The sequence below is a fragment of the Ylistrum balloti genome, unplaced genomic scaffold (assembly GCF_031769215.1).
Source record: "Ylistrum balloti isolate Yb309-2 unplaced genomic scaffold, AGI_CSIRO_Ybal_v1 Utg370516, whole genome shotgun sequence".
In the NCBI taxonomy this organism is placed as follows: domain Eukaryota; kingdom Metazoa; phylum Mollusca; class Bivalvia; order Pectinida; family Pectinidae; genus Ylistrum; species Ylistrum balloti.
In genome coordinates, this window is record NW_026782331.1 from 506,276 (window position 1) to 559,656 (window position 53,381).

The 53,381-nt window shown below is 34.4% G+C and overlaps 4 protein-coding genes across 4 annotated transcripts; 1 reads left to right on the forward strand and 3 right to left on the reverse strand.

Moving 5' to 3' along the window:
- Window positions 1-14,310: 14,310 nt before the first annotated feature.
- On the reverse strand, window positions 14,311-25,728 carry LOC132555802 (ropporin-1-like protein). The gene is made up of 6 exons (XM_060220166.1): window positions 25,701-25,728; window positions 24,376-24,529; window positions 23,808-23,931; window positions 21,104-21,265; window positions 16,596-16,771; window positions 14,311-15,166 (listed from the first exon to the last, which is right to left on the reverse strand). Exons 2-6 carry the CDS (start codon window positions 24,510-24,512, stop codon window positions 15,082-15,084), a joined length of 684 nt encoding a protein of 227 aa, XP_060076149.1. The 5' UTR covers window positions 24,513-24,529; window positions 25,701-25,728; the 3' UTR covers window positions 14,311-15,081.
- A 2,039-nt stretch (window positions 25,729-27,767) lies between these two features.
- Window positions 27,768-43,173, forward strand: LOC132555803 (uncharacterized). The gene is made up of 19 exons (XM_060220167.1): window positions 27,768-27,815; window positions 28,210-28,354; window positions 28,865-28,965; window positions 29,478-29,498; window positions 29,838-29,864; window positions 30,251-30,315; window positions 31,242-31,393; window positions 32,374-32,477; window positions 32,743-32,753; window positions 33,265-33,412; window positions 34,219-34,363; window positions 34,612-34,712; window positions 36,242-36,358; window positions 36,994-37,059; window positions 37,617-37,780; window positions 38,748-38,871; window positions 40,715-40,810; window positions 42,582-42,692; window positions 43,004-43,173. Exons 1-19 carry the CDS (start codon window positions 27,768-27,770, stop codon window positions 43,100-43,102), a joined length of 1,845 nt encoding a protein of 614 aa, XP_060076150.1. The 3' UTR covers window positions 43,103-43,173.
- Window positions 43,174-45,000: 1,827 nt separating this feature from the next.
- On the reverse strand, window positions 45,001-46,317 carry LOC132555799 (uncharacterized). Its single transcript, XM_060220162.1, has one exon. It carries the CDS (start codon window positions 46,315-46,317, stop codon window positions 45,001-45,003), a length of 1,317 nt encoding a protein of 438 aa, XP_060076145.1.
- A 2,903-nt stretch (window positions 46,318-49,220) lies between these two features.
- Window positions 49,221-49,841, reverse strand: LOC132555800 (uncharacterized). Its single transcript, XM_060220163.1, has one exon. The coding sequence runs from the start codon at window positions 49,839-49,841 to the stop codon at window positions 49,221-49,223; it is 621 nt and encodes a 206-aa protein (XP_060076146.1).
- Between the last annotated feature and the right edge of the window lie 3,540 nt (window positions 49,842-53,381).

Consider the following 53,381-nt stretch of genomic DNA (forward strand, 5'->3'; position numbering starts at 1 on the left):
GCAATATAACATTCCCTGCTGCGTAATGATGTTAGATGTTTTCGATACCCTATAGTATACCTGGTGGTAGCCATGTTGTTAACCTTGTTCTCATGGAATGACTCACCAGTACTTTGATTGACCAAGGTTTTCATGGTGGGTGTTGTCTATGAAGCAGACGACACACACATTTCCAGAACAATTCTTTCTTTTGTTCATGGCTGGCGTCGAGATACGTTAGAAGGAAAGAAAACAAGACGTATTTATAAAGCCGGCTGCAACAAAATTCTGATGTCGGACATTAAAACTGTGCTGTGTAAGGCATGTGCTAATTGCATTTGTGAAACACTTGTGTATTCACTCTTCAATAGTTACGGCAAATGTTAAAGGTTTTCATATTTAGGTCAAAAGTCACGACCAAGGTCACCAACGGAAAGGTCTTGTCACAAGAAATACACTTGCCAAAAATGAAAGCCCTACCTATTACGGTGCAATAACTATGGGCAAGTTTAAAGTTGACAACAGACAAACAGCACAAAAACAATATGTCTGATATGTCTTTCAATCCGGGACTGAATAAGAGATACAGTTTAGCTGCCTCTAACGATTTAGCAGAAGGATAGTGAGCACGCACCACTTGTTTGACAGAATCTGTTAAAAACAAGTAAAACCAACAAGAAAATATCATCATGTCAATATAACCATAATCCAAGCTCAAATTAATTAAAACAAGAGATACATATGAACAAAAGAAATATTTACACGGAGACTTCTGACCAGGTGTTATGGAAGAGTAAGCGTCTTCTGTGTCATTGTCGACATCCGCCATGTAAAACTTGGCCAATCCAAGTACGTAACTTCACGTTCTTAAATGAGATATACAACAATGGAATCACCAGGAAAACTAACGAGGATCAAATTCGTCCAGCGTGCTGCCACACATAGAAATTGAATAAAGTAAATAATGATATCACCATGACGACCGTAAAACTTTCCAATAATACTTTGTAGATTAAATACAATTTCGAAAAGAAGCCCAATCTACTTCAATCGGAGCACGCACATTTTTGGGTCAGACAAGTTAAACATTCAGAGCATGTACTCCCTTAAAGTACATTGTAATCATCTATAAACTATACCTGGAGTTAGCGGGGCGGGGGTGAGGGGTTGGGGTTGGGGTTGGGGGGGTTGGGGGGGGGGTAGTTCCTTGACACTCAGATTTTCAGACTTTAGTACAAATTTTGTGTCTTTATATGAATGAGAATTAAATAATTACAACGAAATACACTGTTACAGCCATTTTAAATTTGCCGTTTATAATAGAGGTCTGTCGTCGTGTCGTAAACCCTTTGTGAACTAAAAGTTGTCTCTATTTAATTAGAAAAGAGAATCATTATTTCTCAAAGTTTAAATCAATACCGTTCGTCGCAGTGCAAAGTAAGTGAGCAGGTGGGTTGCAGTGCTTGTCATGTGGGATTGCAGGGCGGAAAATACGCGTTATGCACGATCGTGATGCAGGAGATGTTTTTTTTGTGCATGATCGATGGAAATTTTACCAGGTTTTGTCTAATTATATACCAGCAGTGAATATCCTTGTTTAGTATATAATTATGTATTACGTCATACAAAACATACATACGATCAGTACTACTTAGTATAGTTATCAAATTTCATGATGACTTTGCCTTTACTTTTGTGACAGCCTTAATCAATGTCTCTTTGGGTCATTATGTGCTGGTTACGGTAAATACGATTCCAGTAAAGTCATGAGTACCACGACAAATAGCTTCTTGTCAACTCGAAGTTGTCATTGACATGAACTTCCCCACATGAATGTTATGCGCTTTGAAATGTATGATATTTAATTTGTCCTTCCTTCCACTTTTTAATTCTCGTGAAAAGTTGTAAAGAGTAGGACATATATTTGACACTGAATATGAAGAATAAATAAATAAATAATGAGGTTAGTGCGTTTCTTTTGAATATGAAGAATAAATAAATAAGCAAATTACATTCACAGCCTTACCATTTTGATTTTCCAAATTCTTATTCAATGTTTTCACTAAATAACCCCTTCACATTACAAGAAGTATGTCCATTGAGAGATTTGTTGTGAAAGGCTTTATTCACTACCCTTTATTGTGTACAGTCATTAACAAAAACATCAAGCATTACCAATATGTAAACAGAATCGTAATCCAAACTCAAATCTAAAAGGCCTATGGTAGAATATGAATAAAAGAAAGATTTACACGGAGACTCCTGAAAAAGTACAAGGAGCATATGATCACAGGTTGTTCCGGAAGAGAAAGCGTCTTCTGCTTCATGGACATATCTCAAATGCGAACAAAGTATAAAAGATAGACCCACAAAACTTCACCCATTATACCAACTTCTAATCAGAACTTGATGTTTTGCTGTCTTTGTGTGAATATGAAATAGTAATGAAGTATCATTTTGCCCAGAACATCAGTCATCAGTTATAGGTAAACCTGTCCTTTTCACTTTTGCTGATAAAAGCCCTCAGTGAAATACAACATATGTCCTTCGACAATTGAATCCGTTTACCCATCATAAAGTTTATATATTTATCAATGACTGTCCATAATGCAGTTTGTACATATGGCTTACTAGTAGATAGCACCATCCTATACAAGTTTAGAGAAATAAACTGCATCATATAGCTGTTTTGACCTTTTCAAAATTATGTTAGAATAAAATTAGAACAAAAAAAAAACAAAAACAAAAACAAAACGCAAGCACCACTAGAAAATGACAAACTCTGACGACAAACGAGGGTTTCTTGATAAGTTGTGAGCAATGTATTGAGAAAGCTTAACAGGGATGACTATTCAAGGTTGTGTACCCGAAGACTGGTTAGTTTTTGTCGAAAAGAGGTAGCACTCTAAAGTAAACATGCAAGTGACTCTAGAAAATGGACAAAATCGCTGAAAGAACAATGATTCAATATTTGCATTAGAAAGGTCTAGCACCTAAGGATATTCATACTGACATAGTAGCAACACTAAGGGAATGATGCCCGTTCATATGCCACATTGAAAAGGGGGATGGAGGAATGTAAGCTGGCAGGGAGAGCATTGGGGATGACGTCCGTCTTGGAAGACCCGTCACTGTTGTAACCCTAGGAAACGGTCAATAGAGTCCATGGTATTGTTATGGCTGACAGGCGAGTTACACAGAGATATATAACCAGTACAGATGGGATTTCACAGGAAAGAGTACATTTCATTCTTACTGAATCATAAAGTTCTCAGCTCTTTGCCTACCAAGACTTCTGACAGTTGATCATAATTACACCAGGCGGACTTTGTTTCATGCTAATCCGAACCTTTAGAGGCAGATCTTGCTATCTTTTTGCAGAGGTTTGTGACTATGGATGAAACGTGGATGCATAATTGCAGCCTAGAGGCAAACAACAGTCAAAACAATGGAAGCACCCTGGTTCCTCCCCACCAAAGACGACTGTCAGCTGGATTGGCTATGACCTCAGTTTTCTGGGATACTGACGGTAGATCATCTGCAAAAAGGACAAACAATCAATGACACATGTTATGCATCACTTCATAGGCAGTTAAAAGAAAACAATAAACTCAGCGGCGCGGAAAACTCAGTAAAGGTGTGTTGTTCCACCAGGACAATGCTCATGTTCACCAGTCTGTCATTGACATTGCTGCCATTAACGATTGTGGCTCTGAATTGATTGAGAATCCGCCTTATTCTCCTGATCTCGCTCCATCAGATTTCGGTCTATTTCCAAATTTGAAAAAGGCGTTTCCGGTACCCACTTTCGGTCAGATGATGACGTGATACATGCAGTGAAGGATTTTCTGAGCGGTTAAGAAAATGACTTCTTTAAAAATGGCATTAAAACCCTTAAACATAGCTGGCAAAGTGTAAAGATAAGGGGATTATGTTGAAAATAATACAATGTCTACCAAAACCCTTAAAGATGAGACTCACAAAAGGTGATATCCGTTACCGACTTTCGGTCATATGATGACGTCATACATGAGGTGGGGGGTTTTCTAATTGTGGCATTGATCCCCATATACATCGCTGGTCAGATGTATAGATACTGAAGGGGGTAATGTTGAAAATCAATTCAATATGTTTTCAATTTTATTGTAGGTTATTTACCGTACAGATATAACCTCAGTTTTATTGTAGGTAATTTACCGTAAGTGCTACAAGCATAACCTCAGCTTTATTTTAGGTTATTGACCGTACAGGCATCAGCTCAGCTTTATTGTAGGTTGTTTGATAGATCCTGCTGACATAACCCCAGTTTTATTGTAGTTTATTTACCGTACAGACGTAACCCCAGTTTTATTGTAAGTTATTTACCGTACAGACATAACCTCAGTTTTATTGTAGGTTATTTACCGTACAGACATAACCTCAGTTTTATTGTAGGTTATTTACTAGATCCAACAGACATAACCTCAGTTACGAAAACAATGGCCATTAAATTGATGTACGAAACGATTTTGTTTATAAAAAAGACTCGTGTTTTTAGCCTTGAAAAGGTGTATGATAATAGTATTAAATAAAGTAATTGATGTTCTTTTCAAATACTTCATCTGATTAAAAAGGCACCTGTAGAACTTTAACATAAGATTGGGTGTAATACATCTTGGCTATTACATCTCTTACGAAACCACTTGAGAATCGTCTATGTTGACCTGTAAACGATATTCAGATTAATTATACCGACATAGAGTATATTTATGTCAAACATGTCCATTGTATCAAACTGCATATAGACATCCTTGTTTTGTTGGTGTTCCAATATTTCCTACTGAAATGAAAAAAAAAATTGAACTGAAAAACCTTTCACGAGACATTTATGGGCAAGTGTCTACCGAGCGTAATGGTTTGTTTATCACTTTCAGGACAGAAATGTAGTTGTTCTTTCTATGGACGAGACATCTTTTTGTTATTCAGTTTTTATAGGAAGTCTAGTCAATCTATTCTGAATTTAAAGAGTATTAGTTATTGTGAAAGCCAGCCATCCTGGAATATCCACTAACCTCAGCTTTACACTAGCTGGTATATTGTTTCTCTCTTTCATCTTCTTTTTCCATGTATGTACGTATATATTTCTATACTAAATAAAAAGGCATGACGACTGTTTTGGTAGACTTTCAATCTAAAATAAGTTACCATAAAAATAGGACAAAATTGATGGTTGATACGAGGTAATAAATATATAACCAACCTTTAACATATATTTAGATATTTGTTACTAATTCCTTAAAGAATAACAATAGAAGAGAAATATGTATGTCATTACGGATTCCAGCCAGGGAACCGGCTGAAATGGTAGTCGTGTTCTCTTCTTTAGGAGGCGGGGGGCCTCTAGTCATCTCTGTGGTATTTCACGATACTTAAACACGTCAAGGTCACCATCTTCATTTGAATTGGGCAAAGTATACCTGCTTCGATTGTTTAAATTAAACAAATACACCTTTTGTTTTCAATATTACAACCCTCACCTTTTCACATTAAAAAAATGAAGGATTAATCAGTAGTGTTTATGAAAAACATGGTAAACACATTGAGGTCATTTTGATATTGATAGATTCACGATCTCGTCAACTGATTGAGGTTGAAGGTGACAGAAAAGTTCGAAAACGTTTGTTTTAGAGCCAGACAGTAGCATTTGTTAATTATTAAGGACAAGACAGTATCGTTTGTTACCTTTTAAGGACAAGACAGTATCGTTTGTTACCTTTTAAGGACCAGACAGTATCGTTTGTTACCTTTTAAGGACCAGACAGTATAGTTTGTTACCTTTTAAGGACCAGACAGTATCGTTTGTTACCTTTTAAGGACCAGACAGTATCGTTTGTTAACCGACTTGTTTTCCAGAATTAGAAGTAACATTTAATTCGTTAAAAATGACCAAAAACAATGAATATGAAATATATTAGATAAAACACGTGTATATCAGAGCAAATAAAAAATAGCATGAAAGGGTTTGGCTAGAGTTATATATTTTTCGAAGTGTGTCATCAAAGGAATTGCGTTTACGAGTTGAATCATAACTGGGATCCGTTTACATATTAACAATAACATGAATACTGACTTCAGTTTTATGAACCTGTTCCTTAACTTTGACAGGCAGCAATTTGTAACATCATGTTTGTTAAACTGAACACGTAACATATCTTTAAACTGAACTGCAGAAAAAAATGTGAATTTCCAAACAATTGTACAAAAGGTACGGAAGACAACAATACATTTAGATACAAATCTACAATAAGATACAGTTGAGCCCTATAAAGTATTCAATTGCGTCATGCAGCTGTTGTTTCTTTCTACTTTTAGAGCTAAGTATCTTAAGTGTTAAACTCACAGTGGGGGCGACGGGTTTACATTTTCAAGTATCGGCGTTTACCCAATAGTAAACTGTATGTTGAATGACACCACTTGGTTTTTCTTTTTTTTTAACGTAAAGACAATGTTTTCATAACCATCTACTGCAGCTCTTTCATTTCATTTTTGTTTAGTTTTGTTTATTAACCCAGGCAATAAGCTGAAGATTGCAATTAGATGGAAAACTGTCTATTGACAGTCTTTTAAACGGATGTAACGCTTTCAATTGGTACATAGTTACGGCTGGTGAGGCGTACTTGTTGTCTATCCAATGATGAACCGCCATACTCTCTTCGGTCCCTGCTGGAAAGGTTACAGTGCATGGTGAGTCTTTCAGCATTTCCCCTTAGAGACAAATAATTCCAAGGCATGCCCTTTTTGTTGAAGGCTGTTTCAGCAGATGTTATTGCTGCATTGCTGAGTGGTTTTCACCGGGATGTTGTTCTTCAACCAGTTCCATCGCCTTGGTTTGATTTGCAATCTCAGGAGCATTAGAATCCATGTTGTGATGTTGAAATACTTCTATGACTTTCGTTTGTTGGGGCTTTTTTCGATGTTTGAGATATGCCGTCCTTTTTTGCGCCTGATATGGCTTTTTGTTAATATCGTAATAATATGTTATGAGAATTACACGTTAATGTACCCAGCCAAGAAGGAGACCAACTTGGGGATACTGCAAAAAAGTTTGATTCTCTCAAGGTAGCCTTATGCCGCTGTTGTCTGAAGACATGACAAATCAGTGATAAATGGGTGACGTTAACCTCATCACAGTTGTGTGGTACATACATAAATACATACATGATTAAACAATTAACAGCTATCTCCAAATTTAAGGAACGAACACGGAGCCGATTAATTTTTAGTCTGGTTCCTTACAAGGGACCCGTCCGTCATTGGTAAACCTAACAGGAACTCAAATAGCTCTAGACAGAAAAGTTTTCAATAGAACACACAAGCTTCCAAACCACAAGGTACAATTATTTCGGATGTATAAAGAGTTCCTATACTATGGCGTGAATATGAAGCCAATATTTTGAAGGATTCAAGAGAATCATGTTATAGGAGTGTTTTTATTACAGACTCAGAGTGATTATCATACACACCCTTTACTAGGTGGGTAATATAAGTGTAATAACTGTGATAAGTGTAATAAAAGGATCACCGCTACGGACGAGTCCACACCACTGAAGGGGATACAGGTCGCTCCCTCACGTCGCCTGAACACTGACGTTCGTCTGTGAGACGATACCCGGACACGGGAGGAGTCACGGAGACGGAAAATCTGTCAACCAACCAACCAACCAACCAACCAACCACCCTGTTGATAATAAAATGATGCCATCATTCTCAATCACAACACCTACTAAGGATACCTTACTCAGTCTAAGATATCAATATCAATAAAGTGAACAAAGAGTTAACATATACCATGGTTACATGTTTTACGTACAACTCAGTGTTCAGCAGAAGAGCACAAATCAGTGTTCAGCAGAAGAGGGAGTGTGACCTATATCCGCACTGTCAGACTAAGGTCCTATTAGTTCGGTACCTTTGCAGTCGGGTCGTGTCTCTGCAACAATGGATAGGAACACAGCATAGCCCATGGGCTCCCTTTGGGTCTGCTAAAGCTGTCGCCATCGGCCCGATGTACATACGCCAGTAAACGTTTGGGTTGATTACATGAACTACCGCCCTGCCCCCTTCTCTCTCTCCCTCCCCCTCTCTCTCTTTCCCCCTGATCTTTTTTGTTCGATCTCTTCCCCCTTTCATCCATCCTCTCTCTTTCCCTCACCCATTCTCTCTGTCCGTCCTTCCTTTCCCCCTCTCTCCTTCTCTCCATGCCTCATCTGAGTGTTATTTTCAATCCCTCTCACTGTTCATCTATAGTATGTGTCTCTTTCTCTGATATTCCCAGAGCTCTATATACCAGTTATTTATCCTTGCGTGTCTTATGCATTGCATTGTATCCTAGAACGTCAATAAGCTATAAAAATTGCGTGCGATTATTTTGTAAATCATTAAAAACAATTAAATAAATTCAATAATGGAAGATAGCATGTTCATCAGGTTCATGTTTACCAATAATTAATCATATTGTAGAGTTAAACAGTCCGCGTTTGTGGTGATGGGATGTGTTATGCTTATTCAGCCAGGTGAGACGTCTGTCCACAATCGATTTCATCCCTCCGGAATCCATCCCCCGCCACCATAGTAATGTGTAGGCGTAATATGGCAATAATTTGAGCAGCCTTACTAGAGTTACAGATTTTAAGGTCGTTAGCTTCAATCGATTAAACGAAGGCATGCGTACCTGGGTCTGTTTACAATCTATAAATAACAAAAAGGTAATACTGATTAGGGAGAATCATATCTATGTTATATAAACTGATACGCTTATAATGTAAAGGTGAATCCGCGGAACATGTGAAAACCTAAACCATACTATGGATAAGGTTTTATCACATATTGGTATTCGATGCGAGAAATGTATGCTTACCTATTTTCCCACAAGGAAATTATATTTCCATGTGCCATTCTGTAAAGTGGGTGTAGAATTTAACTATTCAGCAAACAGATGTAATTTCAGAGCATCGTCGCCTCAGCAGATGTCGCTGTTGTGTGTCATAATATGTGAAACGATAAAACTGCGAACAAAACAAATAAATGAATAAAACTTTAAACAGTTTCTTGCAATTAAAATATTGAATTGATAAACCACCAGAGATATCAGAATTTATACATCCATCCATCTATCCATTCATACAATTTTGGGGCAATACGCGGGGTAAGCTTTGAATTTCCCTGTGGATTAAAAGTTGATGTTTACTTGTATTTTAAATATGACTAGTAAAATTCCATTTTTATAACTTTGCATTCATATGATCTTTATCAACCATTTTCTCTTTTTGAGATATAAACAGATTTCGCCCTCAAGGGATTTAACGTCCTCCCAACAGCCAGGGTCAATGAGGACCGGTATCAAGAGAGACATCATCAGTTTAAATTGACAAAGAAAGTGCAGACAGAAAAGAATGGAAAAGAAAATATCCTGATATCCTAATTCTACCAGATCCAAAAGCGAGAGATCAGCCTCCTGGATGCATGGCGTCTATTTCAAAACAAATAGGTTGAATCACTACATCTGACACCGAAACCAGACATAACCGATGGTCCTGGCAGGCTGCCGTACAACGCGTTATTTACCTAATGAACGTTCGAAACCGCGCCAAATGACAGAGATGCAGAACGGCTTTTGGGCTTCCGTACACGGAATTATTCCAAATTGGTGATGTTGTTGGATATCGTTTGTCTGTTTGAAGAGATTCCAGAAACGGCCAATTACCCTCTGCGACACGATAAGCTGTACGGCCACACATCAGTGACCTTGACCCGCTGGAATAACTAATCCATTGCCTCGTGATTTTCATTACGCTTAAATGTCGATTCATGGTGTCGCCTTCTAGTTATTGAGATTCAGGACATTAGCATCACGGACAAGTCCTAGACATCAGCTTTATGAAATAGTCATACTCATTATATGTCTATACAGTATTTAATTCTGAATTTGTATTTAAAAGTACTGAAATCACATGCAATATTTAAAGATCCTACAAATAACACAAATGTGATTAGTACCTGTTCCAAAACTCAGAACGAAATTCTCAGGAAACATCTTTTTAAGATGCAGCAAAAGCAAGCAAGCTCAAAATGCACGTAGACTTAGGAGAGTTAGTCTGTGTCATCGAATCCCCTTTTCCTTCAGCCGCCACAGTACGTGTCACATGTTTGAAGGTCGTCTTTAAAGGGTTTTTACACTGATTCACATTTTAAACCTTGGTTTGTTGATATTTTATAATTAGGATTTTTAATAGTTGATGCTATTCATCATTTTGCAAGTGTTCATTAACATTTACTGTATTGAAGTATCTGGATCGTCACGCAGTCATGACGTCATTCCTGAAACAGCCAATAATCTGATTCAGATAATCGTGTTTCACGAGAAAGAAAGGTGGGAGTCAAAATGACGTCGATCTGATTGCGTTTAAAGCACTATGAACGCGTCGTTTTCAGCGAAAATGTCAATACTTTTAACTTTACCACCGAAAGTCACACTTTGAAAAGCAAATACAACGAAGGCAATCCTGATATTACATTACACATGTACTGATTTCGCAAGGGAACATGTTCATGCTTATAATGAACAAAGCAAATACAGAATAGTTATAATCATTATTTTTTTCCGGTGATCTAGTACACCATTTTTTTCGAAGCTGGCGGTGAAGAATAGGAGACTATATGCGAAATGGACAGAAGAAATCGGGTAAAAATACATGGCGTGTTTATTGCACATAAATGGACATAGTCAGATATCCAATTTATATTTATGAGATCCGTAAATTGGGTCACCAGATGACAGTTTCATCAGTGTTGCTGATAGAGTGGTTCCGTTAAATTATCACAGTCTATGGCACCAACTCTAAAACAAATCAACTACTTTATAAATAGTAATTTTCCTAATGATAAAACCCATCGTCAATCCATGACACCTATTTCTAAAGCGGACCGACTTGTCCGTTCCACCATTGACTCGCTTCATTCCCCCTCGTGATCACGTCACCAAACCTTATGACACAATGGGTCGTTCATACAAGGTAACAAAGTACGACTAGAGTTGGATGGTGTTTCATGTTGATTCCAAATCTCTGTGTAGCAAACTACATCCCTAATCAACATGTTTCAATATTCCGTAATGTGAAAACAATATCAAAAACCATATTTTTTATTATTGTCCTCAAGCCGTTCTAACATTTCTGTATTTCCTTATAAGATCCTTATACCACTGACCGTCATGTACATTTCGTGTTTTGTCCTTTGACAATACACATTGCCAAAATTGCTTTGGACATCATGCGTTGGGCCTAAATACATCGTATTCAATGAGGTCATGATCAGCTACTACAGGAAAACTCCGCCTCAAAAATGACCCTGGCTGTTCAAGTGACGACAAATTCAGCAAACAAAATCAAATATCAAAATGATCGAGAAGAGTGTGATCCTTACCAACTCAATTAATGACTGTTACTTTAAGAGAACGCGTGCCAGATGTTGCGTCCGGAAGAATGAGCCCGAGGAAAACATCACGACCTTCTACCTTTCATTAAAGTGATTATACACTCTAAACACATTACAAACATGTGACCTTGAAAGTTTTCCATCGTCATTAAAAACATGATAGTCCTTGATCCAAAATTGGTATTTGATCAATATCATGACGTCTGGTTTCTAGGTCACTGAGAAGAATTTATTTCAAATAAAAATGTTTAAAATGCCACAATATTGATGAAAATGCACGTCAGGTCAACAGACAGTTGAGTGATCTTAAACAGTGACAGTGACTTTGGTCAAAATGCACTAACAAATCTGATCTGAGGAATTTTTGTACATGACTTTAGTAAAAAAAAAAGTGGAATCAAAATCAAAAGTGGGATCAAAATAAGTTATGAGGGCTAGCTGATCAATTGTGAGCCTCATCTTTAATGCTTTGACTTTTGGCGGACATATTGCATTATTTTTCAACATAATCCCTTTCAATATCTATACACTTTGCCGGCGATGTTTAAGGGCCTCAATGACACTTTTAAAGAAGTCCTTTTCTTTACCACTCAGAAAATCCTTCTCTAAATGTATGACGTCATCATCTGACCGAAAGAGAGTAACGGAAATGGCCTTTTTCAATTTTGGAAATAAACGGAAGTCTGATGAAGTGAGATCAGGCAAATAAGGCGAATATCCTATCAATTCAAAGCCACAGTCGTTAATGACAGCAATGGCAATGACAGACTTGAACACAGGGCAACACACCTTTACTGAGTTTCCGCGCCGCTGAGTTTTGCATAATACGTGCCATTGATTGTTTGTCCCTTTTACAGATAATCTACCATTAGAATACCATCAGCATCTCAGAGGCAATAACCCTTCCAGCTGATGGAACAATTTTTGCCTTCTTTGGCGGGGGTGAACCAGGGTGCTTCCATTGTTTAGATTGCTGTTGGCCTCTGGAGTGAAATGGTGCACACGTCTTATACATAGGTACAGACTTTTGCTGGATCTGCCTCCAACAGGTTCAGATTAGCATGCGACAAAGTCCGCCTGGTGTACTTCTGATCAACTGTCAGAAGTCTTGGTAGCTGAAGGGCTAAGAACATTCTGATTCCGTCAGAATGAAATGTACTCCTTCCTGTGAAATCCCAACTGTACTGGCTACATGTCTTTCTGTAACTGGCCTGTCAGCCATAACAATACCATGGACTTGATTGGCCTGGGGTTGCAACAGTGACAGGTCTTCCAGGACAGGCGTCATCCCCAATGCTCTGCCTGCCAGCTTACATTCCTCCATCCACCTTTTCACTGTAGCATATGAACGGGAATTATTCCCTAGTGTTGCTACCGTATCAGTATGAATATCCTTACGTACTGGACCTTTGTTATGCAAATATTCAATCACAGCTCTTTCAGCGATTTTGTCCATTTTGCAAAAGTCACTTGCCAAGTATATTTCAGAGTGCTACCTCTTTGACATAAACTGACCAAATGGCACCAGTCTTGGGGTACACAGCCTTAAATAGTCATGGAACAGTATAGCTGAAAAAAGACGTACCTGCTTAACTTCTTCAATATAACTTTTTTTTATGCTCACAACTTATCAATCAACCCTGGTATTGTCAATTATACAGTCATCAAAGCGGTGTTACAAATTTAGCAAGACGCTGATCTCTGAATTCACAGTTTACACATTTTCATTGAGTTTGGCTATTCATCTGGTACAGGCATGACCCTGAATGAAAGGAAACGTTTTACTCACCGTGTAAAAGGGACCCACATGAAATGCCCCATCTTAGATATTTGTGTACACCTTACACAAGCAACATTTCTTATTTGGATAAGAGCACCCAGTCTTGAAAACTTTCAAATCTATGGCAAGCATCACAAGCAAGATGCTCAAAAGTAGGAAGAAGCCCACTGGTCTTAAGGGTCGTCTGACTATAAAGATCTATATATAAAAAAAAAGAGTCCAAACATGCCTAAAATAAATTGCTCAACTACACTACAGATTACATAGAGGAAATTGGTTGGTTCATAAAGACATTTTCTACAAACTTGAAATCATATTCTTTATACATGCACTACACGAATACCATTACTCTGGACATATTGGTTGTTGAAAAAGTATGCTACATGCCCATTATCAAAACCCTTGGCCTTTTCGTTATTGAGGAGAAGGTACTTACGCAATTCAACACATTTGACCACTGTGACCTTGACAGTAAGTCAAGGTGAACAAACTTGGTAGCCCTTCATCAGCATGCTAAAGGCCAAATATCAGTATCATGGACTTTTTTATTATTGAGAAGATCTCATTTAAAGATTTTGACGTGTTTGACACCTTTGACCTTAAAAGTAGGTCAAGGTCAAAGATATGAACTTGGTAGCCCTTCATTTAAGCAGGTTATGGGCCAAATATCAACACCCTGGGCATTACATTTATTGTGAAAAAGTTGTTTAAACCTTTGACATGTTTAACCCCTGTGACCTTGAAAGTGGCTCAAGGTCACTTATATTAACAAATTTGGTAGCCCTTCATCCTATCGTGTTACAGGCCCAATAGCAGTACTCTGAGCCTTCTGGTTATTGAGAAGAAGTCATTTTAATGGAAAAGTTCATGGCAGATGGTGCATGACGACAGATGAAATAGAATGGCTAAAGGTTATGGGTTTGAGTCAAATGACCTAATTATCTACAAAAAGCATTTGTCAAATCTACCTGTGGCCTAAATTATGCACCCGTAGTCCATGAAAGCCATATTTTTTCAAAACAAATTCTCATAAAGAGAAGAGAAAAATTTCTTAGTTTGAAAAATTTAATTATGTCTGACATCACATCTTTAATACACATGTATGTACAGTATTTCAGAACAAGTGAAACATTGTATTTAAGAACAATCATTGCATGAAAATATAATCCTTTCTAATAGCTTTCTGAAATAAATATATAGACGACAAGAAGGAACATTTAGGTAAAGTTATAAATTTGTGAACCTGACTTTTTCAGCAGTGAGACAGAAATTCTGAAATATGATATCAAATCAACAGCTTGACAATAAAGTCTTCATGACTTGGCTATGTATTCAGTAACTTTTCAAATATATAGAAACAATTTATATCTAGAAGGAATGATAACAATTGATAACAAATACTCTTTAAACTGCAAGAAAAAATATTGTCTTAATATCTGGGTTTTATCTCAGGAAATTCTCTCCCTTAAGGAATTAAACTTATACTAAGAAATATAGATTATCATCTGAAGACTACTATTGAAACTGCTACGACAAATAGAAAGTTATGTTTCAGTATTCACAGTAATATCACTAACAAAACATTAATTACAAGTTACAGTTTCTGTGAAAATTTTTCTCAGTCTACAAAATAAACTGGTAAGGAGGAATAGCTACTCTGTAACATGTAAAACAAGTACAGCACTGCAGGTTCCCGGGACGGACACATGTTTGTTAGACACAGTTTCGTACAATGAAATTGTTGCTGTAATATTCCTCCATTAATGTCTTTGTGGCAGGTTTTAATGTAGAATGAGGTTCCAGGTAGTGATTTGATATGTTCGGAGTGGTAAACGAGTCAGTTTCTTTCCCTAGGATGATGGTGGTGGCATTGACAACTTTGGACCTTCCGGGCTGAGGAAATTCCTAGGTTGGATGTAGCCATCTTGTTTTTCACTGCAGTAAGAAAAGGAAAAAAATTCATGAATTGTATTTTATATTCTTGTAACGTCTATGTCACTATCACACTCACCTAGAAACCTTATGACCTATCACTCCAAGCAGATATTGATTGCGAAACCGTTACAGTTTAACACTAACCCTATCCCTAGTCCATATTACCTTATTCATTGATCATGTGCAGAGGTTAAAAAATGAAATTTTAACTTGCAGTCAACCTTTTCACAAAATGTATGTACTTGCAAGTTCTGAAAGTTTTGTCTCCATAGCAACATTGTACAGTAGCTATATATAGTTACTACAGTAATTCCTTTTGATTCTTCAAACCTTAGCAGTATGATTGGTTCACTACACAATGGTTTCCATTGTATACTAATAGTGTCATCTAAAAATAATTTGTGCCTGTATAATGACACAATGACATTACAGGTTACAGATGTATTTTTATAGGAAACTCAAAAACCATTGGGTTATATGATTCTAATTTTTGCTTCACGGTTGTAGAGACATTTCTGCTCTGTGACTACAAAACATGGAGCCTTCTGGGTGAAAAAGTGGAGTGGTTAAAACAAAACAGTATCGTCTTAATGTAACCATTTTGAAACACAAAAATAACCACCGATTACATGAGAAAAGATTTCAAAATCAATTTATGATAATTTTTTTGATATGAAGAGACAGACTCATCAATCAATGCCAGGCATTGGTAAATCTAATGAAAAAATGAATGCCTTTTTTTTTATTATCTTAAACAGGACCCTAAAAAATTGGATACCAGAGAGACCATGTAATATCTATACAGATGCAATGATATACCTATCTGACAATGATACAATTTTGTTATATTGGTTAGTTGATATAGAGTAGAGACCAGGTATTAAGATCAGTGTTACATTACATGTACTTGTAGTACAGAATAGTGATCCAGGAATGAAGACAACACTGCATACATTTTATCAAATCAAGCATTTGAGGGACGTTGTGCTTTATCCCCTTGAATTAACCTATAGATTGATCTCAACCTGTTACAGCACTTTACATGTGCCAGTGAACCATGCTTGTACAAAAAACACACAAGTTAATACCATCATTTAATACAAATCTAGAGTTAGATACACATGAGCCAAACGATGAATTAAATATGCATTATACAGCCGTTTTGTTTTTCTAGGGCTTGTCAGTGGTGCCAAGGGCCTAAATTTTGAAACCCGAGGTGACTGAAAAAAATCCACAGTGAAAGAAAGAAATAAAAAATATCTAGATGGGGAGGCACGCTATATTGCAGACCCATGATTCAATAAAATGATATCATTTTCATATACCGACAATATATATCTAATAAATGTAGTAAAACGCAGCATGCCGGTTACGGAAAACATATTATGATAAGCTGACTCATTTGGAAGACACCAGAGGGTTGACTTACACATCATATTTGAGATGGGAGATGGTATCATCTATGTGACCCTGTGAAATATCGCCATCAATCTGTGCTAGGTATGTATACAACTCCTTGAACAGGGGGAATGGTATCCGTGCTGGGCCTCCCTCAGGATCTGCTGTTAAGATCTCACACACAAGCTTCATCGCATCAGTCAGGTTCTGAAAGATACAATTCAAATGTGTATGGTTTTTTGTTTATTAACATTTCTTATTCTCAAGCTGAAAAGGAAAAAACAGCAATCTTATCGAAATTGGCATTAAAATCTACCTATTCACCCTTTTTCTACTGTCTGAGAAAAAAAACACAGCAAGAAATCTATCTAACGGACACACTCCAAAATCAAACACAATACCAAATGCAGCCGGTTTTAGAAATGCACAAGACTAATTGTTAAAAGGCGTTGTAATTGACACTAGTTTTCTCATAGCTAAATCAGACATTACCAGAGAGTTGTAGCACAAACTCAATATACAGTAGAAGATACAACCTAAACAGCCCTGATTAAAGTCAAATATTGAAATCAATCGCAAATATTTCATTCGGGTTGATCTAATGATTATTTTAAATACAAATGCATGGTTTATCAGTTCTAATCTTAAAATTTATGCACATCTATGCATTTATTTATGGCATAAATGTTCATGTAGTTTGTACCAAGGTATTACAAATATGCTAACTATGCTGATAACAAATGTTTGTAATCAATGAACACAATGCTAGAGCTATAGGTTGCACATGAATGCCTATAATCACAATCAATGCAAATTAATTATACTAGCTCAATGACAATTCCCGAGTTGTATAGTTCATCCCTGTAGTGATGGAAGGTCTTTGTACCATAGTGACTCAAATAAAACCAACAAATATCAGAATCTTACAGCTAGGACTTTTGGTGACATGACCTGTGTTTGGAGTATGGACTGATTTCTCCCATGTGACCTGAAAAGTGACCAGACATGTGCCCTTTCAGTATATGAAGCCTGTATTGGTCCAACAGTAACTCAAACTCCATAGTACCTAGGATATGTGGAGTAGTACTAATGAATTCTAAATTTTGCATGAAACATCACTCTGGTCAATCATGAATCCCTATACTGTACTCAAACACCTACTAAAATTATATCTAGGATCTGTGAATTGGTACTAATGAATTCTAAAATTCTACCTCAAACATCACTCTACTCTATCATAAATACAACATACTTACTGACTTTTCATAATCAAAACATAGCCATCTGAACCATGAATGACAAGTGACAGCATTTCTACATAGGGAAAAACTGGCCATGTTTTTTCAGTAAAAGCACTTCCAATTTCACTAAGTACTCCTATTTTTATGCTGTGAATGATACAAGTTGACTACAGCTTTAAGAGCAATAAATCCACAAGTCTGAGGCCTCTAACAAGTATGTCAATGGATGAAATGCAAGAACTGTCGCAAATGCATGGGAGTCGTGTTTCAATCACCACTGTATGTTGTGAAATGTTAGACCCAAAGTGTATTGAAAATGGAACAGTTAACACAGTGTTTTATTACAGAATTAAAATGTCCAATCATTGATTCTACAGTAACAGGGGACATTAAACTTCACCACAACCAGTTTGATGAGATTGCATATTCTTTATTTTCTTCTTGGAGTTAATGCCATGAATGTAATCAATAAATGTGACCAATTGCTGCTGGAGACAAACAAATTCAAAGAAAGAGCTGAAGGTGATAGACGAGTCCACTGGTAATATATCAATGTAGTTTTCTATACGGAGTTCTGTTTCACCTCCATTCCACAAAACCAGAAATTCTAAGACTGCTGATAACCACAAATAGATAGGATGTAAATAAAAATTCCCTGAGGGTTCAGTGTAAATAATATTTTGTGTGAAATGAAAATGGTGTTTTATTTTTTCCACAGGAACTGAGGAGATGCCAAAAGAAAAGGAAAGACTTCAGAAACTAAAGAGACACCAAAACAAAAGGGAAAACATCAGAAACTAAGGAGTCACCAAAACAAAAGGGAAGACATCAAAAACTAAAGAGACACCAAAACAAAAGGGAAGACATCAGAAACTAAGGAGACATCAAAACAAAAGGGAAGACATCAGAAACTAAAGAGTCACCAAAACAAAAGGGAAAACATCAGAAACTAAGGAGACATCAAAACAAAAGGGAAGACACCAGAAATTAAAGAGTCACCAAAACAAAAGGGAAGACATCAGAAACTAAAGAGACACCAAAACAAAAGGGAAGACATCAGAAACTAAAGAGACACTAAAAAAAGGGAAGACATCAGAAACTAATGAGACACCAACACAAAAGGACAGACAATGTGAACTGAGAAGACAACAGATTATGTTGTAAGTAGAAAAACCGTCAATTACACAAACCCCAACTTTTCTTTAGGTGGAAATATCAACACTGAACCAGAAAGAGTCAATTTTCATCTGAGGAGTAGAGTTTTATACTTTCTCTTCTTGAAGCAAAACCTACCTAAAATACATATAGCACATGAAGTAGTACTAAGTTACCCACTGAAGACAGCTAGTCTCATAGGTGATAAATCTTCAATCAACTACATAAATATATACTAGGTACATGTAAATAAAGTTTCAAAATACTCAAGACTTTTCTTTCTTTTAAACCGTCTAAAAAAAGGAAACCAAATTTGGTTTCTTCAATCTGTTTACTGCAAAGGATACTCTTGTAATCAGAATCAATCTTCCAATTACTTGCACAATATAATTAGCAGTAGCTCAAGTACACACCCCCATGCTAGGAAACCTACTGGTTGTGCAATTAACATTTGCTCTCACTCTGTAGTCTAAACCATAATAATTGTCAACAATGACATCAAAGAAATGGACAAAAACTACATTTCACTCTACAACTTCCTCTTGGCTCATTAATGAGAAGGCAGATTAGCGTTTCGTAAGAGACAATTGGAAGACACAAGACACAAAGTACATTACACTACATGTTGGTGATAGTGCGTTAGCAGGTGACAGCCGCACAATGACCCAGTTTCCTTTCACAATATTTCATGGCAGATGTTTATACCCAAAAAAGCAATTATGTACTTAAAAGGCATTCACGTTCCATCACTCCAAAAGCAAATTTTATAAAAACATTAGAGTAGATAGATCACAGTGAACTTTATCGTCAGAACGACATGAATCAATACAAAGAACTGATGTATTCTTTAATTTCTGTGTTATGTTATGAAAATGAAGAAGCTGATAAAGTAAATGTATTTTCCAATAAGTTATGTAAACTTGGTAATATAAATATATGCATATATCATACATATATAAACAAAAAAAAAAAAAAAAAAAAATCCACAATACTTAACAATACAGTGCTCCTTATTAATGCACAGGTAGACTCCAGGTACATATCCCGCTGTCGGGATCCAAAAATGAATTTATCCCTGACTCTAGATTAGATCTTTTTTTATCTAACATTCGAGGAAATCCATTTTTCTAAACTGAAGTAGACTTGTTTTTGATTTTGTAATATAATTAGGTCCCTTCACTGTTAAAAAGTTCACACGTATGTTGGAATACGCGATTGTGCCCTGATTTTCAGTATCTAACATCCAGTCACCACGGAACTACTTCAAATCACCTAGGTTTGGCAAAGATTTTATTTTGCAAACTTACCCCTTCAGACATATTCATGAATACATGATTGTAAACGCTGATCTAGAAATGACTTTAAATTCGCAAATGATGAGCAATTTGAGGAAGAACACTTTCAGATTCAGATTCAGTAACCAACTCATCATGGATGCCATCCAGAATTATTTTCTTACAAATAAATGAGACAGATTTGAATTCACTCTCCTTATATATTAACATGAAAATTCATCCCACATGAAATATAAGTGATTTACAGAAATAATTTAACCTACACTGTTAATCTGTTCTTTCTCGGGGACAGATGAAATGTATGTATTTTCCATTCAGACATTATGATTTTTCTTCTTAAATTCCCAACAAAGTATAACTTTTTTTTAATTTCATCATCACTTCCATTTTCCGTTTGATGTTGGAAAAAATGATACACAATCACAGTTAAATAAAGTTTTAAGAGAAATATTCCCAGAATTTAAATCTTACTGTGAGCTACAGGTCATTACACAAACACATATGTATAGTAACCAAGAATAAGAAAAAAAAAATCTAAAAATGCACATCTGCAAGTGGTCTATGATATGAAAGGAAATAATAAAATTAAATAACAATATTCAACAAAGAAGATTTGTTATTTAAGACCAAAGTTCTCTTAAGCACTTGGCTAGTAGGATATTCTCACTGCACAGTTTGTACCTATATGTATACTAACATAGGGCCATTATTGATTGATCTGTCACAGGGACATTTCATTATATGTCCTTTACCATATCTATCATTAGTGATTAGGTAGGCACTAAAATGAGTAAGAGCTGAATTGGATACCACCTAATCAAAAAAGAATAAAGTAATAAACAAGTTACCTCCCCTAATGCTGAACAAGCCAGTGTGAAGAATTTGTTCCATTCTACATCACCACCAAAACTACCGATTCGAACAATCTCGTCAAATTGCTCCTTAGGAAGTGCTACATCCTGCCATTTTTCTTCCACAACTTTCAGAGGAACTGTTTTCTTGGGTCCCAGCTGTTAGGAAAGAAAACATAATGCATGTGACTATAAGGAAAATATAAATTCAATTAATTCACTATTCTAATGTTATTTGATATATATTCATCTCTAATCATTATTTTTATATTAGATGCCAATACTAGAATACAAGAGGATTGCTTGGTAAGACCATATCACATTTGTTTATTGGACTCAAAAAATATTTTTTCATGATAAAATCCAACCTATTTATTTGTTACTGAAGGAGGCAGTTAACCAAAACAGTAAGGTGCTGCATGATACCAAAAAAGTTGTTAATTAAGATGTCCTGAGGTACAAATATACTGACAGCAATGAAAACTCTCTAGATGAATATACCCTTTACTACTTCATAGTATTTCAGGGGTTAGGATCATTTTCCCTATCTGCACCCCTGGAACATGTCATGGCAAAACTGAAGGCACAGGTGAAGTAATTTGAATGGTCTACAGTGGTTCCAGGAGATAAAAAAAAACTGACTAAACACAGACTGATAAGCTCCTTTGAAAATTACAAAGACTTCAAAGGCAGTACAACAAACCATTATGTAACCTTGAGATTTGTTTGATGTACATCAAAGGATCAAACTAGTCTTCTTGTCTTATCCACAAGGTGTTACACACGGAAACTTAAATTTTGCCATGAAATGCAAAAGTGATGCAGAGAACAAAAGTGATCATAACCCTAGGGTATTGAGAGAATGGACTGACATAGACTTTAAGTTTGTCTTTTCTCTAAATCTGTTTAGTAGTAAAAAAATGTTGTTTTATTTGTAATGTAATGTTTATTTCTATATTTGGAACATTATCTTGCATTTATTGACAAAATATTTTTGGTTTTCATATTTTGGTGTACATTATATCACAAAAAAATTCTATTTTACAGAACAGAAAGTATTGAATGTCATATGCGAGAACTTCAGATCCGATCATGAAATCTTTTCAGCAGGTAAGTTATTTGTGAACGTACTACAGTGTAATCTGATAAAAAATCACAGTCCTTTGTCAATATCTGCAATCAAAATCAAGACAAATTTTCTGCATAGGTATAGCTAAAGCTGTTAACATTTTTCAATGTTATACAAAAGAGTGTGCTTAATAATTTATAGGAATTGTTCTGTCATCAACTCATGTAACTACAGACAACTTTAGATATTCAGTTTTCAAATAATACCAGGATTTATTATAGTTAGATTTATACTTCCCTAACCAATAGTAGGTCTGAAACCTCACAGTTGAGTCAGAGTCGGTGTCTGGGAATGTATGACAGATGGTCAGAATAAAACAATTTTCTAAAAGGGATCTGCTCTAATAGCTTAACATATGTGGCCATGCACATACTTTCTGTTTTAATCATTTCTATTTTTTTTTTTTTTTTTTTTTCAAAAGTCATAGATGCATAATTTGTGCTAGGCTAACTTTATGTTCAGTGAAATTCTAACTAATTTCAATTTAAAACTATAAACCTTCATGGATGATCTAGGGGAGATAACTGCAAAAGAAAGTTGTGAATTAGAGTAAATATGAGGGTTTATTATTTCTCATGCAGAGTGAGAAATAAAGTATACAGAACGACAACAAAGATCTTGTTGTTTACAATGTAAATAATACACAAAAACATGATCTAATTGTTGTAAATATAAAGCTAATTTGATTACTTTTTAAATGTGTATCAGAGGTTGTCAATTAGTTCAAATATTCATTCAGCTACAATTTGATACCAGGCTCTTAAAAATACTCTGATTTATTACACCAGAGTCATGTCCTGACAACATGAATGTCATTTACAGTCATGGGATTGCGCAATGTTACATATGGTGTGTAATGTGCACGTAAGGTCTTCAGGATAAATGCACAATGTCTTTCTATAGAAAAATGCATATAATTTGCTGTAGTACATTTATGCACATGATATGCAGTTCTATTGCACTGATGTATGATTCTATCATGGTTCATATAAATTTAGAAATGACTTATGAATAAGTGAGCCATAATGTTTATTTATTTTCTATAAGGATATGAGTTCAGCTAAGATCATTTCTTAATTTAGCCATGTATTGATAGGTCAGACACATGTAGATCTCTCAGGTACAGACTGAATCATGATATACAGTTACTCATAATTAAGTGTTTTGTTTACAAAGTGCTACATGTGACTTGTTTTACATAGTGTATTATATTTATGTAAACATTAAATGGACATATTTTTTGTCTTTGCAAAAAATCAAATAAAATCTTATACCATCAGAAATGAAATTTTCTTAATCTTTCGAAATTACTTTGATTTTTCAATCATTTTGTTAAGGAAATATATATACTCAGGTACATTTAAAGTGTTCAACACTGAGTGTTGTTTGTTACACTGGGGGCCTATCCAATATGGACCTTTCATGTATATGCCCATTAACAGTACATGCTAATTTGGGGATTTTTATGATTTTGTGGACATCAGTGCTTCTAATTTGTGTTCTCTACCCTAATTTTTTTTTGCCAGCAGAGTGTGTTTGTGTTACATAGTTGTAGGTCATTCCTCCCTTTACCTGTTTGTTCAAAACTCTCAAAAGACCAGGTGTCAACCCAGTATCTGTCTTCTGTGTGGCTACTGGCATTTCCAGTCTTTCTTTCACAGGCGGTGTTTCTCCCTTAGACATAGCTCTGAAATATCTGTTATATGCAGGAAGAAATAAATATACAAAAAGATGTACTATGACAAATCAATTTTCATGCAATTTTCAAACTATCGTTTTCAATTAATTACATATCAAAAACACAAGTTGTAAGTAATTTGCAATCATTTTGACTGTTGTAATTCATAATTACAACACGTAATCTATAATTACATTACATGTACATCTGTACTACACTTAATGTATCTATAACCACAATCACTATAAAAAGAAATGTAAAACTGATAATGTTTCTATTGCGTAACCCCCATTTTCTTATCTTAATGAATTTAAACCAAAACCTACCTTGTTGACATTTAGTGTATTTGAAATCAGAAAAATCTATGAATAGTTTTGATAAAATGAAATTACTGTTCAGACACTATCTTTTAGACTGGTCTAAATTTCTTTACACACCCAGAGACAGTTGATTTGTACTTACGCTGCTGACCAAGCAAGGACATCCTTGGGTTGTGTGCGAATAGCTGCCTTGGTGAACTGTTTCAGAATGTCTGGTAGAGATGGGGGGATGTTGATTTGTTGTGAACAGTAATAGGGTTCATCTGGATTAGAAGGCATGTTGCTGTTTTCTATGGCTAAAACAAAAGGAAAAAAAAACACTAATAATAATTTATTACCATATGCTTACTGATAAAATCAATCAGTTTTGTATTTAAAGATATAATTGACATCAGATAAGAGTGTGAATGTAGATGAACAATTTTTCTTCACATTTAAACAGCATATATATAGAGAGTATCTGGGAATCTTATTTACATGCATACCACAAAAGTTGAATTCTCCTTAAATTAGATTTCACATTTTAATATCTTTTAAATTAGTTTTGTTTCTTGTCATGAAAACAAACATTGTATGTATATATCACTCGAGTTTTTTCCTCTTTTTCTTTTAACTTTTGCAAATTTTTTCTGATATCTAAACCAAATCTTAAGTGATATACAGATTGTAATAAAATGGAAGAATCAAAATAACAAACATTTGGGACAGACAGAATATCTGTTATTGCTTACATGTAGATTTAGAGAAATGTCAGCAGATAGATTCACAAAAGTATACTGTAAATTTACTTATGGATACAAACCAACTATTAATATAACATAAAATATTCTGACATTATATCAAGAGTTTCTGGTGTTAATGAGAAACATTCTGGTATCAATAAATTCCAAACCAACATTACAGCCTACAGCCACAGGCCATCAGAATAAATTAGAGTGCAACTACATGTATAATGCATTCATTATAAGTAGAAATGATGCATAGATAATTTCTAAGTTATGTGCAAATTATGAAGAAATCATTTGAAATAAACCATATGTATTACAAGGCACAAGACAACTTCAATAATCATTATGTATTGAGTAAATACATCCAACATATAGGAGATTTAGACACAGTGACAGGTGTGTGTAAATTCATAGACGAATATCATATAAGAAATAGGGGTATCACTTTTAAAAACCCATGAATGTTCGTTTTTTACACTGCTACTCTTACTTTTTATATTATCAAAATAAGACTAACATGTTGGCTTGTACAGGTACTGAATGTAAATTTCATCGAATAAAATGAGGAGACTGGGATCAGGACGCGGGCAGGGCAGGAATTTTCTTACTTTCCTCTTTCTGTTATCTTATGTACATTATAATGTTAAATTAGTCTTAACTGATTTCTTTGCCATTAACAACTTTTATGATTCTGTTACGTTTATTTATATTTTATCCAAAATGTTGATTCTTAACTCACCGTTTCCTCCAGCAAGTCAAAATCCTTTCCACCGGATGTGTTAGTTGTTGTTGCTAGCAACAGCTCTGCGCAAGTCGTCGGAGCTCTTGTGTTCGGGGTCTTTGCTGCGTTTGAAAAGTCAAAGATACGTTAAGTAAACATTAAAACCGCGCGGTATTTAAAATTAAAAACAGCTAGACATGTACGACGCAGTACCTTATTTCAATTGAATGATGCCTAATTACTAAACCAAATACATGGCGTATGCATTTGAAATAAGCAAGCGTTTTCATGCAAAAGTCTTCCTTCACGTGCAGTTCCGCGAATGAGCATTGTGGGATTGTCGTCTGCACGAAAGGAAGAAACCAGCAGGAGCCAAAGGTGAGATGCGAAAACACTTTTCATTATTGAGAAATGTAAGCTGTCCGGTTCAATATATTATCATAAACAAGACGTATTTGGACTTCTTATTGGAGCAATCGAGTAGTCCCCTATGGCAATGCTGATAAATTCATTGTTATTACTATCAAAATCATGTCTTTACGAGATATATCTTTTCCTAGAAAATGCATTTCGTTGTATTTGTAAATTTAAAGGCACCTTTCATGACAAATACATAGAAGTCAGAAAATATTACATATGGATCTTCGACATGTTGGAAAGGGGTTGGGGATGGTGACAAGTCAAACGGCAGGAGTTAGATAAAGTCCCTGTGATTCAAAATCCCCGATTCTTAATAGCCTGGTATTTCAAAATGTTTGAGTGCTCGTCTGTCTGTACGGATAGTCCAAGGGCTTCTGACTATCCACTTTTTTGTCATGTTCGCCTTATCGATTGGTACCAAGAAATAAATAAAATTTTGTATAGAGAGCCAGGGCCCTTCAGACTATTTACATATATATGTACTTGGCTGTTTCTTAAACAATTAAATGTACATTAGTACATGTACAAAATTAGTTTACATTTTGAGTCAAACTTTTTTTTAAGATTACGCAAAAAATATTGATTTTCAACAAATGGGGATTATTTGAATATTTATCATTTTTTTCCCAATCATGACGATGATCGTCACCACTTCAACATAGGCATATATATTGTAACCAAAAACTGTCCTTTCTGTTAGGTCGTGTCAAGTTACTTCCCAGTGAATCTCATCCCATTCAAAATCAATATCATACCTTGAGAACCTAACAACAAATTTGGCTCTTATATAGCCTATAGAATCTTAATATCAAACTCTACACTTTATCATATTTAGGTGGTCACCGGTTAAGTTCAAGGATCATAGGTTATTTTCAATAACTTCTGCAATTTTATTGAACAGTGTAAGAGAGTGAGCAATCATGCCCAAACATTTTGCAATTTTTATATGCCTGTCAAAAATTTCGCGGGGGCATATTATTGTATGGCTTTGTCCATCCATTGTTAAATCACATTTTTCAACTGATTTTTTCCAAACTTGATCGGCTTAAACACTATGACATGAAGTTGTGTTTTCTTGAAAGTGAGTTGTTTGATTCATTTGTGTTAGGAAGAGTTACTGCATATTGTTGTTTTCATAATTCAATTTTGTCCGGAACTAATGTGTCTTAGTTTTCAACTGATTTCTTTCAAGCTTAATCACCATGACATAAAGTTTTTCCTACAAAGCTGTATGATTAATAGTTGTGAAGGAGTTATCACCCTTTGTTTTTTGGCCATTCTATTTTTATATGGAGATCTACTTGCTCAGTTTTTCACCAATTTCTCTGAAACTTCGTAGGTTTTATAACCATCACTTGAAATTGTGTTTGATTAAATGGCATTGTGTTTTTAAATTTTGGGAAGAGTTTTTAACCTTTGTTTTTTTTGTTTTAAAGTTTTATCTCCACCTTTCGTTTGTTTGATTTTTTTTCTTCAGTTTTTCATCCATCTCTTTAAAACTTGATATGCTTTAATTTATCATTAAAACATGTAGCATAATTTTCCCTCTAAACCTTTTGAACATATATTGTTCTTCCCCGCAGTACTTTTTATTACCCACGTAGTTGTTATCTTGTGTAATTTTCACAAATTTCAGATATCGATATTTGTTACTCTATTAAAGATATGGCATGTACAGCCACCTTACAAAGACCCCAAGAGAAAACTAACACTGTAAGTAAAAAAAAAATCATGTTTGTTATTGTTTACATCCAAACTTTGTTGAAGTAGGATGTGTAATTCACATTGTCCATATTTACCAGTTGGTAGACATTCTCTTATTTTTAGGAAAATACAAGGGGTAGAGCCAACGCTTAATTTAAAGTAGGCGATTCTGTGTTTCCTTCACTCTTTGGCTGGATACCTGAAGATGTGCAGGGCAGTTGTGTCATAGGGTAGATCAATATACTTGGAAGCTTTTGTAGTTGTTACTCTTACATTTATGATTTATACTATATGATAAAGACAGCTTAATTGATACTATATCACACAGTCAGTCTGATTGAATATTGACATATATACCAAATTTATAATTTATTATCAGTTGCTTTATTTGATTTGTCTTCAGTGGTCTTCAATATTTCCAAATGAGCAAGTAACTGAACAGCAATCAGCATTGTTTGTCAAGAAGTTGCTTGCAGTTGCAATTTCTAATATTGCATACTTGAGGGCAATTTTTCCAGAACATGCTTTTGGTGACCGATGCCTTGAAGGTAAAATGTACATATATATGTAATGTAGGATATGTATGTAGCTAAAAGAGTAAAAAGTGATCTTATTAAAAAATTTCAGGAATGCTGTGACTTAATGATCTGATAATATTGTGTGAATTAAATGGAATTTTAGTTTAAGTTTTTAAATTTCACATGACACCAAGATGATTTGATAAGTATGTTTATGTATTAATAAAGTATAAATGAAACACTTCATGGCCTAAGAATACAACTGTGAGTCTGATTCTTCAAATGGGAAGGTCATCCTATGTCACAACTCTGGTACTATGTAACAACCATATGTATACATATAGATACACAGGTCTTCAATATCAAACTGAAGAGTCAATAGTATAATTAGTTCACAATGTAGATCAAATGATCAACTGTTATAGCTGATAGCAGAAAGATTTGATGAACAGCAAATTTGCATGATCAAATTATCACCATAAAGTTCAAATGATATGTATACCATCTGAGATTTTTCCAGTTGTACTTTATTATTTCCAGGTTTGAACCTCAAAATAATGAGAGATGATAGTGCATGTCCAGGTGCATCCCAGGTCATTAAATGGGTCAAAGGTTGTTTTGATGCTGTTGACAAGAAATATGTAAGATAATCAACTCCCAATGATTTTTTGCATGATGTGATATTGTACAGATTCTTGGTATTTGACTATGGCTAGTTAAGTCAGTGGTGTATGTGAAGTGGTAATAACTGATATTTAAACTAACAATTTACCCATGGTTAGTTATTTCAAGCAGTAAACACAGACCCAGGATATATATATATTGTATCTACTAATTCAGCAGCACAAAATTATAAACTCATACAAATGTCTATCCACTTTATCAAGCCATCAAGGAGATATAAACTTGCAGTACAAATTTGAATTATATGATAAGAAATATGAAAGTAAATCTCAATGTTATTTCATCATTAAGACACTGTATAATTATGTAAGAGTTGTCTACCTTTATATAAATGCTTTTAGCATCTCTATTCCAGTCAAAGCATTTGGTCTGTTTTTGTATGTTTTTTAAGCTTTGGAATTAATGCTTAGACTGCCTTTTTTTGTTGATGTTTTTTCTTCAAAGTAAAGAAATGTTTTCCCTTTTTCAGCTAAGAATGCTTATCATGGGAGTAAGTATAGTTTTAATCAATTGCATTATGTAGTGTCAGCTTCACTTATCTAGATCAAGATACAAATATCCTGAAACTTATTGTATTTGACCCTGACATCACATAGATATTATGCATTTTGCATGTCTATAATCAGTGGATTTGATCTAGTACATGTAATTTGATCCTTCGGTTTATTGGTTGATACCCAAAATGACACTTTAATGCAGCAATGAAAAAACATACATGTGCATGTACAACATCATAATATATTTCATAGAAATTGAAATATAGATAGATAAACACTTCACTGTACTATGATTTAATTGGCTTTGAAGATGAAAATACTTGACTTTTCAGATATATCTGGATGCAGAGGACCCTGATGTAAGTTTACAGGGGAGCAAGTTGCAAGAGTTTTTTTCCAGTTTGAAATTGCCAAAAAAAAGAAGTCATAACAAGTCTTCTCCCAGCATTAATATCATTATTTTGAGACAATACATGTACTTTAATGCTAAAGAGTAAACATTATGAGGTTGAGAACTGATGCTGATGGATGGGTTGGGGATGGAGAGGGCAGGGAGGTTGGGTGCTGCTCATTGTCTTATCATTTAACAATTGTGCTACATAACACAGTGTCAGCACACTTACAAAATCTGTGTAATATAAAATGTTTGTACAAGTATATAGTATGATAGCGCAGTATTTATTGGTATTATAGAACTATAAAATTGATATTTTCAAACTTTATTTTTTGGTTTAATTCTTTGCAGACAGTCATTGAATCTTACACCTTCAAGTTTTCATACAAAAACACTGCAGAAATGGATGTTTATAGGTAAGCCTTTTACTGAAACAGTACAAAATTATCTAATATTATAAAAAGAAGAAGCATTGAAAACACTTTTTTAATTTTTTGCTTATATCATAGATAAAAAGACTTATTTCTGTGTTTTTTATCTAATCTTTTGTTGTTAAACTCCAAATATTTTTTACACTAATCATCTCTTGAGCTATATTAGTTGACATTATAACTGGTTGACTTTTCTTGATCAGTTAGTGCCATTTAAATGGTAGCATATAGGTGCATATGGTAGTCATATATATGTATCTCCTACACTGGATGCATGTATCATTGTTCAATGAGGCAGTGTCTAAAATAATGTCACTCTGACCTCTAAATGACTTGACCTTAATTGCTTTAATTCAACAAAGTGCAAATTCAGGGATCAATATCTTGGCAAATGTTCTATAAATGGACAGCCACAGTTTTAATTATGAGCTAACATATTTCTGAAAATCTGTAAAGAAATACTAAAGCAAAGAAGTAAGTGATACATTTGATCATTTCATATTGTTAGAAGTTATAAACACATATTATATAGTTGACAAACATCTTGATACATGTTGCTCTGGCTTCATACATGTAAGAACTAACAAATGTATGCAAATAAAAAGACCTGATTTCACACATTAGTTCACATGCATTTATACAGGTAAAATTTCGAAGTGATTTTATTGTTACACTGGACCTTATAGATACAGATTCTGATTGACAATTGCCTGGTAGAACATAGAGTTGAAGTTATATGATGTACTACAACATATACCCAGTACTTTGAAGTTTAATTTAGTGAGTAAAATTAAATAGGTTTTAAAAAAACGTTAAAGATAAATTTATTTATGTTATGTAACTTGCTTGGATGAATTGTAGCATATGAACAGAATTCAAAATTATTCATTTTTGGATATTTCTGTTTTTAGAAATGAAAAGAAGATTGCAAGTGCTGACTCTGTTTTTGAGACCAAGAAGGCTACTATCAGACTGTTGAGAACAATGGTTGTATTGACCCAGACATTAAAGTCTTTACCAGATGATGTGATGCTGACCATGAAGCTCCTTTATTATGATGAATGTATGTTCTTTCTATGTCCATGGTACTTATTTACATGAAATGAATATCACAAAAATATATCAACAAAATCATGCCAATTTGATCTAGTAATTTAATTGTTAGCCTACCTGACTGAAGGGCAAGTGAATGTATGCTGTGGTGCAGCATCCATTATCCACCCATTGCCACAATTCGAAACATTGTGTCTTCTGTTTATTCATCGTCTGCCCATCCAGTATCAACTTTTCCCTTCCTAATGACTTTCTCTCATACCATTTTTGCTCAAATGAATGACCTTGACCCACTTTAGAGGCCACTGAATTTGAACATGTTTAATTATATATAAACAACCTCTTAATAACAAGTTTATTTATATGAATGACTTTGACTTAATTTCAAAATCTTGAGTGTCAAATGCATTTTAAATATTCAAATGACTTCTCAGTAACCAAAAGATGCAGGGTGCTAGTGTTAGGCATGTAGCATACTGGATAAATGTTGTATAAGCTGCATAACAGGTGATTGATACTGGCCCATTGAGCCTCTTGTTTGGAATAAATTTAACTCCTATTTTAAAAGTTGATTGTCCAGACGAATCACTATGTGTTCTTTCCATACTTGAAATGAAAATGCGAGTTAACATATATGTAAGTCAATGTAGAGCTGCCAAGGGCTTTGCTTTCTAAAAGATGATAACATGAAATGAAGAATTTCTTTATATGGTCCTACTGATATTGTATTAAGATATCAAAAATATGAAGTCTTTCACCCTGTCGCCATAAGATAAGCAAATATTCAAAAGTGATAAGGAATTGTTTTCTTACATAAGCTCTTTAGTTTGAACATTTTACTTGTTAACCCACTTCTGAACAAACCTTTGATCTTGATTTTTAAAGATCTCACTTGTAAATATATTTAATATCAGAGTATGAGCCCTTGGCTTTACATCTGGTATTGACAGTTGAATGATAAAGTGTTTTACAGCACTCTTCCTTTAACAGGTACACCAGAAGATTATGAGCCCCCAGGTTTCAAGCCAGCACAGACCGATTCATTTGTGTTTGATGAAGAGCCTATGAACATCAAAGTTGGAGATGTCTCAACTGTAAGTGATGTGATGAAAAGGAAAAATGTCTTCACTGTATAAGAATGTTTTTTAATTATCGATTTGATATTTTTTTTATCTTGTTCATAAATTCCAAAAGTAAATATTGTGTATTAGTAAACCAGCAGAGCTTATGATTCAATAATTGTACAAATCTGAAATTGAAAAATTCTGTTCTGAATTACCAGTTGAAAAGTTAAAGATGCATATAATAATTTGATGGTAGAATCTAATAACGATTTTAAAATGTTTTTATCATATCTAGCAATTCCATACGTAAGTATATATATCTTAATTTTAATGCCTTTTGTTGTGTACTAACAATTCTTTTGTTTTTGCTTTTTTGTAATGCCCTTAGCCAATCAGTCTTTAGATCAATTTTAATGAAACTTGGCCAATGCTGTAACTCATTAAAGCCTTTAATTGTCATGTGTTTCCAGAGCTGTTGTTCTGGCCCTTACCAGAGTAGTGTCACAATTGTTTTCCGATTTCATTGCAACTTGCACAGTTATGAAGCTTTGCAGTTGAAGTTTACTTTAGATAAGCCAAGTGAACATTTAGTAATTTAGTATTCTCAGAAATGTTTCACATGTTACATTTTCTTGCTCATAAATTAAGACGTTGAAATTCTATTGAATTCAAAATTATGAATGTGCCATATGCAACATGTATTTAGTCTCTAAGAGACAAATAAATGTATTTTTTTTTTTTTTTTTATTTTAAAGATTTTGATATGCTTGATTTAGATGTGTACATAATGTGTGTATGTGAATCAATTTGTCTATAGAATAAAAATGAGGATAAAAACAGACAGTAAGCAGTTTGAATTGAAAGATGACCAGGCTGAAGAAAAGGATGAAGAAAAGGTTGCAAATCCTGTGCAAGAAGAAGAGATGTGTGTGGAGGATCAAGAGGAGGATGAAAAGGAAAAAGAGGTTTCTTATCAAATAAAATGTATTAATCTATCATTCAAATTAACTGGGGAATTGTGTACTCTAGTGTTTACTCCATAAGATGTAATTGACTGAAGATATTTCCTTAAACAATGACTTTCTTCATACAAATTGTAACATAGTTGCATTACTTTAAGCATTTTAATTTACTCATCTGGACGATATATTCTTTAGTTCTTGACATATGGATCTCTTTCCAACTTAGTAGCCTGTTGTGAATAGCATTTTGAATCAACTGTTTTAAGAGGAGTTATTCTAATTTGTTTTTTTCAGAATTGTAATAAGTTTTTCATCAATTTCTTTGATATTATAGTAAGATATTGTCTGTCTTCCATCTTTTCTAGTAACCTCTTCTCTTGGTTATCAACATTTTTTTTTTCAATATTTGTAGGCTCAATGGCAAAGTATCATGATAAAAAGTTGTATGTGTATTTTCCTGAAAAACAGTTTGATTTGTTTGTATTTGGAATGTTCAGAGATCTCCTCATATTTGTATACCTTTTAAGGCAATAAATTCTTTTACATGGTACAGGTTTCATTTTGTAATGCACTTCCGCATTCTTTCTGCTTTGGGCATAGCATTGTGTGGCAATTTTTTGTATAGAGTCAGCATGCTTTTTTGCATGGACACATCTTGGCACACACTATTGGAGTGTCATTTCAACCTTCCATTCCTATATCTAATCACATTTCCTTTCAATTTATGTTGTATAGCCACTTCTTGCAGTATATCTTGTTCATCTGTTTAGTAGAATTACCATTGTAATGTTTTAAAATTTCTGTTTTAGGAAAAAGAAATCCAGGAGTGTAAAGGCAATGTTTACTCTTTTAATGATAACAAATCAACAGAGAAGATGTCTCTTCGTGGGAAGCAATCCAAGAAGTATCATACACCAGATGCTGTAGTACCAACAGAAATGCCTGCTATGCCTGGTCAGTCTAGGACTATTTCTTTACCAAACCACTAATATTTAGAATGATATGAAGAATTGAACAGTAACCTGTGATTATCAGGTTTAAAATCAATGTCAACGGCTCTCATGTATCAGTATCTTGTACAGTCTCTAGAAAGCATTCATCGAAGTAGGGGAATACAGCAATTCAAGATTTTGTGCTATAGAAATATAATGAAGTGTGTTTATTTAGGTTTAAGGTAACTTGTTTACTCATCATTATTAAAGGTTCGACAGACCGAGCTATTGATACAACTGGATCTCAGAAGAGTCAAACTTCAGTCCAAGATGAAGTTCTCAGAGTTCGTTGTCCTTGTGGATGTAATGAGGTATGTTTTGTGACATTACTGGCCAAGATAGGTGATAGTTTGTATATGATTCTCCACTTGTTGTCTACCTAGGGTATAAATTCTAACTACCATTAAAACCTAATGTGCATGCCTATGTAACGTGTGTAGGTACTTTTTTGGGTCTGAAAGTAATAAAATAATGCTTCTGCAATACATGTATCATCTCTTCATCTATATTGGTTGAGTGCTAACCTTGCATTCCTAAGGTTCCTGATGTTTAATCTCTTGTGGAGGCATTCATTTAGTAAATGAACCCTGTTAGTGCTAGTGTAGGGACTAAAGAATTAATTTCACTTATATCACTGTAACACTGAGAAACTTTAAGAACAAACTCTCTTTACTGCAAAGGGAGTATGTAACCCTGATAAGGACTGTTTCTAGTTGCTACATATACATCCCTGCTAGAAAGAACTTCAGTTCCATAGGTGAAGGATAAGCCTTAGATAAGTCAGAGGTCCTGCATTCATGTCCCTAGCAAAGCACCAATATAAAGGACCATATGTTGATGTGCATGCAACTTTTATTTTTCTGAAAGTTTGGTTGCCATGGTAACTGGTAACTGTAAACAAGTTTTACTATGAATGACCTTTTTTCCTTGATCATTCAAAAGATTTTGTTGTTTGACCATATGTTATAACTTATCAAAACCTATAGTAGGATACATCAGGTGTTTTCAAAACAGTTAATATGGCAACATAATTCTGGCCTATGATTGATCAAAATTTGATATTTTCTGATTTTGACCAAATTTGGTACATGTATATAGAGTTATGAATGTCACTATATATGCTTCTTTGCCATGACAACCATGCTAAGGCAAATTGTGGCCTCTGGTTGGTTGAAATTGAATTATTTTGATTAAATTTGGTTTATGGGGATTTTATGGGGACCGTACAGGTACAGTTAAACTTTGCTATTTCGAAAGTGGGTGGAACCATTGGAAGTCTTCAAGTTATCTAAGTATTCAATTGAGCGAGATCAAAAGTTTGGTAAAAAGTTTGGGAGGGACAGGCGAAATACTTTGACTTTAACAGGGTCTTGGAGTTATACAAGTTCGGGATAATGGGGTTCAACTGCATAAGTGAATGGTTAAATTAGTTATCAACTCTTTTTTTTAAAAAACTTTTTCATGGAGTTTTGACCGAATTTGGAGTATAGAGGTCTTTGCATCTGCAATGGGTAGTAGATATCCTCAGAAGTTCTAGTTTTATATAATTTTTTCCCAGCCTTCATTTTCTGAAAATGACTGTTGTTCAAACCTATGTTGACTGATTTATACAACTTTGATTAAGTGGTATTGCATTTTCAATCCAATGGTCAAAGTATTTATGTAAAAAATTGTTGTAGGACTATAGCTCACACTGCAGATAGTGATATAAATAATGATATAAAAATAAATCTCTCGTGTAATGACTTCAAAAACAAATTTCGGCTTGTGCAGTTAGCTGCAAACATTACACTTCAGAAATAATTTACCAATGCTCCATTTTTTTTTCATTTCTTTGCAGGATGATGGATTAATGATTTTGTGTGCTGTTTGCAACGTATGGCAGCATGGAGTGTGCTTCCTTGTGCAGTCTGAGGCAGATGCTCCAACACAACACATCTGTGATGTCTGTGGAGAGGTGGAGTATTTGAACTTATAAAACTTTTAAAAATGTTTTATGATACTGCAAACTTTGTTAATTTGGAAAGAAAAAGATATTGGACAAAAAATATCATATTTCATATTCCATTTTAGTGAGTTCCAATGTTTTGGGTTCTTAATTTGGTAGAATCATATGTTAAAAGATTATTCTGGGTTTTCCATAAGAGCCGGTCGCCGGCCAATTTGACCAGCTACTTTGATCATTTGGCCGCCTACACCAATCCAGTTCCATAATAATGTTCTGTACACGACTACACGAAAACGGCAGGACAGCCTCCTACTTTCACTACACAGCCTACTACTAACAAAATTATGGAAAAAGTGCTTTAAAGTCACATACATTAAATCAATGGATAATAGTAATAAATTGACACCAATCTCATGTTATGATGATAGAAATGTTCTGAAATGGATGTATTATTGCTCTTGTAGTACATTTATAAGACAGAATTATCACTGTGTTGGAATACTAGTTTGAAATATATGAAATTGTGCAACAACTTTGATATGTTTTGATTTTGTACATGTGTCATAATGATGAACATTTTTTCTAGTACAAGAAAAAAGATTGTTTTGTTATGTTTTTCAAAGATCTTGTTTCTTCTATTGTAGCCAGGAAATCAAGAAAAAGAACCAACAGATCCATACCTGAATACTTTATCAGCAATTGGAGTACAAGTAACATGAATTTTTATATCCACAGTAAACAAGCCACTGAGATAATGCCTCTTCAAAGAATCTGCACATTTAATGATTACTAGTAGATAGCTGAAACCTATATTTTTATTTTTCGTAAGCTACATGTACTTGTCTTTACTACAATATCTGGCCTTTTATTATGTGTCTCGCACACAACAAATACTTATGTAACTTCTGTTTAATAATGAGGGCTAAATCATTGAAAAAGACTTCTAATTGATACAGATTTAGATATTTTCCAATTCTGATCAAAGTTCGTCAGTGCATATGGCATGTACTTGATAATAATTCCTGTCAGAATATTTGAGGGGACTTCAAAAATGATTTAATTGTCTAGTTTTGAATTTGTTTTGAAAGAAACCATCTGTATCTCTTTAATTGTTATCCGTAGTCAAGGGACTTCCATTCTCATAGGATTTCAATCAAACTTCATACCTTCATGGGGCCATGAAAAGAGTACAAATTACCATCCTCCATACTAACACTTAATAGATATTTAACAGCAACTAAGATGCAATATTTTTTTATGAATATAGGCTACTTGTCTGTGGAGGAGAGCCCTGATGGCGACCTCAGAGATGAACAGAGTAATTGGACCTAACCTAGCTAGACGACTTGGTGTGGAGATGACTGTGGCTCAAGGTCTTATGAATAGATTGGAAAAAGAAGGCTTCATTCGCAATGCAGGGAAAGGGAAAAGGTAACAAATGATTGATGATAGTATTCCAGTGTTTTTGGTGTTTTACCAGAATCTTTCTGTTTTTCAATTTTCTATGTGAGAAAAGTGGACAAAGGGCCAACAGGAAGATGCAGGTGCAACTTTTTAATTAAGTTGTTTGTTTGTTCGTCTGATTTTTTATTTTGTTTTTGAAGTTCAGATGAAGGTCATCCAGTCAAAGGTTAAGGCAAAATTAGAAACTGTTACTGATACGTTTTTTTTGTTTTGACATAATGAAGTGTAATGGACCAAAATCAAACGAGAAGTCAATCGACCACAGGTCAAGTTATTTGGTCAATGGTCACTTGAAACAAGTTAAAGGTCAAGGTCAGATTTGAAATATGTTACTGGTATATTATTTGAAGTCAATGAGAAGTTATCCAACTAATGTTCATTATCATCAGATCAAAGGTGAAGGTCAAATTTGAAATATTTATTCATATTTAACACACAATATTTTTTTACATTATGAAGTGAAGGTGCCAAGATTCAAATGAAAAATTGTCAGTTTAGGGTGTTTATATAAATGTAACATTCAGGTTTAGAGTGTGGGACTCTTCCTGATGTGTGTCCATATTCTAGTTTCATTTTGATTCTTCCTCTAAATATCCTGAACATTATTTTCAATTATTGAGAGGATATATATTGGTATATCTTTTTTTTTTGTCTGTTCATTTAAACGTATTTGTAACTGGCAGTTTCTGAGCATGGCAGGCTTAGTTAGAATGGTATATGATGATTTGATATGTTGCCTTTCTTTATTTTAGATGTAGTTTGCTGCAGTAAATACATTTGCTCTTTCATGGACACCTTACATTTTGATTTTATAGCTTTGTGGTACAGTTAAATATTTAGTTTGAATGATTTTGTTACATATATATATTTCATATGAATTGATACTGGTACCTATAAAAATACTTCTTACATTAATAATTCTTTTTCATCAAAGACTTGGGAAAATGGTGGAGAAAAGTAAGATTTTGAATGAAGGTATACCAAGGTATTTCAAAAAGAAAAATTGTCAGCCACAGGAACACAACGAAAAACAGCCAGAGTCAAAAGAAGATACACAGGTATGTGAATTAAATATCTACATCATTTTTACTTTCTTTCCATAAATGATAACAGTGGAATAGAAATTCTGGAGAAACTGGTTATATCGTAATTCAAGGGACTGTGGGAAATGTTTTGGCTCATCTGAAATTTGACTCCAACAAAAATAAAGTTGACAACATCAGTTTCCTGACATTGATTATGTACAGTTGAACGAAGAAGGGCTACAATAGCACAGTAAACCATGGTACAAACTGCATAATTTAACCTATTATTTGAAATGGCAGTAAATAAACAGAAAAATTATATTTCTACTTTATACTTTGTTTATTCATCCAAATAACAAAAAAGGTAACAACAATACCAGTTAGCTACACTGGTACTCACTTTGATCCATGTACATTCTCCTTACTGACAAAGCACATATATATCATATATTTTATGGCTTGTATTTGCTTTTGATATGCAACAAGAAATGATGTATGTAGCTGCAAATCATATTAGCATGACTTTACGATGAATGAATAAACATATGGAAAAGGTGACATGGAAAGTTTTTACCTGTTATAGAAAACATCATAAAAGCACTAGACTTAACAAATCACAGACGTAGATTCTATCAATAGAAAATATTCTCAGCACTGCATTGTTCAAGCACTAAATCCCCAAAGTACTCGATCACTGTCCTTTAGTAAACAAGTACAAAAATTAGTTTCTCTCTGAGTTGTGGGGATCAAATTTTGTCCAAATGTTTTTACTGGTTTGACGGTTTTGTTTTTAGCGTTCTTAAAGATGCATGCAACCAAGCTAAATTATCATGTCATGTATAAATGTGCGACTTGTTTAATATATAAGTAAGTCACTACTACAGGATGGTAACACTAATTAAGAAGCCAACATTTAATTTGATAATTAAACTAGTAATTAATCGTCACAGACTAAGTGTTGTGTGTACATAGACATATATGCCGTAATTAGCCATGTGTTACACACAGGTAACCTTATACTCGTTGTACATATTGACCGATTTCTTCAGAAGACGTGCCGATGTTTTGACAAAAATAAATTCAAGACAATGAATGATTTTTCCATTGCTTTACCATTGAAGGGACTGAAAAATCACATAGACTCAAACGATATTTCAAATCATTGAAATTAGAGCTATTTTTACTAAAATTACAAAGATAGAAAGAGAGAAAATGGGACTTGGAAATTATTTTGTCTCAAGCAGAATTTTGACTCAAGATTTCGAGACGAGTTTCAACTGTATAATGTTTTTATTGTTAAGTTTTGATTATTGTCTTTGATACTTATTTTATATATATATAGTAAAACCTTGTTATAATGCTATATTCTCAGTAACATAAGAAATGGAAACTTGAACAAATGAATGTGTAGAGTAAGCAACCTTGAAAATAGGATCAAGGTTATCACAAGGTCATTAAAATACAAATATACACATGTAGATAGTATAATTTATATGCCATCTAGTATAAAATTTTATTATCAAAGTATTGTGTGGTACTTACCAAACAGCAGTGTTAACTTATCGTTTCTTCTGCTTTAAATGAAGTATTAATGCAAACTTGTTCAGGAGTTTCCTGTAAATCATTCTTTTGTTCACTTTTAATTTTGCCATAGTTTCATCACAAATTGAGTTTGAATTAAGATCCTATTAACACAGTGTTATTTTCTTTTGTTTGTTTTTGTATTGAAATTCATACACATATTTGTCTCAGAATCAAAAAACTATTTTATTTTTTCAGGTATTAGTAAAATCCAAGATGATTGAAAAAGAAAAAAAATATCTACTTTCAATTAAGTGTTGGTGTCTGGTTGTTAGTGTACCTCTTATTTGAATAGATTTCTCAGCTGACTGAGATGGCAGACAGTATCAGTCTTTCAAGAAAGAAAAAAGGAAAAAAGAGCAAGAAGAAAACACGAGCACCTGTAGAAGAGGTAGTTTTGAGTTCAATTCAGGACAGAATAAGATTTTCTTTCTGTCTGTCGAAACGTTAATTTATCAAAGGTTTGGTGGATGATAAGGTTTGTAATTATATACATTTTGTATTCACAGCCTATAGTGCTGTATAATTTTGCCCTTCTTATCATATATGTTGTATAGCAAACATAAGTTGATTCTTTAATACATCTCCAATTCAGACATAATGTTTTGAATTTATTCGGTGGTAGACACTACCAGTAAATTTTTAGTCCCAAAGGTTTGCCATAACTTGCATGTTAACTTGCATGTCATATGTAATTCCATTCAAATAAGGCACAGTCCAGAATAAATACATCTACTTGATGTTCTACAAAAATAATCAGACGTATGTGGAATCACAACATTTATTGAATTATATTGCTAGTGTACCTTGCTTTGTATTAAAAGGTGAAATTCACTTGTGTGTCTTATGTACAATCTTCATTATGGACAAACATTGATAAAAATTTGATGTGTAAATGTTTAATGGGTAAAAGGATTGTCAAAGCTGCACATATCCCAGTGATAATTCTCATCAGCAAAGCGAAAAAGACAGTAATTGGTAAAGTTTTGTGTGTTAAAGATTGCACCTAACTACTTTTGAAATGAAGGATTAGGTCCACTTCTGGTTATTTCGATTTCATTAGCTCACCTGGCCTAAAGGGCCAAGTGAGCTTATGCCATGGCATGGCATCCATTATCAGTCTGATATCTGTCTAGCATCAACTTTTTCATTTGAGTATCTTCTCAATAAGCAGGGTTTCCAAAGTAATGATGTTTGGCTGACAGGTTCTTTGGATAAGGCCAAACAAGCTTTGAGAAAAGAAATGACCTTGACATATTCAGGTAATATCTGACTGATAGGTTAATAGATGAAGCCTGACAAAGGTTAAGAAAAGAAATTACTTTGACCCTTATTCAAGGTCACAGAATACAAATTTGCTAAGCTAACCAACCAATGGGCCCAGAAGCAGGATATTTGACTGATAAGTTCCTAGTATGAATTCTGACTTACTTTCACCTTGACCCATAATTAAGATCACAGGTTTCGAAACTGTTAAAACTTTAAACAATTCATCAGAACTCACAACATTTGCGAAAGAATTACTTTGACCCACATTAAAGGTCACAGGGGTCAAATTTGTTAAAATTTTAAACAATTTCTTCTGGTAACCAAAAGTTCTAAAATCACAATATTTGGCAGGTAGGTCTCTTGGAAGAATCTCAACAAAGTTTGCAAAAAGAAATGACCTTGAGCCTTATCAAAGTCACTTCTCTGGGTAAATTGAAAGTCTGAGAATGGAATATCTGATGGAAATGTGTTACTTGGTCAAAGCCCAACGAAGTTTGAGAGAAAAAGAAATGATATATAACCTTCAATCCAGGTTGTAATTGCCATTGTTTAGAACCGAATGTAAGAATTTAATGTTTGTTAGGAAATTGATTAAAGTGATTGGATGTGCCCACTTAGAATGCCAGGGGTGCACATGTTAATGTATTTGTGATAAACATGGTTTGCATTTTTAATGAACATTAAATACCGGATGAGCAATGGAGGCCATTAGAGGCCTCTTGTTTCAATAGCAACAGTTGCCTAATTTATTGAAGAAAAGCATATAACATGGTGGTGGGATTTCCAATCACACTTGTTGAGAGATATTGATTTTAATGCTGTGTATTGTTTTCAGAATTATTTATTTAATCCTAATTAGTAAAAAACATTCATTTTTGAATTCTTTTAACAAGGTGAGTCAAAGTCCAAGACTTGATACTAAAATGAACAATGAAGATCAGGATTTTGCAACACCATCAAATACAAAGAAAGGAAGGAAAAGGGCAATCTCGAAGGTGGATGGAGTAAGTGAAATACAGTTTTCTTCACATCTTTCATAATGCTTTTTTTCCCCTGGATTACTTATCTTTAATATTGTTCAAATACTAATGTCTTTTATTGGGTACATATCATCAATTAGAAGCACCTCCATTGATATCTGTAAAAACCCACTCTTTTTAAAAGTTACTCTTGTAGATTTGTTTCCTACAATCATTTTTATAGCTGATTGATGTTAAATACATATGTTATTTCTAAAGACACTTCGTATGTTTTTGTCATTACCATTTGTTATGGATATTCTTACATGTTTGTTTGTGGGTTTTTTTATTGACAGCATCATGAATTTGATGTTTGCGACAGTCAAGATGTGTATGATGGCCCTGGAACAAGAAAGAGGAAAGCAAGTATTGTCGCCAGGGAAATTATGGTGTGATTTACACAAAAAACACAAAGAGAGGGAAATAAACCGACACAAAAAAGTGTTACAAAATATCAAAACCAGAATGTGAATGATAATGTGAAAGCCTGATCTTATCAAAAATGTTTGTATGCCAAACAATTTATATTGAATAGAGTGACAACAAATGAAATTTTCCTGATTAGTTTACCAGTAACTTCCTTTGCAGTCTTTGATATTTTGTTAAAAAAAATTGTTGATGATATCCATAATTTAATAATGATTTCATTTCTGTGACCATCATGTGCCAAAACTGTTGACCACCGATTGTTTTTTTCATTATTGTTGAAATCTGCTGTGATATTAACTGTTCCAATGTTGTTTGTTAATAAAATTTATTCACTCTGTTGAACAATATTTTTTTCTCTTTTTTTTTTATCAGTCAAATAAAATTTCGTCCATGTTTTGCTCTCATGTTATCAATTTTATATCAGAGTTGTTATTTGGTAAAAAAAATGTTTGTCCTGGGAAAGTTAGACTCTTGCTTTCTTTCAAAATCTAGGTACTGTATCTAGTAGTGTAGGCTGTACATGTCTTTCCCACTCACTTATTGAGACCTCATTTAATCAGAATGATTAATAGGAATGTGCTACCTAGAATTCACGGGTTTCCAGAAACGAGATGATCAAAATGAGATTTGAAATAAGGTATTTTAGTAGAACACAAAATACTCTGACGCTGGTGTATGACGGGGAAAACCAGATTGTTAATTACCAATACAGTGCCACTGTATGAATAGAAATCCTTTGCTAAAGGGCATTTTCTATTGGTCGATACTGCTTTGTCTACTTACATACCGGTATATTGGTTTGCTATAAACGCACAACTCGAAGAACGTGGAAACCTCTATTACTGCTCACCAAAAGCCGAAAATCCTAGACTGTTTACATATACTCTCCATATTTTTATAAGTAAAATGTCAGTTCCTCATGTCTAAAAAAAATTCAAAAAGACAAAATTGCAAATCATCTTGATGTTTTCACCTAAGTTGTTACATTCCGCGGTGATAATAAAATGATTTGAAAGAGTGAATTTGCATGTTTAACGAAGTTTCTTCAGTCGCTTTTTTCACAAGTTCTATTTATAACCTCTTATTTGTGGGACAGGAGAATTTATAAGACAAAAACATGAAATACCGAAATTGTAAAATTCTTAGTACTGCCTGCGTTTGAACCCATTGCTTTTTATATATTGTTATGAGAGATAGTAAAATATATATCTTATATTGATGAAGGTGTTCTGTGAAAGATGACTTGTAATTTGAGAAAAAAAAAACCCAGATAGAACATTTATGTGCCAAATTTATGTATACATTTATTAACTGTCCTATGTTTTCAATAAAACTGAATATACTAAGTATTTGCCTAATTGTGACTTACTACCGGTACCACCAATAACAGGAAATGCTTAAAAAAAAATACTAGAAAACAACGAAACAAATACTGACATGTTATCAAAATCTTAATCCAAACTCAAAGTCGATAAAACGAGCGCAATATATGAACAATAAAGATGCTCAAAGAAAATAGAATACTATACACACAACTTCACTCATTCGACTTTCTTTCAATATCGCATCTACGTTTGTTCTCTCTCCACGGCAATGCCATTTAAAATGCCAACTTTTTACTAACCCCTTTATACTTTACCAACAGGTGTCGCCAAACTTGTAGTGTACTTTTCCTTATAGCGACAAAGGGACAAAAGCGACTTTTGTCTTCACCCTCGCCAAAATACAGCTTATATTTTAAGAAACAGACCATGTATTCTGTATATAACTGAATATTTATGATATTTTACTCCATTTTGTGCCCAGTCAGACATAAAAGAACGATTTATTTCGTTGTGACAATAACTAGGTCGATATGGTATTCTTACTGTATATCATTTTTTGACTTTCCTCCGCAACACTTATCCGAAATTTTATTTCTAAAACGTTCGCAAAGTAGAAGACATTCACTGCGAAATTTCTCATCCATAAAACAGTACACAAACGGATTAAATATGTGATTAAAAAGTTGAAATCGTGCCAAAATAACTGAAAGCCACAAAAAATTCTCTTCCATGTAATTCATTGCAGACGAGCTGATACCTTCGATTGTCTGGAGTAGAAGCAAAGGAAATGCCGACAAACAGGAAAGAATTGATGCCACAAGAAACATCAGTGTTATCTTGACGCTTTTATTGTACCGTTTCCTCCTCAAATCCTCTGCCATTTTCAACTTCAGAGATTTCTTTTTAGGTTTTTGCTTCTTCATGAAAAACCCCTTGGGTTTGTGTTTGTGTTTGGTTATAATTATATGCGATGTGTCTTCCGTACTGATCTTATTGTTGTGATCGATGGAAGTGGTTTCGCTTTTGTCTATCTGATCCGATTCAATGTCCATAACTTCATGTGACGACGTTTCTGCGTTCTCCACGTTGGTGCCTTGTGTCTTTGATGTAGTACTTTCTCCCTCAGTCTCCTTTGCCACAGATGGAATAACTGCCGACTTTGCAGAATGTTGCTTCAATTCGTTTCTTCTTTTGACAAGCTCTCGACCTACTAGTGTGTACATAGACCCGCATATGATTAAAGAAACAAGCAGAAGAAGTAAGCATAGCACATAATAACCCTTTGTCAGTGCTGATGATTTGTCTATCACGTCGCATCTGTAACCAGTTACATTTGCGCCATCCACTTGAACAAGGACAATCCCATGGATCCAAATACCCGGCGAAGAAATAAAAACACACGCGATTCCAAGAACTAGACAGATCAGTTTTGATTCTTTCAAAGTTATCTGATGAGCAAAGGGTTTACACGACCTGCGGTATCGCTCTATCGCAATGAAACTCAACATCATATAAGAAAAGCTAAGAATGAAGAAGTGGAAAGTTTCAAACACAATGCACGGTACGCCATAACGATATGTATAACTGAATCGTTCTTCAGCAATGTAGGCTGGCACGTCAATGGTGCAACTAGATAGATCAATGGCGGCAAGAGTCAGAATACACACCCTATATGTCGAGGGTTTGTATCTGAGGAAGTAGATAACAAGGACTGTAATGTTTCCAATAGTCCCAGCGACGAAGATGAAAGCCATCATAATGGTGAATGGTATGAAGTTTTCCAAGTAGGCTCTCTTCTCTTCCTCCATAAGGAATTCATCAGAACCCACCGGTAACGAATTTATGTTGATATCCATTTTCTCGTAACTTTACTAGATATGTCGAAGTCTGTCTGAAAAGTGTTATAAGTGTTAAGAATTACTTATATCAGTAAAATCATATTCAATATTCTTGTTTTGTGTAGGCTACAGGAAAAGATAGGATTTCCTCCCTGGATTACTGATCCGACAAACGATTTCCGTGAAGATGCATATTTATCTGCAAGCAAGTCTGTACATTTTCCTGCTTCAGTAAGTAAGAGAAATCCGTCATGAACCATGTTATGTATACATTACTACAGGAGCTTTGACTCTTCTCTTCAGCTTATATTGGCTTACTTCCATACACTAATACTTTCCTTTTGATGGCATATTCATTAAGAATTAAAATCTCTATATAAACGTGCTTTCAATATTTTACTGAATGATAATAAGTATTGTAGGTTACAGTATATGTCATTCAATCAAAGAGCTGTGTCGATTCCATGAATCTAAATATATAGATAAACCCCTCGTTCTCACATTTTATTTTCATTTTCATCTGTCGAAATATATATATAAGAAACTTGTTCACAATTGCAAGCTTTAAGCTTTTATTTCAAATGTGGTCGAATATGACTTTTGACCAATGACCACCAAAATCTTAGCTATGGTATGAATATGGATCACATTTGATCCGGGATTTATGAAATATCATGAACACAAGCTTTTATTTACAAATTGGTTAAGGGTGATATTTGACATTTGACCTTTGACCTTGACCGATGACCATCAACGTTTAAGTAGATGTAGAATTTGATCGTGTGAAGCTATGGTATGAATATGACTTAAATTTGTTCAATCTGTTTGGAAAATCATGAGTTATCCTGTACACAATTTTATCGTAACATCTTATTATATGTAGCACTTGATGAAGTGGTGATATGACGTGTATAAGAATTTTATCTGTCAATAGTTTCCGAGATGTCCTTACCGGAAGCATTGTACAGACGGACGCCCGAAGTGATTTCTATAAACCCCCTTAACTAAATGAGGGGTATAAGTATGTGAAGACCAATAAAACTTCGAATGCCTTATAATATATCTGCGTAACGGAACAAAATAAGGCGAAAACGGTACAAAATGTGTATGTGTGTGTGTGTGTGTGTGTGTGTGTGAGAGAGAGAGAGAGAGAGAGAGAGAGAGAGAGAGAGAGAGAGAGAGAGAGAGAGACTGGTATCTTCTTAATATTATTGTGAAAGTATAATCGTGACAATTGTTCCTGTATACGTTAACATTTTCATTAAACAAGGGCAAGATGATGTATATGACTAAGTGACCCTTTAAAACTTAACTCCAAGAGGACCGCCAGACGACCATCTATTCCTATCGAAGCTTGTGAGTGTGTCTACGTGCGTGATGCCTTCACATAGATACACCTTCCTCGTCCAATTAGGACAGTCCATTCGTATAACAATACTTTTCAGTACAATAATTAGGACGCATAAATGTGCACGTGTGAAAATGTAGTTTCAACGCTTTTTGTAATAATTATTAAGCTTATTGTAATAAATTCCGTGTTCATTACAATAACCGTCGCTTTCTGTAACAATTTTCAACTTATTACAATAAGGTTAATCTTAATGTAATATTTTTTTTACAAAAAGAGCAATTTATTACAATAAGACTTAAAACTGTTCGTAAGTCCGATTTCTTCAACGCAGACTTAGCACACAAGACAAGTTGCTCAAGATCAACACCCAAAGCCATTTCAGTCTTTAAAGGAAAAAGAGTTTATTGATAATATGTTTTTAAATCATGATAGAATGAGATATACTAAATAAAGCTTTATCCAATATGCTGTAGAAAGTTGTGCGCATAAAAATAAATGAACAATTCAAAGTAAGTTAGCATGCATAAACAAGTCTTTGTGATGTAGGAGATATGCCCTTTTCTGTGACGGCTCAAGAGTGACCACTTGAAATACTTGATGAACCACTTATAACACGCCTGTATCAAAGCACCAATTCAATGTCTTCAAATCGTCCTCATCTGAGATGTCGCGGAAAAAATGAATTTCTTATCCTTAAACACAATGTACTTCTAAAAACATTTTTAGTAAAACAGCGAAGAACAACGTTTTAAAAGTTTTTGATAAGCCAGAAATGTATATACCAAACGTCAAGTTGTATGACGTGTGTCCGTTAGACAAGAGGTTATACAGATACATAGTCCTTCCACATATATGTCGCATGTCCAGCTGCTCGAACCTCGAACCTCCCGTTCATGTTCAGTCTGAAATATAAACATACATCACTTTCTAAATGGACATACAACTTACATTATCATTATTAAGATGATGTTATGGGTGCCATTATATTTATCTTCCACCGGGATTTTGCTTCATATCAATTTGTATACCCAATTTGGTTACAGTTTATTGTTTAAATATCATTTCAAAATACACCATTTAATTTAGCTTCTTTGTTAAAGTATTACATATTTAAAAAAGAAGTAATATAAAGCATGGATTTGGATATTACATCGTTTATTTGTGTTCGGCCTTCCATTGATTGATGATTTAGATAATATATCTATTAATAATTGATAACTAGGAAAAGAAGCGAAAATGAATTTGTTTTTTTTAAATGTCAGATTGAATTAAAAGAATATATAAAGAAGAATGATTTTTTTTCCTGTTTCAATTTATGTAAAGAAATGGATAAAAAAATAATGATTTGAATTACAAGCGTGGAAACCATATTCCAACAATAATGATGCCTGGATATTAAATAAGGACATCGTGTCAGGAACGAAAGCTTTCTGTTTAAGAAATTATATATAAAACTTAAATAGGTCATATTTCCTTTACCTTGTGTTATTTAGACAGTAATAAAATCGTAAATGTGTAAAAATGAGCTGATAACATTGATGCTAATGCAAATTAGTAATACCTGTAATTTTCACATATTTCTCATCTCTTTTTCAAGTTCATTAGCGATGCGTCGTACTTCTTTTGCAGTTGCGTTGGTGGATCCATTGTTGACGTCGGTAATAGATTGTATCAAATCCATAATATCCAGCGGTAAAAGGACTACTGAAACAGCAAAGAAGCTCTTCGACGCTGCTTTTGAAGCCTGTTTGGCTACCTTACCTGTATCCTTCACGACGTGGACAACATCCATCCCAAGCTGTATTGCTTCTCTACATGTACCAGAAACGTCAATAGACGCCTTGTTTAATTCATCGCCCGCTTTGCGATCTTTGTTGAGAGCTTTTTGAACCTCCTCAATCAAATCCTTTTCGCGGAAATGTTTTCCTATCAAAGCTCCAAGATTGACAGCACCTGCAGCAACTCCGAGGCCGGCACACCCTGTTAGACCTAGAGTGGACAAACCGCCCGTGAACGGGGCAGCAAGAATACAAGCAACTGTGCCAACGCCAGCTACAGCAGACATGGTATTTCCTGCCAACTTGGAATTGTCCACGTGTACTTGCATACAATCCAGTTCATCTGCGAGTTTTCGCAATAACCTGATTGTTTCTTTTCTGTTAGATCGCCAGGTTTCGATAAGAGACGACATCTCGGCGGCTTCGATACTGGACCAATTTACTGACAATTCTGTTAAAGTACAATCCGTCATGTGTCTTAAACCTTTATATAATATGCGGTAATGCTCATTTCCGGACATACGTATATCGACTTCATATGTGATTTTGATCGACTCCGTGTGAAAGGATTTCTAGGAAAATAAAATATGGATGGAAAGCATCATTTATTTGAAGTCGCCGCGACAGGCACTTGTTTTCAGAAAGCATATGGGCTTTATCGCGTTACGCTCCACTGAGTAGAGTTGCCTCTCTTGGACCAGTAATCTCGACTGTATTTCATTGCAGTATTAGGCGTGATATTTAGTTATTAAAAGATTATTTGTTTCTAAATGGCAACTAATATACGTTGGATAATGAAATGTTTGTTTTTCAGTGAAATGATTCATAAGTACATATCCCCAGGGAACTCCCAACCCAAAGTCGACTTTATATATATATATGTATCAGTGGGCGGAGAATTCGTGCCAAGTCCCCGTGATCATAACCACACAACTAGCTTAGAATCTGTGTATCTATTGGACGTATCCTTGGCTTTGGGTTTAAACCGAAAAGTTATTACATTAAAGGATGCTTTAATCCTACATTAAAGTTTTTCTTTCCAAAATTTATGAAGCAAATAGTTTTCAATATCTCCCCATCCTACATGTACACTACCAATCAATACATTTGCTTTCTTGTCGAGAATTGTCACTGCGAAAGAACCTCTTTTTACGCAAAGTTCCAAATACGTGTCACAATAACCGGACAATAATAATCAACATTATGAACATGTGTTGTGCATGCCTGTTCATAAAAGCAAAATATACACACACGTATTCTCAAACATCTCTATATGTATATACAATGTACACCATCATCAATATCAAACGGTCGAACAATCAGCATGCAACATTGCATACCATGATCGACTGTTCCGCCAATCGCTTGTGGAGATTGATACAATAGAGTTAGGAGGCGGAGTCCATAATGGTCAATTGTTTGAAAATGTAGGTAGTTTTTGCCACCTTTGGCTTGCTACTACAATCTAACTGTAACTTAAATTCATCGCGATGACAGTTAGCGTCCTAATGTAGGAAAGCATTATTCTCACTGAAACAGACTTGTGTATCCATGTATTTGAATTTCTCCATATTGTCAAGTCTATTTGATACGTATGTAGGAAGTGCTTCGATTTACAGTAGTGAAGTATGAGGATTCCATACTGCCCGACTTGGAGAAGATAAAACTAGATTTTTGTAAAAATATTCTTGGAGTTAAACGGTTGACACCCAATGCTACTTTGAACTTTGAACTTGGTAGGGTCCCGTTGTCTTTTTGCGTAAATAAGAATAATTACGTATTGGTGTAAGCTACCGTCTACCAATAACTGCATTCTAAAAGGATATGTATACATATACATTAATATTATCGAAATTGTAAAAAGTTTGCGGAAATCAAACACGAGCTTGACGCATTAGGTATTTTTGGGTCTCTCGTCATGTCATAATTGTCAATATTCTTTTAAACGTTGTATAGCAAGAAATTGCTTTTGCCTTTGTCTCCTGTATTATATACAAGCACGTTGTAGAGTATTCAGCATTGCAAACAAAAAGCAATTCCTGTCAATGATAAAGGCTATTGTAAAACTATGTTCGCATTGTCTTCTTGTCGAATCGAACAGACAAAGGAATATTCCTCGCCAACTTTATAATTACCCTGTATGTCGTAATAATATCGATAACGAGTACCATTTTATTCAAACATGTCCTTTGTATAATGATATAAGATCTATATATATCAAGCCTTGCTATCGATCGAATCTTTCTGTCTTTAAATAAGGTCATTTTTATCTTCTAACACATAAAAGCTTTTTAATTTAGAAAAATGAATACATTATACAACCAAATTACTTAGTAGAAAATTAATGGAATGATCTGAAAAATTGTTATTAACAAGCAAGATACTCATTAATACCTGTAAACCTAGACCTAAACTTTGCCTTGTGTGAACCTGAGCTTTAGAACTTGTGAACTTGATTTGATGTTCTTGAACTTGATGCTTGTGTTGTTAGGGCTGACCAAATAGCCGAATAAAGATTGCCGTGACCAAAACACGCCACAATGTTTGAAATAAAACATGACGTAACTTTGAATGTATGTTTGTTGTTGTTTTCTCTTCTAAAACTTTAAAATTGTAAACTATCTATATCGGTTTCAAAATACAGTCAAGTTATCTCAAAAGGCTGAATAAAAAACGTAAATTTAGGAAATTATGCTATTACATATTAACTTTACACAATGATAACGTTTATGCCCAATTCTTTTAAATATTCACCAACGTCATATGGCTTCAACTTTCATACTCCGACGACAGCACTTTCAGTCGGCACGGTTCGCAAACAGCCACTCCAAGCAATGGCAGAAGGTAACACATGAACGAGACAAATAAAGAGTCGCATTTTAAATAAGCAGCTTCACAAAAAAGCGATCTATATGTAGAAGTAAAATTACTATAGTGATCGGTCATAATAGATTTTCGAATAAACTTACGTACGCGTACGTGGTATAGAACAACACCTGAGCAGACAGAGTTAAATCAATTTGTATCAAGTTATTATTCATTACAAAACATACGTATTTCACTCACACCCGTGCCAATGCCACACTCACACATGGTTGGAGTACACACATACGCCCTCACACACACCAATACACAGAAACACCACGATATTTCAGGGCCTAATATCTTTTTCACTCTAGTCACATTTTAATAAACATCATCATCATAGATAATATATATAAATTGTACGCAACATATCATCATCATCATCATCATCATCATCATCATCATCACACATCAAATATCAACTCATTATCATTATCACCATCACCACACATCAAATATCATCATCATCATCATCATCATCATCACCACACATCAGATATCAACTCATCATCATCATCATCATCATCATCATCATCATCATTATCACCATCATCAAACATCAAATCATCATCATCATCATCATCATCATCATCATCATCATCATTGTAATTATCAAACTAGAAAATTGACAAACTCTGAACCATTATATAGAGGTGGCGATGAAATTTGGTCCAGCCTATACATGCTATGGAATGAATACACACACACACCTTCACACTCATACACACCCTCCCTCACACATACACACACACGATCACACAAACATACATTTAAATATGATAGATGGGAAGGGTTTTGAGAAATCGTCGAAAAATAAAAAAAAATATGAATTAAAAAAAAAAGAAGTTATTATTCATTATAGAAAATGCACCAAAATCGGTGTAGGTTTGCCGACTAGGAAAACGTTACTAGCCCTTTGTCAGGAGACTAAGTATTGTTTCCTAAAGGTCATTAAGTATCTTAAATCACCAATAAACAAACGCCAACGTACCTATCATGGCGATCTTGTTATTCCCACATACACCTCAGATATAACTCGGCACTTGAAGTCAGCACCACAAAGAACGGCCAGTCATGTGCATTTCGTT

Excerpts from the sequence above, each read along its gene's own strand:
- LOC132555802 (XM_060220166.1), bottom strand. The coding sequence starts at position 24,512 with ATGCCTTCTAATCCAGATGAACCCTATTACTGTTCACAACAAATCAAC. Across the intron at positions 23,932-24,375 it reads GTCCTTGCTTGGTCAGCAGC|ATATTTCAGAGCTATGTCTA; the intron begins GTAAGTACAAAT and ends TGCATATAACAG. Across the intron at positions 15,167-16,595 it reads TCCCATCTCAAATATGATGT|TGAAAAACAAGATGGCTACA; the intron begins GTAAGTCAACCC and ends TTCTTACTGCAG.
- LOC132555803 (XM_060220167.1), top strand. The coding sequence starts at position 27,768 with ATGGCATGTACAGCCACCTTACAAAGACCCCAAGAGAAAACTAACACT. Across the intron at positions 38,872-40,714 it reads AGTCAAAAGAAGATACACAG|ATTTCTCAGCTGACTGAGAT; the intron begins GTATGTGAATTA and ends TTATTTGAATAG. Across the intron at positions 40,811-42,581 it reads CACGAGCACCTGTAGAAGAG|GTGAGTCAAAGTCCAAGACT; the intron begins GTAGTTTTGAGT and ends TCTTTTAACAAG.
- LOC132555799 (XM_060220162.1), bottom strand. The coding sequence starts at position 46,317 with ATGGATATCAACATAAATTCGTTACCGGTGGGTTCTGATGAATTCCTT.
- LOC132555800 (XM_060220163.1), bottom strand. The coding sequence starts at position 49,841 with ATGTCGTCTCTTATCGAAACCTGGCGATCTAACAGAAAAGAAACAATC.